This window comes from Lactuca serriola, chromosome 1 (assembly GCF_051521515.1).
Source record: "Lactuca serriola cultivar US96UC23 chromosome 1, Lser_US96UC23_V15, whole genome shotgun sequence".
In the NCBI taxonomy this organism is placed as follows: Eukaryota; Viridiplantae; Streptophyta; class Magnoliopsida; order Asterales; family Asteraceae; genus Lactuca; species Lactuca serriola.
In genome coordinates, this window is record NC_136408.1 from 57632363 (window position 1) to 57704451 (window position 72089).

Below are 72089 nucleotides of genomic sequence, written 5' to 3' on the forward strand. Positions count from 1 at the left end.
TTCATTGTAACGATCACCTATTCGATGTGCCGGTAAACCACACACGCTCCATCGAACTATGATAAACAATGAATCACCCTTTGCCACCTTCGCTTAGAACCAATTAGTGTGCCGGTAAACCACACACGCTCCACTAACTTCTTAGCAAGGTGCAAAGTGTAATTTCATGGGATTGCATCAATTCACTTTTCCTAAAGTAACTAAGATTGGGAATTTTAAAATATGTGTAGTTACTTTATATTTCTTATTATACTTTTAATGAGAGGATGAGGTTGCCCTATCCTACCCGTTCGGCTAACGACCCTCCACCAATCAAGCAAGCGGTGGGTGTGAGTGTACACCCATTAAGTGCCATTTTATAGGCCGCAACCTTATACCCACCTTATAGATCGGCTTCGTGAATGAGGCCTACTAACGGTAAGACTAGCATTTAGTTATACATATATATATATATATATATATATATATATATATATATATATATATTATACTAGTAATATCATATTAGTATAGGGTTGTATTTTAAACCTTTTAAAATCTAGGATTTTGAAATTTATGTTGTCTAAATTAAAACTTTTAATCATAAATATAAATTTCAAAACTTGAGGGCAAGTTTTAAACATTTAAAACATGGAGGATTAAATAACAAATAATTCCAATTAACAATTAATATCCTAATTATCTATATTTGATTTATTCAAGATTTCTTTTAAGATAATTACCAAAATAATCAAAATAATTAATTAATTATCATATAAGGAAATTAAATATTTTATTATATGATAAATATCTTTAATTAGATCAAGATTGCAGTTATATTTATCAGAAAAACGAATTAACATTGATCTAATTAGTTTATGGAAAGTTTAGATAAGATAATTACAAAGAAATCCCGAATCTGGCCATTCCTAACGCCTGGACTCGCCGAGTGCACAAGGGGACTCGCCGAGTCAGGCCTGCTCGCCGAGTCAGGCCTGCTCGCCGAGTCCACCTTGGAACTCGCCGAGTCCATGACTTAGAAACCTAAAAATCGAATTTTGCAGGTTTGTTTCAGTTAATCAAGCAACAATTTAAAGAAAACCAAGCTAGGCTCTGATACCACTGATGGGTTTTAGCCATAAGAACTTTCCTATGTGCGCATGCAAAACCCTAATGCTCGGATCTAGGCTTTCTAATAAACATGCTTTGAATCCAAGACTTCTAATTACTAATTAAGTTAAATAACAACATTGAAACAGATCTAGAATCATACCTTTGAGTTCCTTGTTGATCTTGAGGTCTTGGAGCTTCTAGAGTCACAAATGTCACTCCTCTAATGGCTTACAAACACCAATAGCAAGGAAGATGATTTAGGAGAGAGGAGAGGGGAGGAATTCGACCAGAGGTTCCTTACTTTAGGTCAAGTGTCGAATTCCATCAGCCATAGGGTCTATTTAAGTCACCAAATTAATTCTAATTAATTCTATGACTTATATTAATCAATATATTATTTATTATATTATTCCCATAATATATTAATAATATTTACTCTCTCTTATTAAATCATCCTATCAAGTTGCTATGGTGAAGGCAACCCAAAAGGACTATGCACAACCGGATCAAATACTTGCCTAATATAGTTGCAGCCTTAGACACTATTCCAACAGATATAACGATCACAATTGCGTTGTGATTCATCGGTATAGTTAGATCCTGAACTGGTTCCATGCTATAGCACCTACTGATGTCTGTTCTATGTATATGTAAGCGTACTCATGTAAGTGTGATCATGTAATAGTATAGTAATGTATTGTAATGTTCTAGCTGTAATGTACGTGCTCTCTACCTAGCAAGTATAGTAATGTACTCGTTCTAGTATCGTTGTATATGTTCTCTTTCTAGTATAGTTGTATATGTTCTCTTCCTAGTATAGTTGTATATGTTCTCTTTCTAGTATAGTTGTATATGTTCTTCTCTAGTATAGTTGTATATGTTCTCATAGTAGTAAGTATTGACTCATGAATGAACTGACTCATAGTATGATATTGTGTTCTAGTAATAGTTCTAGTATCTTCCTAAACCACCCCTATGGTAGTTTACTAGTAATCTAACTGGTAAGTATGAACATGGATGGATACCCTTGCTACCCAAGGGCATTGGATGAACTGGAAGGACCTTTATGACTATATATGTACATATGTTATATAACTAATATTTAAACGACCTTCGGACGAGTACCCGATATCCCACCAGACCACATCTCAAGCATGAAAAGGAAATAGGGTGGATAGCCTTCCTAAGTCTTTTAAACATTTCTTATATGACTATACATATAGAGGCATGTAATTTATAATATAAAAACATAAATAAGTTTTTGTAAAACCTTTGAACATAATTATTATCTTAAGAAAAGATCGACTTGACGTCATTCTATAAAACGGTTTGAAGGCATGGGTTTGATAAAACAATTTAGTATAAGGAAACATTTGTTTGAATCACAATTGTAAATAAGTTTGAAATAAAACATACAGAGTAAAATGTACAGTGTAATAAGGAGTTTTAAAACATATAAAATGTATATGAAAATCCTTTGAAGGAAACTGTTTGGTAAAACGGCTAATGAGTAGTAAATCATTTAAATGCTGCTTATTAATCACATGTGATTGATATAATAAGTGGCATGATTTCTACTTGTATCCCCCCCCATAAAACATTTAAAAATAGTTAAAACATTGATTAAGGGGTATGAACTCACCTGTTGTGGGTGATACGGATGAACTGAAGAGGTAGGACTGCTAGGTGTTAAGTGAAGTCTTGAACACACTTATGATCCTAGTTAACATATAATTTCACATATATGTAACAAATTAGTCTATAAACAACTAATAAACAAGTCAAGACACCCTAGGACATGCTAAACACCTTTATCAAGTGTTATTAGCCTCTAGGATTGCATCTAAGTGTTTGTAGGGGAAGCTATTGTGTGTAGGGCTCAAGGAAAACTCCATAAGGGAGTTCACGACCCTAACAACACTACCAAATGAGTTTACGGCCGTGAACTCATACTTATGTGTCCATTTGATGTTTGATGCTCTATAAGGCCCTAATAAGCATTTCTACTTAATGGCTTGGTCTATGGAAGAGTTTAGGGCATAATATAACTCCTTTTAGGAGTTCACGGCTTTGGGACCATATTCCCTTGGAGTTTACGGCCGTAAACTCCCTTGGGAGGGTGTTTATGGTGTTTTCAAGTCTCTAAATTAACTAGGAACTAAACTAGGCTTTTGTACTTGGCTTTAGAAGAGTTTATGGCACCATTTGGAACCATTTTATGGAGTTCACGACCCTAGAACCTTTTGGGCCGTGAACACCTTACTCTTGGTGTTCTAAGTGTGTTAGCTAGTCCAAAACTCATTTAGGTACATACCCAAATTAGTCTCTTGGCTTAAGGAAGGTTTTATGGGCATTTTGGCACTTAAACATGGAGTTCACGGCCCAAGAACACCCTTGGCCGTGAACTCACTTTTCATCCTTGTTTCTAATTGATTTTGGTGTCCTAAATATGTAATGAAGGCTTCTATTTTGAGATCTGAGGCTTTGAGGAGAATTGGGACACTTTTGGCCCTTAAAATGGAGTTTACTCCCCAAGTGTTCTTGGGCGGTAAACTCCCAAATCTTGGGGTTTTGGATTGTTTTCTAGTCCTAACTACATTTATAAATAAGCCTAAGTTCGTTACTTATCATGGGGAAAAGACTAGGTAGCATTTAAGCCTCATTTTGGAGTTTACTCTCCAAGAACGTTCTTGGGCGGTAAACTCCCGAATCTCACAGATTTGATATGTAATCTAAGTTATTAAGCACAGAATAAGCATTATAAGACAACTAGAGAAGTGTACTCACGATTTGGGATAAAAACCCGAAGATCCGTGAGAGAGAAAATGGCGTTTCTCTAGTTGGAAATGCAAATAATGAATGAATTTGGTTCAGAATTCTATTTATAGTCCTGAGATTTTTTTGGTAGAAAATATTTTTATTCCCGAAATGATTTCTAATATAACAGAGTGTTGGAATAACAGTGTTGCACGAAACCCTAGTGCATCCACTCTCCTGATATCTCCTTAAATGTAAATCTTGAAAAACTGCCAAACTTATACTCGAAGTCTGAATTTTCACTGTAACTGTTCTACTTCTATTGGCTTCAAATGGTTTGTACAGAATGGAAATTTTGGGTTGTCACACATTACCACATCAAAAACAAGTTTATAAGTCCAAAAACATCTTAGGGTAATGTTCCTAGTCCAATTCTAGCAAAAAAAAGTCGAATATATGCTGTCTGGGGGTCCAACTCGTCGAGTGCACGAACAAACTCAACGAGTTGGATGCATTTTTCCTTGGACTCGTTGAGTCCCTATTATGGACTCAGCGAGTCTGCTGTGCAGACAGCACCAAAATTCGATTTTTAAGCAGTTTTTGCAAGTGTAACAAGAAAACAAGCCTAGGCTCTGATACCACTGTTGGGTTTTGAGCATTCTAACACTCCTATGGTGTACATGCAACCCTATAAACCTTGGATCTATGTTTTCTCTATTATACATGCAAATAAGAACTTTCTAAGGCTTTAAACCTAACTAGCATACTATGAGGCAACTATACTACAAAGACTAGTTAGATGACATACCTTTTGGTGTAGCTTGATGTCTTCAAGCTTTAAGAGCTTAGCCGCAATAGTGTGGAAGCCTCAAGTGGAATCACAAATCACCAAAAACACCTTGGAATACTTTGAGAATAAGAATACTTTGGTTCTCTCTAGTGAAATCGGCTAGCCCTCTTAGTGCACCCACACTATTGCCAATTTCACCAACCAAGGACATCTTTATATAGTATGGAGACTAGGGTTAAACCCATGACCTTTCATTTCATATGATCCATGGGTTAAACACTCCATGGACTATCCATGAAAGCTTAGCCCAACCTAAATGAACTTGGCCCGTTCCATATATATAAGAGTCCGTATTTAATTAGTTCATTTTGATCACTTAATTAATTCTAAATTAAGTCTTGATCAATACTAATTAAATAATATGATTCCATATTAATATATTAGAACTTATAATATATTAATATAAATCATATATATACTATTCTTAAAAGACTATACATATAAATTGTGTCGGTGAAGTGCAACCCAAATGGACCATGCCGGGTCGGGTCAAGTACATACCAAATATAGTTATGGACTTAGACATTAATCCAACACCATCACCCATAAAACCACCACCCGCCACCACCATTACCACCTACCTCCACCACCCATCACCACCTTCCCCACCCACCTCAATCACCCATCACCACCAACCATCACCATTCACCACCACCTACCACCATCACCACCTATCACCACCCATCACCACCCACCACCGCCTCTACCCACCAACCACCAAAACCAACACCTGCCACCACCATCACCACCCACCACCCATCACCACCACCTACCACCACCATCCATCACTACTGACCACCACCACCCACCACACCACATGCCACCACCACCTGCCTCCATCACCCCACCCACCACCCACAAAAACCACCACCCACCCACCTCCACCACTCATCACTACCACCCACCTACTACCCACTATTATGACCACCACTTGCTATTACCACCAACCACCACCCACCACCCTTATCCACCATCCATCACCACCACCACCCACCACATCCAACCACCCCCACCTATTACCGCCACCCGCCTCCACCACCCATCACCAACTAAAACCAACATACACCATCACCACCCTCACCATCAACCGCCACCCACCCACCTACCACCACCACCTATCACCTTCACCCATCTCCACCACCCATCACCACCACTCACCACCTATCACCTGCCACCCATTATAATCACCACCCTACATGTCACCCCCACCATCCTTCAAGACCACCACCACTTAGCACCTACCACCACCAAACATCACTACACACCACCACCACCTATCACCACCACCCGTGATTATGTGTATATAATCACATGTGATTATTTGTATTTAATCACATATGATTTATATGGACAATATTCTTTTTTGTCTATATAAATCATGTTATTAGACACATATAATCACATGTGATTAAATATATTTAATCAAATGTGGTTAGATATATCTAATCACAAATGTCATTATTGCGTTCTCGATTCAATAATTATTTTTTGTCAGCTTTAATCATATGTGATTAGATACGTATAATCACATGTGATTATATGTATCCAATCACATATGATTTACATGAACAATATTCATTTTTGATTTTCTGTTTCAATAATTTTTAAAATATATTTAATCACATGTGATTATAAGTATTCAATCAAGTATGATCAACGTAAACATAAATTTGTTTTAATGTTCTTGATTCAATAGTTGTTCTCGTATATATAATTACATGTGATTATATATTTCATCACATATGATCTATTGAATCAAGAACGTGAAAACAAATCTTTTTCACATAAATCATATGTGATTAAATACACAAGACCAACTATTGAATTAAAAATGCAAAAATGAATAGTGTCCACAAAAATCATATGTGATTAGATACATATAATCACATGCGATTATATGTACCTAATTACATATGATTTATGTGGTCAAGATTCATTATTTCTTTCTCAATTAAATAGCTGTACTCATGTACTTATTCATATGTGATTATATGTATCAAATCACATATGATTTATATTGATATTATTCGTTTTCGCATTTTTGATTCAATATTTTTTCTTATGTATTTAATCGTATGTGATTGTATGTATTTAATCACATATGATTAATGTGGAAAAAAGAAAAGTACTGAATCAAAAACGTGAAAATGAATCTTGTATACATAAATCATATGTGACTAAATGTACAAGAACAACTATTGAACGAGAATGCAAAAATGAATATTTTCTATATAAATCATATATTATTAGATACATATAATCTCATGTAATTAAATACACAAGCACAACAACTGAATCGAGAACGCGAAAATGAATATTTTCCAGATAAATTCTATGTGATTAGATACATATAATCACATGTGATTAGATACATATAATCACATGCGATTATATGCGTTTAATCACATATGATCTATGTGGACAATATTTATCTTTGTGTTCTCGATTCAATAGTTGTTCTTGTGTATATAATCATATGTGATTATATGTATCTAATCACATATGATTTATATAGACATCATTATTTTTTGTCCATATAAATCATATGTGATTAGATACAGATAATCACATGTGATTAGATGTATTTAATCACATATGTTGAATGTAGATAAAGATTTATTTTCACGTTCTTGATTCAATGTTTGTTATCGTGTATATAATCACATGTGGTTATATGTATCTAATCACATATAATTAGATATGGAAAAATGAATCTTAGCTACTTAAATCATATGTGGAGAATATTCATTTTCGTGTTCTTGATTCAATAGTTGTTCTCGTGTATTTAATCACATGTGATTATACGTATCTAATCACATATGATTTATGTGAATAAGATTCCAATTCACATTCTCAATTCAAAAGTTGTTAACCATGTATTTAATATAGTTGCTATTATTTATTTAATCATATGTCATTTTATGTATTTAATCACATACGATTAATATGGACAAAGAACAACTATTGAATCAAAAACATAAAAATGACTTTTGTGCATATAAGTCATATGTGATTAGATCATATAACCACATATGATTTAATACACGAGAACAATTAACAAATCGAGAACATGTAAATGAATCTTGTCTGCTTGTCTCACTAGAGAACAAACTACATTCTGCCTTTCCTTGTCCACTCTACCAGATTTGGGTATCCATGAACAATAACATAAAAAAGTAATGGCTATATAGTAGGAGAGTTAGTTTAACTCACCTCCTTAAACTTGAAAATTAGCTAGCTTGTGCTAGATGGATCATTTCCTTTCCGAGAACCTATACAACAATTATAACATTATTTAGCTTGTGCTTTGTTGTATTACTCTTATAAAAGTTATATACATATTTCCTTATCTTCTCTTTGATTGTAGTGCTCTGTTTGGGATCTGTTTTCTTACCTTTCAACCCATTCTTAAATTTCAATAAAACAATATTGGTAAACTACCCCCTTTTATTTATTTATAAATATAAATATCCCGTTCTAATGATTTTTGGTTTATTTTATATTAAATTTACAAGTTAATAACTTTAAGCTGTCACTTTCTGGATCACTCAACACTCTTGGAATAAACTGTACTAATCTACTAAGAATTACATCAGTTCCTCTACATGTGGGAAACTATACATCCATATCTAACTATAGGGTTTGGAATTTTAGCATTTGAAGTTCTGATGAATTTATTATGATTTTTTGAAGACAATGCATGAAATCTGTGACCTGCGAAGATTGCCAATTTTACCCCTCAAGGAGTTGGAATTTCGAAATGTGATTCAAAGTTTGAAGAAACTAGACACACTGAGATTTCCAAAAAACTAAGTCTCATGATTTTTAGATGTTCTTATTGACTTGCATGGATTTTAGAAGTTCGAGGTCAGATTTAGGAAAATTGATCATAGTAGCTTCTAAATCACTTTTGGTGTTCTATTAAGTAATTAATGGTTAAGCCTTAAGTTTATCACTTTTAACATGATTTTTGGTTACTTATTAGGCTATAGAGATGTGAAATTCAATTTAAATTAAGAGCCTTAATGCTTGGCTTAATGAAGGTTCAAAGTTAAGGATTTTCACATAAAATGCCACTTTCACACTTATTAGGTTCTTTCAGACAATATGACAAACACCCGGTGTGCCAAAAATCCAATAGTGACCATCAACTCTCTAATAAACTCCAATTCAGCCCCTAGAGCTTACAATTTTCAATAAAAACAATCAAACTATACATATAATTCTTCATAAAAGCAAGCAAATGAACAAGCAAGTTCATAATTCATCAACAACAACAAAACATAAGGGAAATTTTAAAGTAGAACGTCTTCTATGATGTGACATCAAGTATTAGACATTGATTAGTCGTTCATTATAAGATTAATTTCATAAATTTCGTGGGAAATCAAGTCAATTTAGGTTGAAAAAACGCAGGTGTATAGACTGAAAAATTACTACCTGGAAGCTCTCAACTTCACTGTCGATTGAGACTTGCGGGAGAGATAGTTAACGATAAGCTCCGCTAATGGGGATGTTGGTTTAAATTACCCAGAAAGATGTGTGGAGAGAGAAAGATATGTAAAGAGAGAAACAGGAGAGAGAGATGTGTAGGGAGAAAAATAGAAGAGAGATATGTAGAGAGAGAAATATGAGAGAGATACATCGAGAGAAAAAGATTAGAGAGATACATAGAGAGAGAAAGAAGAGAGAGAATGTCTATAAAAATAAAAATAAAGTTATAATTATGTTTTAATAAAATTAAAATATTTTTTTAACATACCAATAAAATTTCAACATTTAAAAATTAGTAGTCAAAATTTGTTGTCAAATGTTTTCACAATAAGAAGTGTTCTCGATTGAACATACTTCTCTCTCCCTTTCTCTCTCTCTCTCTCCCTCTCTCTCTCTCTCTCTCTCTATATATATATATATATATATATATATATATATATATATAGAGAGAGAGAGAGAGAGAGAGAGAGATGTATGTTTAAATGAGAACATTTTTTAGACTGAGAACAAATGAGAACAAATCTGGACCACTAATTAAATCAAAAACTAAAAAACATGCCTTATTTATTCATTATTACCCCACCTACCTATTTTATAAAACATATTGTACTTATCTCTCTCTACCCTTTAACTACCATTCTGGTCATCAGACCACCACACCACAACGCGAACCACCTCACGTCGCCACCGGAATACCACCAGAGTGTCATCGCAAAACGACCAGACGGAACAACCACAACACTTTCAAAACGATGGAAACACCATCGAATTTTCCTACAAGCTACCGAAACACCGTCGGAACTACCAAAACACTACTGAAACGACTGATACATCGCCAAAAAGTTGTCTCTTCTCTATCTCCGAATCTTTTTGTCACTTCCTCAACTCACCTCTGGTCGTTCGCTCGTTGGAAAACACCTCCCTACGCCTCTCCTCTTCCTGAACCACATCCTTGAACCAGCTGGAAAAGCATATCGTAAGAAACTACCTTGTTAGATGCACCTCCTTGTCTCCTCTCCGATCTAGCTCACTGGCCACCAGATCTGGTGTCACTCAGTCTAGATCTACAGTAAAATGCCACCATTCATGAGCAAAGAAGATCACTGGACGGTAATAATTCTGAGCACATCTCCGACCACCACTCCGATGAAGGCTGCATGTTCTGGTTTCTAGCAAACAAGATTGGTGTATGGTTACAATTTCGAGCAAATTTCAGACCACCAATAAGATGAAATCCAACTATTTTCTCGGTAAATCTAGAACAACTAATTTATGCCATATTTTAACCGGTGATATGCAACACATTTAAAATTGAGTTACCATTTTGAATATCAAATAATTACAACTTTTAGTCTATGGTGTAAGTCACCCTATATTCATGTAAAAAGTTGAAAGATCATAATTTATTTAATTTATTTGCAGTTGTCAAATCGTACCAAATCCTTGTTAATCTTATTAACAAAAGGCTTTTATATTTTAATATATTAATAGCTTAATTCTTTTAAAGTTTCAAACTATTGATATGTGCAACTATATAAGATGAAAAATATGGATATATCAATTTTCTTTTAATACATATTGTGTACACGTTTATTTTAGTAATATATAATAAAAAAAAAGTTAATACTTTTTATTTGAATGAATTGTTGATCGATGATAGGATTTCCATTTTTAGTTATTAATATAGTAATTAATATTGTTTTAGATGTTTTTATGGAGTATTATTATTACTATCAACTTTGATGCAAGATTGTAAATACTTACTAATGAGTGATGTTATGATTAAAAAAATATGTACGAGCTTTTAATTCATCAATGAAATGAGAGGAATAACAATTTATTAATAGAAGAACAAAATAAATATAATCATATTTGATTAAATACACGAGCTAACTATTGAAACCAAAACATTAAACTGAAAACATTAAAATCACATGTGATTAAATATAGAACAAATTACTGAATTCGTCCCTATGGTTTGCTTAAATTTACATGTTTGGTCCTTAACTTTTGTTTTGCACTCGGACCGTCCTCATATTATGATTTTGTTGCATGTTTCGTCCTTGTTGTTTCATTTGTTTGCATTTTTTACCCCTCGCATACATGAAAAGACTATATTACCCTTAATCATTTCTTTTTTGATTTCTTTTTTATTTGTTTTTAATATTAACATGTGAAAGAATATTATTAGAAATAAAAATGTGGGTCCCTCACACCCAATATCTCTTCCGCCATCATCATTCATCACCTTCATTTGCCTCATAATACTCTCAGTCTCGTCCTCTCATTCTCTTACCGGAAGCCACAATCACCGATGAAGCATCGTCGGGAAACAACCAGGAAACATCACCAGAAGACACCAGGAAACCATCAGATACCATCAATTTGCATCACCGATCCCTCTTTTCTTCAAGTCGCCCCCATCTGCTCCTTCTTTACTCCTCCCTCTTCGCCATCTACCTGGGTAGATTTGTAAAATCATCCATGTGACAGTGGTTCAGGTGGCCGTCCCCACTATCGATTCTATAAAGGGTTTAGGAGTGGCGGTTATGGTTCTCACTACTCCGTCGCAGGTGGAACACTGTGTACGCCAGAATCCTCCGACCACCACCATCTCCTTCACTGAGTGTCATTCCCTTTAACCCAGTTCTTATGGAAAATTGTATTTGATTTATGGGATTTTATCAGTTTTTTTTCTTTCATCATCGATTTCAGGTTAGGGTTTTCGTTTTGTGTTTTGATTTCCATATCTGGTTTTCATTTTAGCTTAGGTTTTGAATTTGGGATATTAGGATTTGATTTGGTTAGGTTTTTTATTTCAAAATTTGATACTATTATGGTTTTGATTTATGTGTTCAAGTTTGATTTTTAAGATTTGATCTTAGGGGTGTGACCTGATGAAATCGATTATATGGTCTGTAGTGGAGTCAAAATCGGTTGATAGTGGTGATGTTGGAATCAGTGGGTGGTGATTGTCGGTGGCCGATGGTGGTTGTTGGTGGCCGGTAGTGGTTTTCAGTGGCATGTGGTGGTTGTGGGTGGTCTATGGTGTTTGTTGTGCAAGTAGGAGTATGAGTGGTCCCATATGTCTATAAATCACTTAATTGTTTTCCTTTAATTAATAAATAATAAAGAAAATAATAAAAAAGTGAAAAAAATAACATAATGGGAAATATAGTCTTTTCATCTTAGGGAGGGACGAAACACGCAACAAAATCATATTATGAGGACGGTCCGAGTGCAATACAAAAGTTAGGGACCAAACATGTAAATTTGACAAAACCATAGGGACGATTATAGTAATTTGTTCTTAAATATAGACAAAATTACAAAAATGGTCCCTATGGTTTGCCAAAAGTCACAAAGTCAGTCCCAGCTAATTTTTTTTATGTAAATGGTCCTTGTTGTTTGCAAAACTTGAAAAGATGGACCTTTTTACTAACGCCGTTAGTATTAAGCCGTTAGGGACTGAATCTGTAAGGGTATTTTCGTCTTTTCAAGTATAAAGGGACTGAATTCGTGACATTTGATAAACCATAGAGACCATTTTTGTAATTTGTCTTAAAATAATATAAATGATAGAAAATGAAGGGTACTAGTGTAACGACCCGTTTCCGGTATGTTAATTCCTTGGTAATTGTTGTAAGTTTTGCAAGAGGAACTCGGCGAGTTCATAGCCTGACTCGCCGAGTAGGGTCGCGGCTGCGAGCACGCGTGAGCCGGGGACTCGGCGAGTCCATATCCTGGACTCGGCGAGTCCATCCGTCTGGGTGAAACCCTAAATCCCCGGGTTGCCCACTATTTAAACCACCTTATAGCCCCATTCTCGCCTCCCTCACCCTGAGAACACAGTGAGAAAACCCTAATCCTCCCTTGAGAGCTTATAAGTGTTTTTGGTGCCATTTTGTGAAGGTGTGAAGAAGGAGAAGAAGAAAGAAGCAAGGAGAAGAGTTGTAGTGCAAAGATCCAAGGGCAAATCTGAGTTATTTGAGGTATTTTCGGAGTTCCCCTCTTGTTATATGCTTTAAACTTCCATTAGGGCTCTCCTAAGAGCTAGTTGATGCTTGTTCCAAGCCTTATGTTTGCATGAATGCCTTAATAAGTCGAAATATCTTTAGATCTGGATGATGGGGTGTTGTAGAGCCCAGATCTACTGTCTTTTTGGAGTTACTTTGCATATTAATCATAGATCTACCCATTTTATGCATCTTTTAGCCTTATTTCCCTTATTCATGAGGTTGTGCACGTAAAGTTGGAAACTTTACGTGGTAAATCAGCTTGTTGGACTTAGATCTATCAATTGTATGTGTTGGATTCAAACAAAATCGAGTAAAAATCAGTTGCATGGCGGCAACTCGGCGAGTCGGGAAGAACGACTCGGCGAGTTGGGTCGCGAGTTCCCGAGTCCTTCGTTTTGATCAGTGTCGAGTGAATCCAGTGAGTTAGAGAGTGGACTCAGCGAGTTGAGGGTAGACTCAGTGATGGAGGGACTCGGCGAGTTGTTCATACAACTCGGCGAGTCCAAGGCAATCTTCTTAGGATCATGAACAACTCGTCGAGTTTGTTCATACGGCTCGGCGAGTCGGATGAAGATTGTCTGAGTTCTTGGATCAAGAGGGTACTCGTCGAGTCGATGCCACACTCGACGAGTAGTAGCGTGTAGAACTGAGAAGTGAGAGTAGGACTCGGCGAGTTGGGTGGCCCAACTCGGCGAGTCAGCCCAAAGAGAGTTGACTTTGACCAAGGGTAAAAGAGTCATTTTACCCCAAGTGCAGTGTTTAGTATTTGATTGAGTGTGCTCATGGACTTGTAGCCGAGGAGATTCAGGAGCAGCAGCCGTTAGCTTCCCGAGCCACACACTCAGCAGCCAGCTTATGAGGTGAGTTTCCTTCAAGTAGGGACGGGTCTAAGGCCACAATGCCGGCCCGTCCAGTTAGCAGTAGTTTCCGGACTTCGGTCCGATGTAGCAGCTAGTATGTTTGATGCCTTCGTGGCTCAGACAGGATTTTTGTGCTATGTTTTATGTGTTACGTGTTATGTGTTCCGGGCTACGGCTCGATGTAGTATGCAGTATATGTGTTCATGCTAGTTGATATGCTATGATATGTTCAGTCAGTTAGTTCCGGACTCCGGTCCGATGCAGGGGACAAGGTCCCAGTTAGTTCCGGACTTCGGTCCGATGCAGTTAGTTCCGGACTTCGGTCCGATGCAGTTAGCTCCGGACTTTGGTCCGATGCAGGGGATAAGGTCCCAGTCAGTTCCGGACTTCGGTCCGATGCAGTTTCCGGGCTTCGGCCCGATGCAGTGGGCAAGGCCCAATATGTGTTATATGTTATTGTATGGTATGTGGTATTTTGGGGGAGCTCACTAAGCTTCGTGCTTACAGTTTCAGTTTTGGTTTCAGGTACTTCCGCAAGCAAAGGGAAGAGCTCGGGGTGACGACATCGCACACACCACAACTTAGCTTTTATCCTGGGGATGGTTTTAGTTGTTTTGGATTTGATGTAGTATGATACAGTTTTCCGCACAGTATTTTATTATGATTGGGATACATCGCGTATGTTTTATGTTATGATACTCATATTATGGTTTTAATTATATTGAAAAATGAAAATTTTTGGGTCGTATTTTTGGGTCGTTTCAACTAGATTCAAACTTTGGACCTCCAACCTTTTTCCCTTAATCAACCAAAGCCTTAACCAACTAGGCTAGAGCCACACTCGATTTATATTTTCGAAAACTAACTAATATTATCTATAAATCGTAAATAAATTAATAATAAAATATTAAAAAAAACATATTCTTACAAAAAAAATAATAAAACAAAATATATTTTTAGCGTATTGTAAAAAAATACGAACAATTATTTGCTTTTTTACGTATTTGTTTTACGTATTTAAAAAAATAAGTTTCCGTATATTTTTAAATACATAAAAAAAAACGTAATAACATATTATACAAAAACGTAATCCTAAAAACCATAAAAAAAAAGTTTTTTTGTATATATTTATTTTATGTGAAGTATGTTTTTTATATTTTTTTATGTATTTATTTTATGTAAATATGTTTTTTATGTAATTAAAATATACGTTTTTATATAATATGTTATTACGTTTTACTGGAATACAAAATCGGTCAAATAAGTTTTTGTATTGGCCCAATCGGTTTTCTAAAAACCGTTTTTCGGTTTAAAAAATACATAAAAAAACTTTTTTTTAATATGTATTGTCTTCTTTTAATTTGGTCAAAGAAGTTCTTTCCAAACTAGAACTTGAATAAATCAATAAAAATAATAATTTTATATAATTAACTTATTTTTTTATGTATTTTTTTTTATGTAAATATGCTTTTATATGTATTTAAAGAATACGTTTTTATATAATATGTTATTACTTCGTATTGGAATGCAAAATCGGTCGAATAAGTTTTTGTATTGGCCCATTAGGTTTTCTAAATACTATTTTTCCGTTTAAACAATATGTATTAAAAAAAACATAACTTGTTTTTTTTGCCGGAAAAAGTATTTTTAAATATATAAAAAATATATTTTACAAAGCAAAATACATAAAAAAAAAACATAAAACTTTATTTGTATATATTTTTTATAATACGAAAAAAATATATTTGTTTTATTAAAAAAAAATCACGTAAAAATATGTTTTCTTATATTTTTATTATTTATCTTTTAACGATTTTCTTATTATATAAATTAGTTTTAGGAAGCAAAAACATGGGATTTATCAGCTCATTTGGTTAAAGTATATGCATAGGAAGTGGAGGTCGTGAGTTCGACCCTTACCACCTTAGTTCCTTCACTTTTTAAGAAAAATAACAAAAATGGTCCATTTGGTTTGCTAAATGGAACGCATTCAGTCCCTCTTATACTTGAAAATACTAAAATACCCCTACATTGGATGCACTAACGGTAGTATTTTAACGGAGTTAGTAAAAAGGGTCATCCTTGCAAGTTTTGCAAACCACAAGGACCATTTCCATCAAAAAAATTTATAGGGGCTGAGTTTGTGACTTTTAGTAAACCAAAGGGACCATTTTTGTAATTTTGTCTTAAATATATATAATCATATGTGGGTTTAATCACATGTGATTATATGTATTTAATCACATATGATTTATTTGGAGAATATTTGTTATCACATTCTTCACTCAATAGTCGTTTTTGTGTATATAATCAGATGTCATTATATTTATTTATCTAGTCACATTTAATTCAATAATTTTTTTCATGTTAAAATCACATTTAATTATATGTATCGATATAAATCATATATGTTAAGATACATATAATCACATTTAATTTAATAATCGAGGACAACTATTGAATCGGAAACACAAAAATGAATCTTATCCATATAAATCATATGTGATTAAATATATGTAATCACATGTGATTATAAATATCTAATCACATATGATTTATTAATATTCATATTCACTTTCTCAATTCAATAATTGTTCTCGAGTATATATTCACAGGTGATTATATGCATCGAATCACATCTGATTTATATGTACAAAAATAAATTGTTTCCATATAAATCATATGTGATTTGATACATATATAATCACATGCAGTTATATTCATGAGAACAACTATTGAATCAACAACGTGAAAACAAATCTTTGACCATATTAATCATATGTGATTAGAAACTTTTAATCACATGTGATAAAACATATGAGAACAATTATTGAATCGAAACAAAAAAGAATATTATTGATATAAATCATATGTGGTCAGGTATATATATTCACAAGTGACTATATGTATCTAATCACATATGACTTATATAGAGATGATTCATTTTCGCATTCTTAATTCAATAGTTGTTTTTTAGCAACTTGAATCATATGTTATTAAATAAAGTTAATCACATGTAATTATATTTATCTTAACACATATGGTTTGTATGGATAAAATTGAATACTGACTATATAAATCATATATGATTAGATACATATAACCATATTAGATTATATATACGAGAACAACTATTAAACTAAGAACACGAGTTAAATATTTTCCATATAAATCATATGTGATTAGATACATATAATCACATGTGATTACATGTATTTAATTACATATGATTTATGTGGATAATATTCTTTTTCTTGTTTTCAGTTTAGTAGTTGGTCTCGTGTATTTAATCACATATGATTACATTATGTTTATCTAATCACATATGATTTATGAGGATACTATTTTCTTTTGCGTTTTTATTCAATATTTGTTCTCGTGTATTTAATCACATGTGATTATATGTATCAAACCACATATGATTTATGAGCCCTAGATTTCTTTTTATTTTCTTGATTCAAAAGTTGTTCTTTGATCGTATTAATCATATGTGATTAACTACATATAATTAAATGTGATTAAATACACGAGAAAATTATTGAATCGAAAATTCGAAAACGAATATTGTCTATATAAATAATATGTGATTAGATACATATAATCACTTGCAATTATATGTATTTAATTACATATGATTTATGTGACTATATTTATTTAAATACATCAGAACAACTATTAAATTACATATGATTTATGTGGACAAAATTCATTATCGTGTTCTCGATTCAATAATTGTTTTTTGTCAACTTTAATGATATGTGATTAAATACATCTAATCACATGTGATTATATGTATCTAATCACATATGATTTATATGGACGAAAGAATCTTGTTTATAAAAATCATATGTGATTTGATATATATAATTATATGTGATTATATACATGAGAAGAACTATTGAATAAAAAAACATAAAAACAAATATTTGCTCATATTAATCATATATGGTGGTAGCAGGTGGTGGAGATGGTGGTGTTGGGTGGTGGAGGTGGATGATGGTGGTGGTTAGTGGGTGGGTGGTGGTGGTGGTCGTTAGTGATGATGGATGGGGGTGGAGAGTGGTGGAGGTAGGTGGTTTACGTGGGTACTGGTGACGGGTGGTGGTGCTGGTGGTTTTGGTGGGTGATGGGTGATGGGTGGTGGTGGTGGCAAGTGGTGGTGATGGGTGGTGGTGATCGATGGTAGTGGATGGGTAGTGGTGTTAGTGGGTGGTGGTTGGTGGTAGTGGTAGGTGTTAGAAATGGTAGTGGGTAGTGGTTGGTGGTGAGGGTGATGGTGGTGGTTGGTGGTAGTGGCGGGTGTTAGTAATGGTGGTGGTTGGTGGTAGTGGCGGGTGTTAGTAATGGTGGTGGGTAGTGATGGTTGGTGGGGAGGGTGATGGTGCTGGTTGGTTGTTGGTGGTGGGGGTGGTGATGACGGTTGGTAGTGATGATGGTAGGTAGTGGTGATGGGTGCTGGTGATGGGTAGTGGAGGTTGGTGGTGGGTGGTGGGGTGTTGGTGGTGGTGATGGCGGGTAGTGGTGGTTTTAGTGGGTGATGCGTGGTGGTGGTGGCGAGTGGTGGTAATGGGCAGTGGTGTGGGTTGTTGGTGGTTGGTGGTAGTGGTGGGTGTTGGTGGTTAAAGTGGATGGTGGTGATTAGTGGGGTTAGTGGGCGAGTGGTGGTGGTTTAGGTGGGTGATGGGTGGGGTGGTGGTGATAAGTGGTCGAGGTAGGTCGTGGCGGTTGGTTGTTGGTGGTGCTGACGGTGTGTGATGGTGGTGGGGGTGGTAGTGGCAGGTAATGGTGGTAGTGGTGATTGGTGGTTGGTAGGTTGTAGGTGGTGGTAAGGGTGGTTGGTGGGTGGTAAGTAGTGGTCGTGAGTGATGTTGGTTTGGTGGTGAGTGAATTTTTTAATTGTTCATAACCATTTTTTGATTTATATGAATATTATTTTATAGTTTTTGATTTAATTACAAAAGTGTTAGCTTGCAAATTAAAAAAAGATTTTTGTTCTCAAATGTTCTCGCAATAAGAAACGTTCTCGATTGAACGCATATATATATATATATATATATATATATATATATATATATATATATATATATATATATATATATATATATATATATATATATATATAAAGACAATAACATGTTGTTTGGTCTTAAGATGTTGTTTGACGTTTACTGTTGTCTAGTTAATGGATTTTTTTATTGCATAAGTAGAAATATGTTGGATTTATGTATAAGGAGAAAAATTAAATATATTATTAATTTTATATGAACTTAACTGGTCAAATACAAAAGAGTTTTAAGAAATCAAATAAATAATATTGATATGTGATATATATTATTATTAGGATGATCATACAGTTAACAATACAAGTTAATGTGTAATTTGTATGAAATATATATATATATATATATATATATATATATATATATATATATATATTATACTATTATACAAACCTTACTATTTCTAAGAATAGATTTAAGACGTCCAAATGTTTAAGCTTAATGTACAACATATTATCAATATAATAATATTACTTACAAATGATAATACAATGAGTACAAGTATTTGATCCACAACCAACGCCTTTGAATTAGTATACTAAAAATTATAGAAATCCCTCACTTTCTGCAAATTAATCCGCAGTTTCAGTAATTGAATTGGTCAAACGAAGATACAGTTATATAAACGCATCTCCACTCCCAGCCGATTCATTTAACTTCATGTTCCTTTCATATACTTGTAGACATGTTCTTTTATTATTAATTAATATTAAGTCATGGATGAGTATTGCGATGTTTTTGATGCATTCATGAGTATCTCCTTAAAAAGCTCTAGCTATTTTAAGATTATGTAAATGAACTTCTTGAAATCATCTTTTTTATTTCAAGATTATGTGTAAATGAACTGCTTCAAGTCAATTTTTTCTCTTTTTAAACTGGTTGTTTTTATGCCTATGAAACCCTTCAACTATTTGATGAAGTGGTAACTTCATAGATGTATTTTGATTGCAAGGAAAAATGAGCATTGCTTATAGTTTTTTGGAATATGGAAAGGTGACTTTAGAAGCTGGTGGAGGGCCTCTGTTTGGAGGACTGGGGCAAGTAATCCTATTTGATCCTTATACCATTATTTTTCATTTTGTTAATGAACACAAGGTAATATTATTTTTTCCTTTATTAGGGTGTTGTATGGATTAAGACTGGGACTATAATTTATGATATCAGCAGTATGGACCTAAACTCAATAGACAAAATAGGAAGCAGTTTAAGACTCTAATCGAGAGTTGGCCAGGAGACCAATATTGCACAAGCAGGTGTTATCTTTACTATAATCTCTCTCTCTCTCTCTCTATATATATATATATATATATATATATATATACATATATATATATATATATATATATATATATATATATATATATATTCCTGAGTATTTTCTCTTTATTGATGCTCTATTTTTTAAAGGTATTCTTCATTTATGGACCATTTTTCTTGAGTTTCTTTGAGTTTCTTCAATTTAACCCTCTGTAATGAAAATCCAATATTTATTTTGGGATGTAGAAACACAAAGAATGAGAGGATGAGGTTGTATTTGAACTCCACACATCATTTTACAAGAAACTAAAATATCTCTCTCTCTCTCTCTCTCTCTCTCTATATATATATATATATATATATATATATATATATATATATATATATATATATATATACACATCGGTTCCTCTTTTTGTCGGTATTGTTCATTACTGGACCAACGTTTTTGAGTTTCTTGCAATTAAATCCTTCTGTAACGAAATTGTTGATTTTTAGTTGTAAATGAAGAATTGAAGATATATTTATAACTCCAAGGTATAGGTAAAGTGGAAGGGATGATGGCATTATTGACAGAAAATTTCTATCCATAAGTTTTTTATTTAGTCTTTTATAGTTACTTGAATATAGACACTGATTTTCTTAACATCGATCTCTCCTTTTAACCTCTAACCATACTTATAATATTTTATACTATTTTAATCACTTCTCTTATATTTCTTGGTCTTTTTTGTTGTGTTTACAGCTAATATCAATTGGTGCAAAGTAACACATTGACTTTTTTTTTTGCCAACACAACACACGATTGAAAACCTTTGTTATGGATATCGTGGATGGTGCTCCAAACCGAGATAAGAAAAGTCTTTTCAATATAATCACCCAATTTTAATGGGTAACAACATTTTCATTTTTGTAAACTCTTTGATTTTATATGTATTTAATTTTCATAAAAGTATTTATTTTGTTACAACTTCTAAAAATGATACAATATTTTATCTCTTATTCTTTTTTTACTATGGGGCTTATCTTTTCGTTTAATCAATTTTTGACTATGGGAATTTTCTTATTATTTAAAAAGATCATGAGGTTTTGCATAAAGATCCTAGATAATGTTTGTTAGTTTTAGTTTTATCATGTATGTCTTGACTTTGTAAGTTTTAACAGTCTAATTTGATCACTGAACTGATGGATGAACTCATCAGGATATGGAATTGGTGTGACATGTTGACTATCTTTATATAAGTTTTATGCTTTTCATGTTTCCTTTGCAGGTATGATATATCAACGGACACAAATTAAAAACTAAAGAACGAAGCTGACTAAAAAGTCAAGGCTTTGTACTTCACCTTATGTTTTCCATCTTTCTTATCAAATACTCATCCTCTTCATATTTCTTAACCTGAGTTATGATTGATTTTGGCTAAAATAGATCCAAACAGAGAAATAAATGATAATAAACGTCCATGCAATAAAACTATGCTCAATTTGTTGTGTTTCTTTCAATTTTGTATTTTCATTTGTCATTAGATTCCAAATTTTGTTTGTATTTGAATGTTATGTTGGCAATTTATTTTGTAACCAAGACTACAAGTAGCTCTTTTGTTTCACGGATCCCTTCATTAAGGTATTTTTATGTTTTATTTTTAAAATGAACAAATATTATGACAAGTTATGTGATGATTATGGAGTTTAGGAAATTTGTTAACTTGGTAAATCATGTATGTGCTGTTTGTGTGTATCTGAATGAAGGTATAGTTCTATAATAAAAAGATACAAGCATTTTGTTTTTATATCTTCCCTGCAAACCTTTTAATTTGGACTAAATGCAAGAGACAGAAACATACTTCACTTAATTTTTCAATATGTGGTTGCAACCAACATTATTAGTAAAAGGAACATGAGAATGCCACACATTAAAGGGTTGATATTCATATATATTTCATTTTTAAGTTAAAAATTTATGATACTCTGATGTATGTGTATGCATATAATCTGATGCGGGTCTATGTGTATGTGTATATAGGTCTCCAGGTATAATCTGCTTCTGCTGACCCTACTATCTTCCTTTAATTTGGGTAAGACGATAATCATTAGAGACTGCTATTTGGGGAAAAATATTCAACAACTGATATTATCTAACGTGATTTTAAGTATTTCATAATTGGCTTAGTCTGTAACACAAATACGTATTTAGAAATTAAATCTCAGATGCCTCTGTAATGAAAATCGTAGCATATATAAATATTTGAATCAATTTTTAAAAGTTACTTGTATACAAAATAAGGAAACAACAATTAAAAAAATGTAATATTTATTAATTTTGTTAGAAGATAGGCAATATTTAATTTTTTTAAAACTAAATTATAATACAATTAAGGATCTCAGCCTAGGTGCCGATTAGTTACTTGACATCAATCGACCGTCTAGCCCAATTAAGGGTCTCCACATAAACATCGATTTATCAGATACCCTTAATGTTGTAACAAAAAACAACATAAATCATAATTATACCAAAAAACCAAAGATTTAATCGTGTTTTTTCTCAATATTGTACATTTATACAAAAACAACAATAAACATTTATTTTTATTCAAGAACAACATTTTCTTTTTTAACAAAAGACATTAACATACTTATATTTTTAATTAAATAAAAATGGACATTTCTGAATTACAAATAAACATCGAAAGAAAATGTTTCGTCGAAAAATAATTTATGTTCCTTGAAATATAACATATTTTCGAATTGAAATAACTGTCGTCCGCCGCTTTGCGCGGGTAACGGCTGGTATATATATATATATATATATATATATATATATATATATATATATATATATATAGGTTCAGGTATTCAAAGTAATTATTGTGTTATCGTATGCATAAATTTGGGCCAATCAAAATTTAAAATAAAAATAAATAATTAAATAAATAAATAAGGGTAAATAGGTAATTTGATAATTAGTTTCCACAAATAATATCTTATAATTATGGTAATCATTGACTTCAGCTACCTAGGCTTTTTAAAACCACCGTAACCCTAATCAAATCATCTCCAGCCGTCACCTCCATCCTTATGCCTCCCACCACCGGCCGCCACCCTACCTTCTTGCTGCTCCGACCACCGTATCCACTGTCCTTTTGTCCTAACCTTTCACACCCCGAAAACCGAAGGCGGAAACATTTCTGGGGTTGACTCCACGTTGAGTATCAAATCCAATGTACATAGTAAGTAAAGTAAATCAACCATTACATTACATATATGAAAGTTTTACATTTGTTTCAAAAGCATAAGTTATACAAGTGAAACATATCATATATAAACAACACGAAACGAGTCTTCTACGCACTTCTTCTTCACCAAAAGAGATCGTCGGATACCTGTCTAATGTGAACCTGAGAATACAAGCAGTTTGAAAATAAGCATAAAGCTGGTGAGTTCATAAGCGGGTTTGTTTTCTGAAAATGTACGAGTTCCCTTAGTTTTCTGAAAACGTGGTTATCCAAGAAAATCCCATATTTTCTTATGTAAAGTTAGTTTCCAAATCCAAAAAGTAAAGTAAACGATGTACAATGAAAAACATGATTGTTTATTGTGAATTGTAAAGTTTAGTTATCCAACTCGTTATACTTTTCTGGTTACATACTACTGTTACTCAGGAAAATCCTATATTTTCCTACATGTGTGAGTGTGAACTATTACTGGTTCTATGTGAGCTAACTGATACTGATTCCGATTATGTTCATTATTATCCATAGGAAAACCCCATGTTTTCCTGAATGAGTGTGGGTGTGCTATTACCAATTCTGTGTATGCTAACTGTTACCGATTTTGATTATGTTCATTGTTATCCATAGGAAAACCCCATGTTTTCCTGAATGTGTGTGTGTGTGTGCATCATTACCGATTCTGGTTATGTTCAGTGTTCTCCCCAGGAAAACCCCATGTTTTCCTGAATGTGTGTGCCTATCCTCCTTGAACGTACATTAGCTTTACTACGTACATAAAGCTAGTAAATGAGTCTAAAGCGTTAATAATCTAGATTGCGAGTCCTTAACCATACTCAGACTAGATATGACTCGAGTCGTGGCTAGTATCCTTTTTATGACTTTCGTCACCCTTGAACCTTTCGGTTCGGCTGCAACTACCAGCCAGATGCGGGATTGTCAGTCCCGTATAGATCTATACACTCAAGTCACGCTCTCCTACGTTCGGAGATTCTGGTTACAGGGGCAGTCCTCCACTATCTCGTGCCGAGGAAGTGTTACAAGGACGTGTCTCCAATCTTAAGATTACTCATCACTTCTCGCCTAGAGAAGTAGTATCTACGACTAACTAAGTTCTAACGTGCCTGTCCTTTACAATCGAGCCTAGGTGTTTTATTAAGGACATTACACTCGAGCCTAGGTGTAATCTAAATGATGACTGTCCTTTACACTCGAGCCTATGTGTTTTATTAAGGACATTACAGTTGTTCTAAGTTATTTAATGATTACTTGTCCTTTACACTCGATTCTAGGTGTATTATTAAGGACGTTACAATTGATTTGTGTGTTACGATGGTATTTATCTATCACACTCGAGCCTAGGTGTATTGTTAAGGACATACAGATGTTTTATGTTTTCTAATGTTGTCTGACTTTTACACTTGAACCTTAGTGTTTTGTTACAGACATTACAATGGTTTATGTGTTCTATCAGTTTAAATGTGAACAATCAAATATAAAGTATACAATACATCAATGTATAATAAGAATTGAAAATCGGGTTAAAACAAATAACTCTTGCAAGTTAAAACAGTTTATTAAAAGGTTTTTAACTCTTAAAAATGGACAATTATGAAACCATTTAACTGAAATCATGTGATTAAGTACAAGATATTCTTGTACTTTTGCTTGTATTCCCCCCCTGAAAACATTGAAAAACCATTGAAAAAGGGTAGGGGTATGAACTCACCGGACGCGAAAATGTGTCGATTTCGGATGCTAAACGTCGAATCGAGGCCTGATAACACGCGAGGTTCCTATGTAACATGAAATGGCATAAAAATATATCTAATTAGATCCACAAATTCTAATTAGATATGGAGTTACACTCCAACGAACGAAAACACCTCAAAACGGGTGTTTGGGGTGACCCGGGTGACATCTACGGACGGGAATTGAAGCGAGGGACTTGGGATTTGAGTTTACTCCCCAAGAGTAAACTTCCTAATGAGTTTTAAGCGTCTAAACACATAACCACATGAGTTCACGGCCGTGAACTCATGTCCGGGTGTTTTATTGTGCTTAATAGGTCATAAATGGCCAATATCACTTGGGAATGCTTGGAATAATTTTTCCTAAGGCTTGGAATTTATTTAAAACATCAAATAACACACTTAAGGGAGTTTACGGCCTTGGCATGGAGCCTATAGCCGTAAACTCTCATACTCCTTTGAATATGTGTTTTTAAGGTCCCAAAGTTAATCACATGTGATTCCTAAAATCCTTACAAGCCTTGAAATGCATTTGGGGCACAAAATGACATCCTTTTTGGAGTTTACGGCCTTGGAGCACCTTCTATGGCCATAACTCTCAAATGAAGAGTTTTGATGTGTTTAAAGCCCTTAAACTATTTTTGGTTGGTTCTATGATTTATTCCAAGGCTTTTGGTGGTGTTGGATGGCTTTCTAACACCTTGAAAATGAGTTTACACCCATGATTGAGGAGTTTACGGCCCAAGCACATGCCTTGGCCGTAAACTCATACAAATCCCCCAAAATTCATGTTTGAAGTGTTCTAAGTCCATTACCAAGTTCCTAAAAGTCATAACTAGGTCTAGATTGGGTCATGGAAGGGTTTAAGGGATTAAAAACCATTTAAATATGGGTTTACGGCCTAAGCACCATTCTGGGCCGTAAATTCATATACAAGCCTCTAAATCACGAATAAATCTCGAATTTGAAGGACCAATATGATGCAAAATGAGTATAGGAAGGTACCTTGAAGATTTGAGACCTTAAACTCAAGATTTGGACCCTTAAATCTAGTTTGAGGAGAGAGGTTGGAGTGATAGTTGTAAAATGGAGCAAAAGCTTCAAAATGAAGACTTGGATCACTTTAAATAGTGTCCAAGTTCGGGAAACGGTAGAATTCTACCCGATACCGACGTTAGGCGGGGCTTTTGGTCGCACCCGGCCAATTTGCCGTAACTCGATATGGTTGATTCTAGAAATGTTCCGATCATTAGTATGAGACGTTAAAATGAGTTCTAAGGGTATTAAGACACTCATTAAGTCATAAAATAAAATCCACATTAATGACTTAATAAAAGGTCGGAAACGGAAATGAAATCGGAAACGGCGATTGGATGATCGGAACGAGTCGCGAGAAGGGTTACATTTAGGGATATGAATTTCGGGTAGTTACACAACCAGATGGCGAGATTGGAGAAAGCCAACAACATATACCCTTTTACCGACTTTCAATAGACGTTTTGGAGAAGCTTTGTATTCCCATGACATTTTCACACTGCTTTCTATTTTTACCTTTCCTAAACCACCACTGATTCAATTCAACTAGATCGCAATTCTATTTTCATCTTCCCTCTAAATTCTTTTTCCTTCCACCTTCTTTTCTGTGTCTCAGACTCGTAAAACCTTCAAAAATCAATTTAATCGCCATTGGATTCTTTTTCCAGGATTGAACGATGAACCTGCACAACTGCAGAAGGATGAGCGACATGCGTGACCCTCAAACATGGCAGACTTTCAAAATTCCAGGTTTGTTGATTCAATCTGGTTAACTTTGTCTTGATAAGGATTTATGAAATTGTCTATATAGGCATGTTTTCAACCAATTTGTTACTCTGGGACATGTTTTCACCCTCTCTCACACATAGTGGACTCAAGTTCTATGTTCTTTAAACTTACAGGAGCGAAAAAGAAGAGAGTGAAAGAGTTTTTTTTTTCCTTTTTTTTTTCTGGTATTGCTCCAATTATAGGTTCCATATATCCCTTGTAAACACTACTAATCACTTCATCGACCATCTCCCTCTTCTTTGTTCAAATTAGGTTCTTGATTTCAGTTTTTCATTTGTTGTTTTTTTGTTTAATTTTCCAGGTGATTTTCATTGAGAACAAAAGGTTCCTCAATTTCTTGGTTTGTTTTGAGGAAGAACACACTTAGGAAACACATCAGAAGCGCAATTTGGTCACAATAACCTATTACGAGAAGCAATCTACAGGTGTACTCCAATTATGGATCTTGAAAGGTTTGATTTCCCATTTTTTAGATATTTTTGATACAACCTAATCTGAAATCATCTAATTTGTGTAGGCAGTTTTGAAGGTAGTTTGTCACTATTTTCATATCAAATTTACTTCTTCTTATATGATAAAAATCAATTTGTTTATATAGATGATTCAATGGATGATATTGGTGAGATTCCAATTCTATTGGAATGGAATCACGAATTCCAATTATGTTGGAATGGAATCATGAATTTTAATTCTGTTGGAATGGAGTATGGATATTTTCTCACTGATTTATGCATGTTTTACAATTCTTGTTTATTGATTTTGGTGCAATTCACAAGTCCACATATCTTTCCAAAGGAATTTAATTTTTTATTTTTCATTTGCTAATGCATTCTTGGAATCTAAACTACAATTTGGTTTTGTTTTCACAAAAGTTGATGCTTGAAGAACGGACCACAAAATTGAAAGTAATTCTAAGCAACATTATTTTTTTAGAATGTATTAGTGTCATTAGATTTTGATGTTTTCTTTCCCATTTTGAAAGTTTTTTTAGTTTTATTCTTTAACAATAAATGTAATTCTTAACAATTGTTACCCGTATTCTATAAGAAATAATGTATTTTTTATTTTTATTTTTCAATTGATTGTTCGAGAATTTCTTATTCTACAAAAAGTTTTTAAAGTCATGATCAAGAAATAGGTTTAAGAATATTTTTATTATTTATGGCTCAAGAATATTTTTATTTTTGAATATACTCATAAAAAAATATTCTATCAGAATGTCCGAATTAAAAGAATTTTGTAAGATTGGATTTTTAAAATTAATAGAATTTATGATCCCTTAAAAAAATACAATTTTCCTTTATTAATTCTATATTAATTGACTAAATTACCCTTGTAATTAATTAAGATGATATTTTCAATTATATTTAATTCAATAATATATATTAATCACTTTCTCAAAATAAGTAATTTTGATTGGCCCACATTTATGCATACAATAAAACAATAATTACTTTGAATAGAACAACCTAAGCATATATATATATATATATATATATATATATATATATATATATATATATATATATATATATATATATATATATATATATCAAGACTTGTTCGGCGTTACCGTTGTCTGTGTAGTTAATGTAGTTTTTATTGCATAAGTAGAAGTATGTTGGATTTATATACAAGAAAAAAAATAAATATATTATTAATTTTATATGAACTTATCTGGTCAAATACAAAAGAGTTTTACGAAATCAAATAAATAATATTGATATTTGATATATATTAATATTAATTCATCAAAATAAATGTATAAACAAATGGTTTGTACCATATTTTTGTAGTTTGAGTAAATTTCACGAATGGTCCTTATGGTTTAAGGTAATTTGTGTGTTTGGTCTCTAACTTATTTTTTTAACTCGGAGGGTCAATAGTATTTATTTTTGTTACGCGCTTGATCCCCGTTTTACCTAAAAAAAGCTATTTTGCCCTTGATTTTTTAATTTATTTAAATAAACACACTCCTAACCCCACCTCATCACCTTGCCTTACATAGCCTATCATTTTTCCATATTTAAATAATATTCTTTTTTAGTAAGACAGAGACCAAACACGTAACAAAATTATATAATGGGGACCAAACGTGTAACAAAAACAAACATTAGGAACTTTCCGAGTTAAAAAAATAAGCTAGGGACCAAGTACACAGATTATTCCAAACCATAAGGACCATTCGTGTAATTTACTCTAGTAGTTAAGATAAAATAACTAAAATTTTTATTCATTATTGGTATTCAGAAGGGTTTAAAGAATATAGTTGGCTAAATTTTATGAAAATAATTAGTTTGAGATTAGATATTGACTAGTCAATGGCTTGAAGAGAATTAAAGAAGACCATGGTTTATATATAAACCAATATATAAGAAACCTGATTATTTCATTAAGCAAACTAATGATCGAATCTATAATTTTCTCTCCTCCTCCTCCTCCAATTCGATGACCACGATCACCAAAAATCCTGGATTTGACGGGGTTTTTTTAAGACCAGTAAAAAAGATAATGCTTTTGCTTAGTGATGGAAGAACTAGTATTTGTTGATGTCTTGGATTTTTTGTTACCCGTGGAGTTGTTGATACTTTTGAAAAAAGTTTGTAAACAAAAGGATATCAGGAACTTGAGTAGAATGTATTTCTTCAGACCACCTATAGTTGTGATTATCTACTTTATTTAATTTAATTTAATTGGATCCATTTTTAGGAATTTGACTTTAATAATATATTTTATTATTAGAGAGTCCCATATATCACATAAGTTTATTTAACAGAAAAACTAAATACAAAATTCTAAACATTTGAGAAGTATGAATTTATAAGAAAAGTAAGAAAATATTGAATTATAAAAATTAAAATGTTTTTTTTCTATTGTAAATTTAAACAAATAATTTGGATAAATAAATAAAGAAAATTAATGAATCTTCAATTTAATAATTTTGAAATTAGAAGGAAAATTTATTAATGAATTTGATATGCATTTATTATTGTATTTAAATATTATCCAGAATTTAATAAAATGAAAAACCTATAAAATGATATGTGGAATAAAAATTAATTTAAAATAACCACAAAATTAAATGTGACAAAATAAATGAGAATGTGACATGTGACAAAAAAATCTTTATTTATTAGGTAGGATTATATTGGGTTTGATTGCTACGTGATCAATGCCAATAGATACGAAGAACCTAGAAAATATACCAGCTGGTGTTAACCTTCAATAAGGACGATGGGTAGGCATAATCGTTAAATCAGATGAGGGAGTTCTCGTTGTCTTTCGTGCATAACAAAATTAAGGACAAAACATTTCTAGTACCATCTTATCTACTAAGAGGAACAAGTGAATGCCTACCAATGTAAAGATTCGGCTTTGGCGGATTTTGTTGGAGACCTTTCCTGCATGCAATAGCCTTGCAAGTTCATCTATCATTGTTTCTTCTGTGACGTGTGACAAAGTGGGCAAAAGAATCAATTCATGTTTATTTTTATATGCGAAAGACACTATTTAGTGTGGTTATTGCTTAATAAATGGATGTCATGGTTGTGACCTTGGTGGTTCTCATGGTGATAATAACTGTTAATCATCCACTACACCCAACAAACCCACATATTCCTATCAATATTCCATATCAACCATACACGATTCATTATGATTCTTTATACGTTGGAATCTATCAATTCTTTCCATTTCCAAAAATCTTTGTGGAGAGAGGGTAGATGATTATACTTTTGGCATAATTTATGATAAATGTTGGTGTATATGTGTGCACACACTAATAAACAAACTGGTGATTTAAACGGGTATTTGTGATTACTTATTTGAAATGCTTATTGTATTATTACAGTTTGTCACCGGTAATAAGTAGTCTTTAGTTTTTATATAGTAAGATTTTATAAGTATCTTTTATACCTATTGATTTAAAGAGTTTTCAGTAAATTATTTTTCATTACATATAATAAAAACATTTTGTCAAACAAAAAAATAAAGTACAAATTTATTGTGTAATAAATTAATTCAAATACTTGTTTTTTAAAATCAATTTTCACACCGAATTAATAACCACTTTTACTAAAAAGGATAAAAATTATTTTAAATAAAGTAATAAACAATTCCAAACAATCTCTTAATATGTGAGTTAAAGTCCGTATAAAGGTATAAATTTATAGTTGGCTAATTGTTATCAAATTCTAAAAGAGTAGCTCCCAGTATACAAATTCACAGCGAGATACATAACTTTATGGACAAAATTTATAATACAAGAAACTAATCTACACAAACACAAACATGTTACAAATTTCCTATATAACATATATGATCATTATGTACACTAACTATGGCATATAATTATACTTTTGAACAAGGTATGCATGCCTACGTACAAAATAGGCGAATAAGATGTAAAAAAATGCCGTTCTTACTGATACGCATTTTTTTTTCCCGGTATTTCATCTTAACACTTGGGAACCCAACATCCATGAAGTCCATATGGGAGCCCATAAGGGAACTTTGCTCTTGCGATTTCTTCAAATGTTGATGCGTCTAATATTAATGCGTACCCTTCACCATTTTTATCACTTATCATCGAAATCACGACCCCTGCTCACATGATCATAAGTATTTATTAAGAGCATAAAAAGAATCATATTAAAGATCTTCATCATGGTTTGATGTTGATGTGAACTACTTATATAATTAAACTTAGTGACTTACCATCATCTTCTTTTGTTGCTCCAGGTCTTGCAACGAAAAAAGGTTCAGAGGGCACTGCGCCTTCATCGTACCAGTTCTTTGCTTTTTTCTTTTCTAAGTCTATCTGTAAAAAAAAAAAAATGTTACCAATTTATTGAATTCTTTCACATAAGTTTTAAGAACGAATAAAAAATCAAAATTTAACGAAAAACTATACCTTGGTGAGGGTATTGGGGAAATTACAAGGCCGTTGAGCACCACAAGCATACGCATATCTGTATTTCTTGCCTAAATAAGCCGGATTGATGCTGCACATATCCATCCCCCTTCCATGTTCATCAGGGTTTAGAGCTTCAACTAATTCACCATTCGAGCTCCCATCAAATGGTATTTTAAAACGCCCAACCCTGCAATTATACACGCATGTATGTAATTCAATAACACACTTCAATAAAAGCCAAAAAAAAAAGATGTTTAATGATATATATGTCATAAAAATGTCATGTGCATAAGCCTATTTGTAATTATATATGTACCTAGCATCGGGAAGAACATCCTCGCCAGACCATGATCGAAGGTTTTGAAGCCGGAGATTGTCAAGAATAGTAGTATCCGCATTATGTTCACAACAATCGGCTATAACTCCAATTACTCTTCCATCTTCATCTGTCTCTTCATAAGCGTTGATGAAGTGAAATGTCACAAATAAAGGAACTTCAACACTTGCCACCTTCAAAAATTACAACAAGGTCTTTTAAAAAATTATTTCTACACCATGCAAAACGTTTCGTTTTCTTAATATATATACAGGAATTCGATCATACCAATTTGCCACTAGCTTTACACATAACGTGCATAAACGCTTTGGACTCAGGGTGCCACTCAAACTTGTACAACGGTGTGGGTTCGGCTCTTAACAAGTTCTGTGCACAATACCTCAATGGCATCTCCGGCACTATCACATAATGTTCGGTCACCGGAAAAGAATGGACCCATCCCGGAGATGGGCCACCACGACAATCAACCCGACCAATCACCTTCCTTTCATTTGTTCCTGGCTCCATCCTTGCCACCAAATAACCAGGGTTCAATAGATCCGGCAACAAGGTCAAAAACTCCGACTGAGTCACGATAGGATGTGCAGAGTGGACTAACCCACCCAACGAGTCACTGTACTCAAACTTCCCTAACGTGTCTAAGTTACTGGGGTCGATCACAATGGACCCTTTAATTGTTTCAGTGAGACAAACCACTCGGCCATCTCCTAACTGAACAACACCAGTGTTGGCATTATCAGTTAGCGATGCTCCGGAAAATAGATTGGCCAAATCTCCGATATATGCTAGGAAGTTGTCATGTTTCGGGACTTCAGAAAATTCACGGTAACAAAGCTTGTTGCTTTTTCTTGCGGCTTTATATGCATCGGATTCAATTTGCCGGTGACCCATCGTGAGGTGGCCGTTCTGAAAGTGGAGGCCGACCAGGGTGGCGTAACCGTCGAAGAGGTGGCGGAAGTTGTAGTCTCCGATGTGCCATAACCCTGGTCCGTTCCTCAAATAGGTCCCATTCTGCATGGTTTACCACCCAAGAATATAAGTATTAGAATTTAATGGAATTCAGATAGGAAAAAAGTTTGATTGTAGCAGACAAAAAGAAAGACAAATTAACAATTGGTGGCAAGTGGCAACAATTACGTAGAATAAAAAAAGGTAAGCACATAGAAAAGGAATCTTCTTGTAAATCTTTTGTCCAACATTAGTGTACGTAAGAGAATAGAACATTAAATGATATAACTTGTATTTGATATAAAATACGATAACCTTATTAATGAATCAAACAAATTGTTAAAACTTCAAATGATTATAATAAAATACACATACAAGTTACAACACATAAATTGCAAATTTTCTCGTTACAGACATGACAAGCTCAATTAATTTTTTTTATATATATTTTTACCATTTTTTAAATGACAAGAGACATAATTATATGGTATTCATAATTGTGTTTTCCTTTAAAAGGATCGCGTACGAGATTATAATATTACTCAAAGAGTATCATGGGTGTCGAAGTGGTGCACTACAATTGCTATGCAAAGATTTGCACTAACAAATTGCACACAATCAATCAATGAATCATTATTAAAAATTTGACACATCTTGCAACAAATATAACACATACCAGCCATTGTGGTATCTCTCCGTTGACACAAAGTTCTCCTTCCCACCGTTCTTGCCGGATGCTAGTCCATGCCGCCAACTTCCGCTCTTGCGCCACCTCCTTCCACAACGGTGATTGAACAACCATAGGCAGATCAGTTGCTACACTCACAATATTTAACTCTCTACTCTTCTTATTCTTAGGGAAACTAGGTTGCCCAAAGGAACAACCATCACTAGCATGGTTGGAAACCATGCATGAGGGCAGACCATAGTTTCTGGTGGGTGAAAATGGAAAGGAGGAAGTCATAGGAAAGAAAGAGGTGTGCTATAAGTAGGAACGGTATAAAATATGTGGGTAAACATAGTGTGGTATGAAGGGTATATATAGGAGTTTGTATACATGCACAGTTAGTGTGGAAGCTCATATTGGTATCTTGAATGAACAATTCTTTTTAACTAGTAGACAAGACTCAACAATTAATATTGCTTATATACAAGTATTAAAGATAAAAATATAATTTAATAATGACAAGATGGCTTCGATGAATAAGAGAAAACCTTAATTGGAAAACACAAAATTTGTATCGTAGTCCTTGGTTTTTTTGTTTATTTATGTTTCGCTAAATTGTTAACCTATATAAATAAGTAGTTAGCATAATTAGCTAAATGACGTACGTAACCAAGGCTCTAACACTAGCATCTTGCTAGTATTTCGTTATAATGCAATAAAATGCTTCGCAGTTCGAAAAAAATTAAATAATAAATTAGAAGCTAATGTGAAACTGTTGTACTTGAATTATCCTTTCGGCAGATGAATATACCAGTGTGTTATGTATATATTCGTGCATATCGTGTAGGACGGTTTTGAAGGCTACTTAATAACTAAGTACTTAAAACTATATATTGATCCAACTACAAGCTATATATTAAAATGCTACTAGTTAATTCTTAATAGTAGGAAGTATTTTGCGTATATATATTAGTTAATTCTAAATAGCATTTTAATATATGACTTTCAATTTGAGCAATAGTAGGAAGTATTTTGTGTATATTAGGATAATTATCTATACTTGTTTGTTATGAGAAGGCAAGCTTTGAGGTTCCTTTAGCTAGTTTTAGTCTACCATTTTAGTGCCTTCATTGGTGTTGTACTCCATTATATTACTAGTAATGTGTATACATAGAATAATGATCTCCAATACCCATGAACGTAGGGAGAATATATATATATATATATATATATATATATATATATATATATATATATATATATATATATATATATATATATATAGGGTTAGGTTCAATGGAAAATGAACAATTATGGCAACATATGCTGGAACTAATGATCAAGTGACACGTGTTCATTTCTTTATTCATAAGCAATCTACTATGGAAGTTATTTATGTAGTTATTCCAAAATGATGTGTTGTCATGGTTTCATTGGTTTCAACATGTGTTGCCCTAATTGTTTATTTTCCATATAACCCTTCCATATATATATATATATATATATATATATATATATATATATATATATATATATATATATATATATATATATATATATTATCAACAACAAACTCCTTTTGGAGAAGCAAACAAACGAACTATGTATTTTTTCCCCTCGCTTTGAATCGCTTTCATTGCTTCAATCGACACCCACTCAGCCTCTCCAATCGATCGACACCATTTTCAAGTTGCGAAATGCGTGAAACGAAAATCGTTGTCGGACACTGCAGAAGAGAAATTGGAGAGTTTTCATGATTCTTTTGCTTTCCGACCAAATACTGATTAGCATCCTCTCCAATCTCACAAAACCACAACAAAATTCAAGTTGTTTAGTTTGTAAATGGTGGTTGACGATTAACGGTGGGTTAGTGAAATCCTTGAGATTATTAGATTGAGATTTTCTTGATTTCTGTAGACTCGTCCATCATTTTTCCAATCTTCTTGATGTTGATATCGTTCAAGCTTGCATAGTATCTCCTTGTAATCTGGGTATTTGTTTCAGTAATAAGTTTGTCTCTATTCATGTTAATTCCTTCATATCAGATTACGAGTTTATTTGGAAACCTTGTTTTTTTTAGTCCTAATTTGATCGATAGAGGTGTTCAGATTCTTGTTCAAGGTTGTCCTAATTTACGAAGGCTTGTCTTACTTGGTGCAACCAAAGAAGGGTTAGCATCTATAGTAAATGAATGCTTAGTTTTACATGAACTAGAGGTATGTTCCATTACAAACATGGATTTAAAAGGGCTTGTAGCTTTTAGAAAATTACAGATCCTGAAACTTATAGGTTCTGTTGATGGGTTATATGATTCAATGATTTCAGATATTGGGTTAATCATTTTAGCTCGAGTATGTCAAAGATTATTGAAACTTAAACTTGTTGGTTGTGAAAGGAGTTATGATGGGATCAAAGTTATTGGTCAATGTTGTAAAAGATAAAGTGCATTACTATTATCAACTTAATAAACTTACAACTTTTACTTACTTCGATTGTTATTTATGGTGTTAAAGTTCTGTTGTTTAGTAATAAGTTGCTTGGGAATCCATTTGACAAACGATCCTCTTGGTGCAATGATACTGGTTAGTGCTTTCCTCTTACTACGGGAAATTGCTCTCATCTCTCGACTGTAAAAAGACGATTATGACCTTCTCAATAACAGCCAAGTGGAACTAATGTACTGATACTTACTTCCTATATATATATATATATATATATATATATATATATATATATATATATATATATATATATATATATATATATATATATATAGAGAGAGAGAGAGAGAGAGAGAGAGTAGGATGGCATTGAAATCGAATCACATATTTTTAACAACTGTTTTTTTGAGTAGAAACACTAAAGTTAGTTTTATATAATATTTTTCTTGCAAAATGATAGTTTTCTTATGCTTCTGATGAGATTTTTTTATGTAGAGAGTTGAGAATTTCCTACACTATAGCACACATGGAGCGTGAAGGTGGTGTGAGTCCACGAATATCACCATTAAGACAAGTATATTCATCTTCATATCTATTTACTGAATTGAAGTTTCAATCTTGAATATTCATTGATCCAAGTCGGGGGCCTGATGTTCATTTAGTTTCTTGTCCTACCCTTGGATAATTACATTTCCAAAGGTGTCAATTGAGAGATAAACAAGGCTTAGGAGCTTTGTTTTTGTAACACTCAGATTCAGGTATGTTATCTTTAGTGCTTGGATCATTGTTTATTTTGCAAGATAGGTGTTTAGTACGTTGGGCATACATAGGGTTATTTGGCCCATGTCTTGAGTATGTGACCTAATTCTAATTAGGTTAATTTGTGTATATTCAGTGTGAGAGTGTCAGATCGGTAGCCTAGCAGTTAGTATTTACCAGCAGACCAAGGTGAGTCTTCTCACTATATCAATGGATCGAAGGCACCAATGTTGACCAATTACTTGACATGCAAAATGATAGTTGTCTATGTGTTTGTTTGAGTAAATGACCTTGGGGGTAGTCCTTGGCACTTCTATGGAAGACCATAAGGGTAGCCTATGGCACATTGATGTCAGACCCTGGGGGTACGCCATGGTATTCTAGGGAAAAGACCATAGGGGTAGCCCATGACAATAATATATATGTTGTGTGGTATTTTGCGATGTATGTTATGTGGTATTTGAGAAACTCACTAAGCTTTTACTTACAGTTTGTATTGTGGTTTCAAGTACATCTAGTACAAAAGAGAATGGCCCAGCTTGATGGCGTAACATTCGCTCCCCACTGTTTTCCGTACTTACTGATATTGTTACTTTGATAATTAAATATGTTTATTTTGTAATGGATTTTGGAAACAATTTATGACTGTAATCTCCTATTTGAAAATGAATTTTTTTTTTCAGTTTTTGGGTTTTTACAATTTGGTATCAGAGCCTTGGTTTGAAGGATTTGGGCACACCCTCAGGTATTTCAGAACTCAAAACGAGGAAATGATAATTTTTTCAAAAGAAAAGGAATTGAATTTTTATAAAAAGGTTTTCTTAAGTAAAAGGGGGAGTGCAATGCGTGCGATCGGTCGAGCTCAAGTAAGTGTTTCACAAAAATTAACCATGCTTATGAATTGCAACTAGTATGTTTATATGTGAAGTGCATGGTAGAGTAGGGCTAAGGATACCTTCAGGGATTATGTGATAAAACTGTCTGATTTGTGTGATACCTTATAGCCTAGGAAAATTCGATGCCATATATTTCTTGGAATCAGTATTGACTCTATTATTTGCTAAGTATATGCTTTCCAAGTTATATATGCTCAGAACTGCATAGCCCTAAAATGATGGATTCTGCCTCATTTCTTGTTCCTTGTTTGATTGTGTACTTAGGGTAGAAACTTTATTTGACAATCTATGTGATTCTATTTATGTATAACATGCCTGCATAAGGCAACCTGTGGTGTTGATCGAGGTTTTTGGTTATGTGAGGATTGAGAAATCCTAGAAGAGTCTAGGATATGTGTGTGATGTGTTGTATGAGTTATGTTCTGGGTATAGTTGGGTGAATTAGAGGTATCAGGTATGACCTTGAGGAAGGTACAAGTGGGTGTGGAAGGTAGTATTGGGCTCGTACTAGTGAAAGCATATGACCTGTACCCGAGACAAGAGCAGACCTGGAAACTCTAAGGAGTCCGGGTGATGAGGAGTCCCTTTGAACTTCTTTAACGATTGTTTCTATGTTGTATTTTCAGTTGAGGATGGTGATGGCTACTTGAGGAGGTTCAGGTTCGGGATCAGGTTCTAGTTCGGGTTCAGGTTCTGGTGCCGAACTGATTAATGAGAAGCTGAGCCAGCTCATCACAAACGAGGTTACTCGTGGCATCCTTGATGCTACCGCGATGATTTGCAGTACCGTCAAGGAGGGGATTGTAGAGATCATGGAGGACCGGCGCGGGCCATTTTGAGATGAGATTGTCTCAGGTCAGATTGGGACTCAAACTCCCTCGTTCCAGGAGTTCTAGGCGTGCAGGGTGCCTAAGTGCTTTGGGGCTAAGGACCGCATCGCTAGACGTCATTGGATTGCTGACATAGAGAATGTAGAGCGCATGAGATTTTGCCTTGATCCGGCTAGGGTGGGATTCACATTCTACATGATGAGGGACCGAGCGCGGACTGGTGGGAGGAGGTTACCCGTGAGGTGGGGACGGCGGGTGTGACACGATGACATGGGAGGGTTTTGTGTAGAGGTTTGATTGGCAGCTTTGCACCGACCATTGAGGTGCAACAGCTAGTGAGAAAGTTCCAGGACCTTCACCATGTGGCGAAGATCACTTCCAAATTAAGAGATAGGGCATTGCTAGTTTCGCAGTATGATGTGGCAGAGGAGATGAAGAAAACGAGATATCATTATATGGTGAGGGATGATATTAGGGAGTTCATGAGTTTCTTAGGGTGCAAGACCCTGAATGATATGATTGAGAAGGCCTATGAGTAGGAAATTGAGTTGGAGCTCCAGATGAAGTGGAAGTCAGAGCATGCACAAACAGCGGTGGGTCAGGCCAAGAATCCCAGGATCTCTGATACTTCTAGCAGAGGCCAGCAGGGCTGGGGTCGTTGTTCCAAGTGCGACAAGCCGCACAGCAGGGCCTTTCAGGTAGTAGACTCAATATGTTACAATTGTGGTCAGTCGGGCCACATGAGTAGGGATTGCCCCATGAAGGCCTTGATTTACTTTCACTACAACCACACCGACCATAAAAAAGGCCGACTGTCCAAGGTTGTTGGTGGAGCGGTGGTGGCACCTGCGCCAACCACCTTGAGGAATACTGATGGCCACCATGGCAAGGCGGAGACTCCTGCGGTAAAGTGCAAAGCGTTTCAGTTGATCGTCGATGAGGCCTGAGCAACGTCAGATGTAGTTAATGGTATGTGACTTATCTCTATCTTTTATAGTTTTATTGTTATTCTTATGTTTGTTATGATCTTGTATAGGGACCTTTTTTGTTAATGGGTTGTCGGATCATGTTTTATTTGATTTGGGGGCTACCCGATCCTTTGTATCTCTTGCGCTCAACAAGAAGTTCCGAGACGCTCCAAGGACTTTGGACTCCCCTTTGGGGATGGAGATTACAGATGATCGTACTGTGAGTGTTGCAAGGGTATTCCGAGGAAGTGTTATGAACATGTTCAATGAGAGGTTTACCTCACAAAAAGGATCGAATATCTAAAAGCAATTAACTAATAACCAAATAAGTCGTTCCCCGACAACGACGCCAAACTCTTTGATGTGCACAAAACTATCTATTTATTTTTAAGTTTATAACCTAACAAACCCTAACTAACTATGCACCTATAAGAAATGTACCTAGTCATATTATAGTATAGCTCAGGTAAGTTGGGTGTCTATCATAGGGAAGCAAATTCAATTAAGTAATTTAACTACTTCTGGTTAAACTATAAAATTAACTATGAATTAGGGGGTTTTACTGATTTTTCAAGATTACAATTACTTAATATCACCTAGAAAACAAGTAAGCAACGAAAACAAAGTAACTTCAAGAGTTAAAAGAATACTTTTGCCTAAATCTTATTTCACTCTCTCGTATGGTTGATTTCTTAAGGATAGATTACATTGATTACCAATTATCTAGCTATTATGATCAAATGTTTAGGCCTATCAATTTATGAAGGACAAAGAAAGGATCATGCACAAGTTAAACACCAAATTGATAATAGCACAATTAGACTATGAATGATATGAGCTACTCTCCTAAGATCAACTCAAGCAACTAAACACAAATTAATACTAATTATACTCTCTAACACAGTTAAAGTACTAGATTTAATTACTTAAACTAAGATGTGATTAATCCTAGCTCTATTTATTTGATGATCATAAACAATTAAGACATAGATTCATCCAGTTAATATGTTCAATTAACACATAAAATCTAATTTATAAGCAATATAACTAGAACCAAAACATGCTGGGAATTATATATGTCAAACACAAGTGAAATCAATAATAATCGTCCAATAATTGAAATCAACACATAAGTATCAAGCTCATCTTCACCAAAAAGAAGTAAAAAGTGTTTAGCCTATCATAGTAGCAGAGAAAACACATTAGATCCAAGTAAAATAAGCTAGACATAAGTTTAACAAACAAACCAACTAGATCAATGATGATATCTTCTTAATCTTCTTTAATCCTTGAACTCCACTTAAATTTTGACTCTCTTCTTGGTTTCTAAACATTATTAGTCACAATTAACCTCTGAAAACCAAATACATGCCTCTAATTTCGACCTAATGCCCAAGATTTTATAATTTTGGAAATCTGGCCACTACATCGCAGTTGACTACCAACACGACATGGTCTTCTAGTTTAAATCCCGTGTTTGCCAAGTGAGCATATGGGTCACGAATAATCCAATCACCGCATCTCGGTTAGAGCACCACGATGTGGTCTTCAGACTTCATCTTTTCTTCTTTTCTTTTAGCTCATGTTTCCTGCTTCTAGCTCCTCGTATTCTTCTTTTTGTCCCGAGCAAGTCTTCGCCACTACAAAACATAATTTAAACATATTAAGTATAGTTGGTTCCATATTAATCATAATTGTAGCTAAAATATTAGAAATGTGCATTAAATAAGTTGTTAATTATGAATACATCACAAAGTTAAGCAATCGTCTGTAGGTATTTACAATATTCAAAGTAATATGTCACAACCTACTTGTTCTTGGGTTCTTGATACATGATGTGGTTTTCACATTTGTTCTAATTTGCAGGGACAAAGAGAAAGTGAATAGGTGGAGCATGGAAGGATGAATCTAATCATGGGCAATAGGCGATATTCTCCAGTTACCAAGATTAGAACTTATAGTCTTATGCTTAGTAGTGATGTTATATTAGATTTAGTTAAGTGTTTTTGTTTGTCAGAAATGATGCAAAAATTTATTTTGTTTCATGAACTATTTTGAGAAGGTTTTAGATATTCGTTTAATAATATACATGGATCAATTTTGGTTTATAGAAATGGAATTTTTATGTTTGAATCTTGTGATGGTGTGTATGAAATTGTGATATGTGTTGACATCTTAGGTAATGGTGTTTTCCGTATTGATTCACCTAACGGTTTATACAATACATGCTTGTGAAATTGTCGTATTGGGCACATTAAAAAGAAACACATCTCCCAAGTATAAAAGGATGGAGTGTTGGCATCATTTGACTTAAGGCCAGATGATGGATGTGAATCTTGTATTTTGGGGAAGATACAAAAATCACCTTTCACTAGTTCTTATGAAATAAGTGAAGGTTTGTTGGATCTCATACACACAGATGTATGTGGACCCTTCACATCCATCACAAAGGATGATAATGGATTTTATATGACATTTACAAATTATTATAGCAAATATGGTTATAACTATTTACTTTAGCATAAATCAGAAACCTTTGAAAAGTTCAAAGTGTTTAAACATGAAGTCATGAATCAATTAGGTAGGAAGACAAATATGATCCTATCTGACAGAGGTCGAGAGTATCTTAGTATCTAGTTCCACGACTATCTCAAGGAATGTGGAATTATTAGACATGGTTCGTTCCATGATGATTCAAGCTTCTCTTCCCGTTTCTTTTTGGGGGTATGCCTTAGAGAAAACCGCCCATATCCTCAATCTTGTCTCTACCAAGAAGGTTGCGAATACATCTCACTAGATGTAGAGGGGGAAAGTTCCCTCGTTAGCACATATCAGGGTTTGTGAAGCTTTCGTTAGACGAGAGACACATGACAAGTTAGAACCTAGAAGTGAGAGATGTATTTTCATTGGTTACCCACATAAGTCATTTGGATATTTTTATACAAACCTAGCAAGAACATGGTCTTTATAGCATGAATGGGGGTCTTTCGTGAGAGAGTGCTTATATGCAAAGAGGACAGTGGAAGTATCATTGACCTTGATGAGATTCAAGAGTCAACCAATGAAGGAACCTTAGAAGATACTATCACTCAACCAGAGGATGAGATTCCTCTTGAACTGATTGACAATTTGTTACCTATTCATCGATCTATTAGAGTTAGCATGCCACAAATGTTTTATGGTTTCCATATAACGTCTGATGGCGACACATTTATCAGTGATGGTACACTGGTATATTTGGATGAGCCAGCTACCTACAAGGAAACGATGTCAGAGCCTGAAGATGCCAAGTAGAAAGAGGCAACGGATAGTAAGATCAACTCCATGTATGATAATCAGGTTTGAAATTTGGGTGACCAAGCACCTAGTCGAAAGACATTCGGTTGCAAATGGATCTTCAAGAAGAAGACCGACATAGATGGAAGGGTACACACATTTTGAAGGCACGACTGGTTGCGAAGGGTATTACTTAAACCCCATGGATTGACTATTACGAGACGTTCTCACTAGTAGCAAGATAAATTTTATTAGAATGATGCTCACCGTAGCTACCTTTCATCACTCTTAAATATGGCAGATGGATTTAAAAACTGCTTTTCTTAATAGCAAGTTGGCTTAAGATGTTTACATGAGTTAGTCAGAGGGTGTTTTAGATGCAAATTTTGCTAATACAGTGTGTAAGCTTAAGAAATACATTTATGGATTGAAACAAGCATCTCACAGCCAAAATCTTTGCTTCCATGAGAAAGTCAAAGAATTTGGTTTCACTAGGAGCGTGGATGAGTCCTATGTGTATGTCAAGGCTAGTGTGAGTATAGTAACCCTTTTAGTATTGTATGTTGATAACACACTCCTTATAGGAAACGATATTCCAACTTTGCAAAAAGTAAAGTATTGGCTTTGAAAGTGTATTGATATGATTGATCTAGGAGAGGCGACCTATATTCTTGGGATAAGAAACTTAAGGGATAGAAAAAAAGACTAATTGGTCTTAGTCAAAGTACATACTTGGATGAGGTACTAAAATGTTTTTTTATGGAGAATTCCAAGAGAGGAGAGCTACCTATTCAGAATAATGCCAAGTTGAGTAGGACTCAAAGTCCTAGTACAGATGAAGAGATAGCGGAGATGTGTCGAGCTCCATATGCTTCGTCTGTAGGATCGATCATGTATGTTATGACATGTACTTGCCCTGATGTGTCATTTTCTTTGAGCATTGTCAGTCACTTTCAAGGAAATCCTTGCAGAGCTCATTGGACAGTAGTGAAAAAAATTCTTTAAGTGTTTGTGTACAAAAAGATCTAAGTTTAGTACTTGGTGGTAGTGATATGTTGAAAGTAAGTAAGTATAGTGATACCAACTTTCAAACATATAGAGACAATATTTGTTCTCAATCTGTCTAGGTGTTTCTATTAAAATGGAGGAGCAGTTAGATCGAAAAGTTTCAAGCAGGACACGGTGACTGATTCTACTTGTGAATCAGAGTAAAAAGCAACGAGTGAAGCATAAAAGGAAGCAACTTTGATGAAAAACTTCATCAGTGATCTCAGATTCGTTCCGACCATTCAGGAGCCAATGGAACTTTTCTACGATAATGAAGGAGTAGTTGCTTTGACTAAAGAACCAAGAGGTCATGGTAAATCAAGACATATCGACAGAAAGTACCATTGTATCAGACATAGAGTTGAAGAAGGTCATCTCATAGTAAAGAGAGTGTTTACAGAAGACAATCCTGCATATCTCCTCACAAAGGCTTTGAGTAGGGTTAAACATAGTCAACATGCTAGGAGCATTGGTTTGAGAGATGTTGTTAGTTTTAGTAGTTAGATGATTAGTTTGAAACTTATAAAAAAAATAAATATAATTGATTTTTGGTGATTGAATAACATAGATTATTTATATCTTTTTACTGCCTTTGTCAATTATTTATTCTTGTGTTTGGTTTTGAATGTTTTACTTCCTGAATAAGTTGATCATTTGAAAGTCCACAGTCACTCCTACTTTAGGAAGTAAATAGTCAATGAAGACTGTCATGAATTGAATTGTAGATTGTCTATGGTGTTTAGACATATCAATTATGTTGCTACAACATTTATGAGTACCTAGAAAATAGAGATTTGAGTATTAGATAACCCACACCCAGAAAATTACTTTGTGGATTCTTTCACAAGTGCATTTGAGATGATAATATCTAATATTATTAAAATGGAGATATATGAGTTATAATTTAAATATCGGTTGTACATTGGTGTTGTGAAAATGCATCAGTAAGTTGATGTTATAAAACATAATGTCATGTATGATTTGGTGAGTAAAGGATAGAAGCATATAATTCAAATTTTATTTTTTCCTTTTACCCTAACGGGAAAAACCGAAATTTTTGGGCCACTCGGTGATTTGGTGTTGACTTATAGTGTTGGGCCCAACCAGGAATAAATTAAAGTGTTCAATTAGAAATCTTACGACGTCATCACTATTCTGGAAATCGTGATACAAAATTTTGGACAATGGGATTGTTTCTGATTCATATCTCATGTCCATACGATATCTTGTAGAACAAAGGAATATTTGATCACTTATCTTACGACTAATGTCTGATTAGATGAGAGACTGGAGTTGCTTTTGGAAGCACCATTTGTTGATAATTTAGAAGTTATACTAGCAATTCTAGTTATAGAATTATCCTAGTGGGAGACTGTTAGATTTGGTGGCTAAGCTAATAACTAAATTGGTATACACTTGAATTATTAACAAAGTGCTTTTAGGATTCCCTTAAACCTGTAATTGAATATGACTACTTTTAGAGAGAAAAAGAGACTAATTTATTGATTTATTATATGATTAATAAATAACAACAAATGATTTGTTAATATATTAGGAGAATAATATATTAATTAGAAATAGTACTCCCTCCGTCCAAATTAATAGTACATGTTTGCTGTTTGGTTTGAGCCAAAATAAAAGCCTACTTGTAAAAATAAATATCTCTTTTACCAAAATACCCCTACTTGTTAGTTAACCTACCATGCAATTTAATGCAACAAAAGGATGGAATTAAATGCAAAAAGGGTATGATTTTCATTTCATTTAATAAAGTTAGAGATAATTAATGTTTCCTTAATCTGTGTGTTTTTTGTCCGTGGACAATAATTTTGGGACGAAGGAAGTATTATTTAATTAAGAATTAATAAAAAAATTAACTAGGATCAATTTTTGGATTAATTAAAAGTGTAAAGACCTAAACTATAATTGTTTAATAGTTGAACAAGAGAGGGATTCTAGAATAGTCCAAGATAAGCCAAAAAGTAGAGGCTTCCTTAGGGTTCTAGAATGTTCCTTGGAGATAATTAGGAAACCAGATAACTACCCGATTTGAGATATTATTATTTTAAATAGGTAAGGGTTATCTAGTGTTTTTTTATCATCTATAAATAGGGCATTCCACCCGAAAATATTTGGAAATTAATTTTTTCCAAGAGACAAACGAAATTCCCCTCCCTTCTATTCAAGTTTCGTAGTTGCTAGGGTTTGGGTGTGAACTATAAGAGGAACGAGATTTCTGGTGATAGCTTCCTTGACTTTTTCAAGATGGATTATTTGATTGTCTACTACAACAATCAAAAGGTATGTAATCTTCTTCTATGTTCGAAATTATCTAGGGTTGTATGGTTCTTGTTGTTCAATAAAATGTTACTTCAATAATGTTATGATTAGATCTAATAGATTGCATTTACCCTTAAGTATATAATGATTTATCCGCATTATTGCATGTAAAATCCATCAGTGGAATCAATATGTATGGTTGTGTAACAATTGATAGGACATTGCTTGACCTTGAACAAAACCTGACTTGGAGAATTAGCAGAATCGTCATTCTGTTGCAGAACCACGTCGAGGTCCTCTTCTGCTACAATGTGGGGATCTTTAGATCCATGTTTTTCTTCGTTCTACCATGTCGTGCCAGTCCTATACTATGACGTGGTGAACCCTCTGATCAGTGAAATCGTTTTTTCTTAATTCAAAATTGATTAAGATAATTACTTTAGATAGTGTTTTTTAATTGTTTAAAACTGAATATTTATCTTTGTAATCAGATAGACTATATCTTAAATTGGTGAATTATCCTTAAGATTTAATTAATTTTTTAATTAAAAGATAAAGACTAAATCTAAATTGGTTTATTTTAAACTATATATTAATTTCGAAAATTTAAAATTAAACCTAGTATTTTAGAAATATTTTAAAGTAAACCTTATACTATATGTATAATTAAAAGTTTTAATATATTATATGCATAAGACAATTCATTCTAATCGCTAGTACGAATCATTCTTGAAGCCATACTATAAGGGAGATTTAAGGAATCGGAATATAAAATTACAGTCATTCAGTATTGACTTTGCCCACCGCTCTCTTGTATGGTGGAGGGTCGTTAGCCGGATAGATTTGATAGGACATAATCTCATTAATAAGTATAATGATATGAAGTAACTAGATTTTTTTTAAAAATCCCACTCTTAGTTACTTTAGGAAAAATGTCAAAAAGAATGCTAATCCATAAAATTGCACGTTATACTTGATATGTAGTTAGTGTAACGCGTGTGGCTAACTGGCACACTAATAATGACTATAAAGAGTAATAATGGTCATCATGAAAATTATCATTGTTAATGGAGCATGTGTGGTTAACCGGTACATTAATTAGAGATAATAATAAACATCGAGAGTGCCAAGAATATTTGTATGGTTATTCATATCATGTTTGTGATCCTCGACATCCTACTCCCAAACAGAAGAGCTTAATCTGAGATTAAACATGTCATTGATAAGAATCAATGAATCTCAAAAGAAATAGGAATTTCATAGTTTGAAATTGGTAAATTGCCTTTACTTACCTTCATAAATTCACGATAAGTTTACAACATCCCTCTTCTTAGTTGTGAATTGTTATTTTGAATCAATCCTAGCCTTAAATATTAATTACGGGTTGGACTATTAAGGATTATTGTTATCTAACTAAAACTATTTTCTTTTCTCAATAGATGTCTACTTCTAGGGATGTTTCTGCTTCTCTAAACGCTACCCACAACTCTCGCTACTATTGATCATGTCCAAGTGACATTGGATGACACCAACTACAATGATTGGATGCTCAATGTAACATCCCGAAAATTATTAGGTAAAAATTTCATTTTTAATTCAACCAAAACACCAATTATCTTTTAATCATACATTTATAGTGTAACATAATAAAACAATCATCTGAGTACAATCCTAAAAGCATCATATTGCGGAAACATGGGTGGATGTGCTGCAATCAAGTCGAGCCCTTCCCTTTCGAACCGGAGTACCTGAAACCATAACCATAAAACCGTCAGCATAAAGCTTTGTGAGTTCCCCTAAAATACCCTGTACCATACAAACATACAATCAATCATATTTGGGTGCTTGCAGTCCATTTCAGTCTATTTCAACCAGATACTATCAAGCATATTTGGGTTCTTGTAATCCTCTTCGGTCTATTTCAACCGGATACCAAGTCTATTTCACCCCTACCACTACCACATAATATCATAACAAAATAATCACATAGTAATCAAGGAATTATAGGCATAACTGACAATTGTCACAAAGATAATCATCATACTACCACATAAACTATTGGGCCAACATTGGTGCCTTCGACCCATGTATGTAGTGAAGGAAACTCACCTCAGTTGCTGAAACCACCAGATAAATGCTTTGACTGTTGATCCGGAAAATCTCGCACCAAGTAACAATAAATACAACCTTAATTAATATTTAACCCACTAACCCAAATCCAATGCCCAAATCCATAATCCAACTTCCTAAAGGGTAAAAGACCATTTAACCTTCCTATAAGTTGCCCAACCCCTAAAAGGCCCAAATTTAACTCCTTAGGAGTACCTCCGGTGTACCAGAAGTGTACGCCCTACGTACTCACCCTCAAATTACAATGCACAAGTTGTGTATGCACATAACCAATATTACGTTGAGCATACTCCTACGTACACCCAACGTACTCATCAGAGGCCCAATAATCCGAAATAAGGTCTTAATGGTTAAGTCAAAAGCATCCACACACTTATCTGGTCCTAAATGATGTCTTAACACATAAAGTTGGCAAATTTACACCTTTGCATGACTTAATAGGACCAGGTCCTTGTTTTTATCTTTTTTAAGAACACCAACTTATGCATGCATCAAATAGAACCCTCAAGATAACATTTTTATGACTTAAAAACTCAAATAGGACCAAATATGAGGCTCCATGGTCCTGTAGTAGCTTCTACTGACAAGAACAACAACCTTGGGACCAAAACATGTAGAAAACAACACAAAAATAGATCTATACCATAGAACAATAAAGTTTGAAGCTTTATACCGCCAGAAGATAGATCAAGATACAAAAAGCCTGGATCTACAAGCTTCAAGCAATCCTACACTTCTCCGAGAAGCTCCTTCTTCTTCAAAGAGCACCAAAATGCATGAAAACACACCAAAAGCTCAAGTACCACACCAATGGAGGCTAGGGTTTCGTTTCTAGGGTTCAATAGGATGGAGGCTGCAGATAAGAAGGATTGAACACAAGTTAAGGAGCTTAAATAGGGTCCAAGACCCTAAATTATGGTTTGGGCTTGACTGGAGTATGCCCAGCATACTTCGGGTATGCCTAGCGTACCCCATGAAGCTTCCGCGACCACCCTGCCTACTACGCCAACGTACTAGGCTTAGCCTTTAAGCCTCCAAACTTCCGAAACCCATAACTTCCTTGTTCTAAGTCCTTTTTCAGCGATCCTTATATCCCCGAAAAGGTAGCTAGAAGATCTATGCTTATATCAACTCCCCTTTTCCATAAAACATTCCAAACTTAAATCCAAATTTCATAAAGGGTCCACACTATCACTTTACCGATCTGCCTTTTGTAACACCGAAAATTTCAAACAATTTTTCATTTAAAAATAAGCGTTTAATTCTTAGAAACACTTGTTTAAAATCTCATTCACAATCGAATTACAAAACATGACTCCATTTCGATTGTATAGAAAACCAGGATCCTCAAACATGACTCTTTCTCTGGTGTGTACAATCAACCCGGTGCCGTCCCGTGATACTGAAAGAAACCTGCAACACAACATAAAACATAACACTATAAGCACGAAGCTTAGTGAGTTCCCCAAAATACCACTCATAACACATATTATCCACTCGAGGCTATAAATCTGTGGACCCTCTGGTCCTAACTCTGTGGACCCTCCGGCCCTAACTCTGTGGACCCTCTGGTCCTAAGCTCGTTGGACCCTCCGGTCCGGTCTGCTTAAGCCTTCCGGCATCATAAATCGTTGGACCCTTCGGTCCGGTCTATAAACTCCGCATAGCATAAATCACAAAGACATAATGCATAGCATATCACATACAACATGATAACATAATACTCACTGTAAGCACGTAAGACCTTCCGGTCACACATAACTACCACTCAAGGTAAAGTATAGTGAGAAGACTCACCTGGCAAGCAGAAAGCAGATATCCACACACTTAAATCTCGAACTCGCCACCGCCTAACACGTCAAGCAAATACTCTCATGAATATAACTCTCGAGACTAGAATCAATCCTCTCATGACACCCTCTTAAGGGTAAAAGACTATTTTACCCCTCTCTTGGCCCAAAGGCCACATCGCTGACCAAACCCTAAAAGTCAACGGTCATCCCTTGGTCAAAATCAAGTCCTCAGTCAAAGTCAACCCCTGATTGACCCTACTCGCCGAGTCAACCCTATGACTCGCCGAGTTCCCATAATCAGAACTTCACTCAATCTGCGACCTAACTCGCCGAGTCACCCCGAGACTCGCCGAGTCCAACGACTCTAAGTCCACTCGCACACAACTCACCGAGTCATCCCTTGACTCACCGATTCTCGACTCAACCAGGGAATATCGGGACCCTTCGACAAGACTCGCCGAGTTCAAGAACAGACTCGCCGACTCTAAGGCTATCATCATCCAACTCGCCGAGTTGTTCTTCCAACTCGCCGAGTCCCAGCTCATCTTCAAGCAACTCGTCGAGTACACCCATGTGACTCGCCGAGTACCACCGGTCTGAATCCATTCAGAAGCATTCCAGGCCATGCAATTGCTCCAAAACATAGATCTAGCCTCCTACCACTCATCCATCACGTAAAGTGGCAAACTTTACGTGAATCCAAAGAGATCTAGGCCATTTGCACATTAGGATAGGGTTTGGGGACATGATGGCTCCACAAAACACTCCAACATAGGGACTTTCATGCTCTCTGATCCTTCTCCATTCCAGATCTGAGGTAGCAACCTGAGATCTAACCTCTAGACTTCCAATTACATCCTTAGACAAGTTCCCACAAACCCCAAAATGAAGAAACAACATAACAACAGCCCAAGAACGAGATATTACCTCCAAGAGATGCCCCAACTGCAATGTAATTCGAACCCAAGCAAGGCCCCTTGCTCCAAGCCTTCAATCTCCCAAAATTCCTTCAACAATTACTTCTCCAAGCTCCAATCCACTCTACAATGGTGCTTCTCCGCGATTTAGGGTTTTCTGGGGCTCAAGGGGGTGATAAAGAGGCTGGGAGGAAAACATAATGTTCTTTATATAGGGCTCAACCCCGAGAATTAGGGTTTTCTCCAATCAGCGCCTACTCGCCGAGTCCTCCTCACCGACTCGCCGAGTCGGCTACTTAGCACGCGACCCAGTCGCGACTCTACTCGCCGAGTCCATCCATGGATTCGCCGAGTCACTCTTTCACAACTTACTCTTTTAGCCCTTCAACTCTACTCTTGATACTTCGGGATGTTACAATTCTCCCCCACTTAAATTAGGCTTCGTCCTCGAAGCCTATGGCAACTCAACTCCAAAATAATCCCACGACGCGCCACCTGGCCCTAACTGGACCAGGTTCCTCAAAGCATAACCATCGAACTCGAACTCACTTCCTCTTTCCTTGCGGTGTCCTGACCACCGTCTCAAATCGGGCACCGACTGTACCCTCTGATAATCACACTCAACAATCGAGAATTACCCGAGATGCATCACTGCTCCAAATCTCAACAATCGCTCGACCCATAAGGTCTAGAAAGCCATGAACCATCGGATCCCCAATCCGAATCCCACTCTATCCATTCCGTTCTGGCAGAAAGACCCACTCTTCAATCTCAGAGCAACTCTCACGAGTTCTCCTCTTGCAATCACATACACATGCTGAACTTGCCCAGCACCCTCAGGTTGGGAAAACCCAACGCACTGATGATATCCTCCAACATCCCCCAGGATGAACCACAGTACACATCTAGGTATCTCCCCTAGATTACTCCTCTACTCAAATCCCCTAAAGGATTCCAATCAAATATTCTCACTCATCACATACTCTAAAGCACATCGCATATCACAGTAATTCCTAGGCTAAGGCATCACAAATCAGGCCACTCTAGTCCTAAGATATGGAATACCTATCCTGTCTCCAGCACGCAATAATATCTCATAAAGTGCATCATAAATATCTCATAACACAAAAGTAAGGGTATTTTGGGAAGTCACCGTTCGGGCTCTGGCTGATTGTACACACTGCTATTTCTCGTTTTCTCTTTGAACTCTTATTCGCTTTAGAAAATTATTTCTTTGAAAACTTTTCTTACTTCCTCAGTTTGAGTCCAGAATTACCCGAAGGCGCATCCGAATCCCTCAAACCAAGGCTCTGATACCAACTTGTAACACCGAAAATTTCAAACAATTTTTCATTTAAAAATAAGCGTTTAATTCTTAGAAACACTTGTTTAAAATCTCATTCACAATCGAATTACAAAACATGACTCCATTTCGATTGTATAGAAAACCAGGATCCTCAAACATGACTCTTTCTCTGGTGTGTACAATCAACCCGGTGCCGTCCCGTGATACTGAAAGAAACCTGCAACACAACATAAAACATAACACTATAAGCACGAAGCTTAGTGAGTTCCCCAAAATACCACTCATAACACATATTATCCACTCGAGGCTATAAATCTGTGGACCCTCTGGTCCTAACTCTGTGGACCCTCCGGCCCTAACTCTGTGGACCCTCTGGTCCTAAGCTCGTTGGACCCTCCGGTCCGGTCTGCTTAAGCCTTCCGGCATCATAAATCGTTGGACCCTTCGGTCCGGTCTATAAACTCCGCATAGCATAAATCACAAAGACATAATGCATAGCATATCACATACAACAGGATAACATAATACTCACTGTAAGCACGTAAGACCTTCCGGTCACACATAACTACCACTCAAGGTAAAGTATAGTGAGAAGACTCACCTGGCAAGCAGAAAGCAGATATCCACAAACTTAAATCTCGAACTCGCCACCGCCTAACACGTCAAGCAAATACTCTCATGAATATAACTCTCGAGACTAGAATCAATCCTCTCATGACACCCTCTTAAGGGTAAAAGACTATTTTACCCCTCTCTTGGCCCAAAGGCCACATCGCTGACCAAACCCTAAAAGTCAACGGTCATCCCTTGGTCAAAATCAAGTCCTCAGTCAAAGTCAACCCCTGATTGACCCTACTCGCCGAGTCAACCCTATGACTCGCCGAGTTCCCATAATCAGAACTTCACTCAATCTGCGACCTAACTCGCCGAGTCACCCCGAGACTCGCCGAGTCCAACGACTCTAAGTCCACTCGCACACAACTCACCGAGTCATCCCTTGACTCACCGATTCTCGACTCAACCAGGGAATATCGGGACCCTTCGACAAGACTCGCCGAGTTCAAGAACAGACTCGCCGACTCTAAGGCTATCATCATCCAACTCGCCGAGTTGTTCTTCCAACTCGCCGAGTCCCAGCTCATCTTCAAGCAACTCGTCGAGTACACCCATGTGACTCGCCGAGTACCACCGGTCTGAATCCATTCAGAAGCATTCCAGGACATGCAATTGCTCCAAAACATAGATCTAGCCTCCTACCACTCATCCATCACGTAAAGTGGCAAACTTTACGTGAATCCAAAGAGATCTAGGCCATTTGCACATTAGGATAGGGTTTGGGGACATGATGGCTCCACAAAACACTCCAACATAGGGACTTTCATGCTCTCTGATCCTTCTCCATTCCAGATCTGAGGTAGCAACCTGAGATCTAACCTCTAGACTTCCAATTACATCCTTAGACAAGTTCCCACAAACCCCAAAATGAAGAAACAACATAACAACAGCCCAAGAACGAGATATTACCTCCAAGAGATGCCCCAACTGCAATGTAATTCGAACCCAAGCAAGGCCCCTTGCTCCAAGCCTTCAATCTCCCAAAATTCCTTCAACAATTACTTCTCCAAGCTCCAATCCACTCTACAATGGTGCTTCTCCGCGATTTAGGGTTTTCTGGGGCTCAAGGGGGTGATAAAGAGGCTGGGAGGAAAACATAATGTTCTTTATATAGGGCTCAACCCCGAGAATTAGGGTTTTCTCCAATCAGCGCCTACTCGCCGAGTCCTCCTCACCGACTCGCCGAGTCGGCTACTTAGCACGCGACCCAGTCGCGACTCTACTCGCCGAGTCCATCCATGGATTCGCCGAGTCACTCTTTCACAACTTACTCTTTTAGCCCTTCAACTCTACTCTTGATACTTCGGGATGTTACAATTCTCCCCCACTTAAATTAGGCTTTGTCCTCGAAGCCTATGGCAACTCAACTCCAAAATAATCCCACGACGCGCCACCTGGCCCTAACTGGACCAGGTTCCTCAAAGCATAACCATCGAACTCGAACTCACTTCCTCTTTCCTTGCGGTGTCCTGACCACCGTCTCAAATCGGGCACCGACTGTACCCTCTGATAATCACAGTCAACAATCGAGAATTACCCGAGATGCATCACTGCTCCAAATCTCAACAATCGCTCGACCCATAAGGTCTAGAAAGCCATGAACCATCGGATCCCCAATCCGAATCCCACTCTATCCATTCCGTGCTGGCAGAAAGACCCACTCTTCAATCTCAGAGCAACTCCCACGAGTTCTCCTCTTGCAATCACATACACATGCTGAACTTGCCCAGCACCCTCAGGTTGGGAAAACCCGACGCACTGATGATATCCTCCAACATCCCCCAGGATGAACCACTAGTACACATCCAATACCCTGATTAGAATCAAGCTGGGAGTCCCAGACTCCCTCCCTGCATCCATCCTGAGACTCTTGGCTCTACACCCGTGGAATCCCTTCCGCGTCCTCAGCAGACATCCCAACATGATGTCATTCCATACCACTGTCACAGACACAGTGTTCAACCACCATACTCCAAATCATCCACTCTCACTACTACTTTCACTTTCGTGAACCAACAGTCCCCCTCGGGGGTTACATACCTTTCTCTTCCCTTACCCAGGGGAAACCACTAGCCAACCTTGCCACTACTCCATGTACCACACATGCTCTGGATCTGCTCACAAGGGCCCTCGGGTCCACGCGCTACCTCTCCCCAACAAATGAGGGTCCGACACCTCCTCCCATACAACAACTCAAAGGGTGGCATACCAATGCACTAATGATGGCTGTTGATATAGGATAACTCAACCAAGGATAAATACGTGCCGCAACTACCTCCAAAATCTAAAACACATGCCCAAAGCATGTTTTCGAGCGTTTGAATCGTTCGCTCGCTCTGAAGTGTCCTCAGACATCATCATGATAGGCTCTAGCTCATTTCTCATATCCCTCTTCGAGACTGAGCACCAGGCCAGCTTTTGACTCCATAGCTGAGCCTCCAAAGGTCACCCATACCATGATCCAAATAACCCACTAACTTCCTCCCCGTGACCATTATCCCGGCCCAGGGACGCGCAAGTCACAAAATTCTCTTTTCCTCATGCAAGAAAATACAATCCAACCGAGGATCGCCTCAACTCTGATCTCTGGTTTCTGCTGTGCATATCCCTTACGCATCTCGCCGCATCTCCCGACAGAGACGGTGACCCCAGTCTCGCCCCCGGTTCAACACCCAGGCTCCAGAACTCAATACTAGGGCTACTCAAGCCCAAAACTCTTCCACATCATACACTGATCGAAGATCATTCCATCATCACATTCTCTTGCCATCTAGTGAGTACTACGACTCCCCGCAGTATCACAACACCCTCTAACTAGTGAGTACTACGGCTCCCCGCAGTATCACAACACCCTCTGACTAGTGAGTACTATGGCTCCCCGCAGTATCACAACACCCTCTGACTAGTGAGTACTACGGCTCCCCGCAGTATCACAACACCCTCTGACTAGTGAGTACTACGACTCCCCGCAGTATCACAACACCCTCTGACTAGTGAGTACTACGGCTCCCCACAGTATCACAACACCCTCTAATTCCACTAGCTCATGCTCCGCAGACTATCACAGGCAGTTATCTATACTCGACTCGACTATGCATCACAGACTCTGGAGGCAATCGACATATTAAAATGCCTACCCTTGCGAAGGTCCACTCTCTTAATAATCTCCCTGGATGCCCATACTCGAAGGGCTTCCACTAGATCCGTAGATACCTGATACACCACAAGTCGCCTCAACTCCAGATTCACGAGTAACCCCGAAATAAAGATATCATACCCGGATACCTCGGAATATCCTAACAGAATCATCACAAGATCCTGCCATAACCACTGATCTCCTGCCCCCAAGCATCATATAGATACAATAATACATTTTCTATGATCCCCATAATTAGATCTACATCTTTCCCAAAATGCAACTTCAGTGTATCCAATTTCTCAATTGGAATACGAGAAAACGCTAGCGCTATGAAATGCGCTGATAATTCTCCGAAACCCTTTTTCCCACCGCTCAAAATCCAAGCAAGGATACGCATACCGACCCGGGAGTTGGCTGCCCAAACATTCTCTAACAACATTGACCACTACCAGGTTCCTGACCATTAGACACATGCCGTGGAGACATTCGTCCTTCTCAAACAAGTACCTCCCACATTAACTCACTCTGACCCCCTTCCCTCGATCACCGACATCTCTGGTCTCATGATTTCTTACCGCAGATCTCTATACTCCACTTATAACTGCTCTTGGCAAATCTCTGCTTTCTTTCATACGGTACCCGGTTCTCCCCCACTCAGGGTTCGAACCATCACCAATTAGCACACAACCAACCCACAACTATTTTCACCAGCAAAATCGCACCTGCCCCTGGAAAGTGCTACACAACGCTTGATAATCCCCTTTAAGGAAATCAATCGACCTCATATACTCTGAACCTCTGATGGACTCCTCAAAACTTCTCGACACGACTGCCCCTAGTCGTTCCAAATCTCGTACCAATCTAGCACCAAACAACTCAACTGCTCAATAACATCTCTAGCTCATAGACTGAACCACAAAATCATCGTACCCCTCACCTCAACTCATCAACCATCGCTCCCACACCGGGATCATCCCAAGAACAGAGACCCACTCCCATATTCAATACCCAACATAGATAGAAAACTCTCTGCACTGCTAAACTCGACTGGACTCCCCATTGATACCTCTACAATACGCCCTACTATACTCAAATAGGCGTAACATGGTCCTTGACTATCTCAGTCCCAGCTGACTATCTGCTCATGGTAAATCACTGTCTCGCAGCACGCATGCTACCTGATACTCTGATGGAAAATCATCATCAATGACAACCTGCAGGGTTTTACCCCCAAACCCGAAACTTAAACATCAGGCTTCTCATGTTCCGCACACGAACATAAATAGCACCACTCAGGTCATAGAAGGTGACATCTCCTCTATCGACTGATTGCTCAACTCAGACCGAAATTCTCCCCTCCCTCTAACTCCTTACCAAAATACTCTGATAGGCTCTCGACCTCCCTCTCGAGGGACGCCTCTCCAAACTCAATCATGGCCTACATGCCTAAAACCCATAGCGTCCAATCTCTACCTCATCAATCGTGACCGGATAACCAGAGAATTACAAGCATCATTCACTACGAACCATGGTACTCATCCCATGACATCTCTTCTCAATATGCTCCGATGTATGGTACTCGAACCATAACATCACTCCTCAATACGCTCCGATGTATGATACTCGAACCATAACATCACTCCTCAATCCGCTCCGATGTATGGTACTCGAACCATAACATCATTCCTCAACCTGCTCCGATGTATGGTACTCGAACCATACATCACTCCTTAATACGCTCGTTAGAACCTTCAAAATACTCCCTGTATCAAGTATGGGTCCTCTGCTTTCAGTAGTACGGGCCCATACTACCTGCCACATCTACCCATACTTTCCACACGGACTATCCCGGAGTTCCTAAGTAGCTGCTCGACCTTCTCTTTCACCAACTCCGTCGCGCGCGCTCGCTCCCCAGCGAAATTCTCTACTCTGCCAGTGCACTCATCTGGCTAAGGTTACTCCCTAGGCTCTTCCTAGATTCCCACACTTCTCTGCCATCAGCTGTTGAAGAGCTCCTAATGATGCCAGCCATCTACTTCCTGAATATCGTCATATTCGCTTGGTAGCTGACTCCCATCATCGAGAGTTCCACAAAGCACGAAGCAAGCAACATTCGAGCATCGAAGAATATATATGACTCACTCTGGGTGATAACTCCGCTTGCTCTGCTCATCCTCGGAAGTACCACCGAACTCTGCAACTCTTCCCCCCGCGGGCTCTAACTATTCTTTCTCCAAGTACCACAGTACACATCTAGGTATCTCCCCTAGATTACTCCTCTACTCAAATCCCCTAAAGGATTCCAATCAAATATTCTCACTCATCACATACTCAAAAGCACATCGCATATCACAGTAATTCCTAGGCTAAGGCATCACAAATCAGGCCACTCTAGTCCTAAGATATGGAATACCTAGCCTGTCTCCAGTATGCAATAATATCTCATAAAGTGCATCATAAATATCTCATAACACAAAAGTAAGGGTATTTTGGGAAGTCACCGTTCGGGCTCTGGCTGATTGTACACACTGCTATTTCTCGTTTTCTCTTTGAACTCTTATTCGCTTTAGAAAATTATTTCTTTGAAAACTTTTCTTACTTCCTCAGTTTGAGTCCAGAATTACCCGAAGGCGCATCCGAATCCCTCAAACCAAGGCTCTGATACCAACTTGTAACACCGAAAATTTCAAACAATTTTTCATTTAAAAATAATCGTTTAATTCTTAGAAACACTTGTTTAAAATCTCATTCACAATCGAATTACAAAACATGACTCCATTTCGATTGTATAGAAAACCAGGATCCTCAAACATGACTCTTTCTCTGGTGTGTACAATCAAGTCGGTGCCGTCCCGTGATACTAAAAGAAACCTGCAACACAACATTAAACATAACACTATAAGCACGAAGCTTAGTGAGTTCCCCAAAATACCACTCATAACACATATTAGCCACTCGAGGCTATAACTTTGTGGACCCTCTGGTCCTAACTCTGTGGACCCTCCGGCCCTAACTCTGTGGACCCTCTGGTCCTAAGCTCGTTGGACCCTTCGGTCCGGTCTGCTTAAGCCTTCCGGCCTCATAAATCGTTGGACCCTTCGGTCCGGTCTATAAACTCCGCATAGCATAAATCACAAAGACATAATGCATAGCATATCACATACAACAGGATAACATAATACTCACTGTAAGCACGTAAGACCTTCCGGTCACACATAACTACCACTCAAGGTAAAGTATAGTAAGAAGACTCACCTGGCAAGCAGAAAGCAGATATCCCCACACTTAAATCTCGAACTCGCCACCGCCTAACACGTCAGGAAAATACTCTCATGAATATAACTCTCGAGACTAGAATCAATCCTCTCATGACACCCTCTTAAGGGTAAAAGACTATTTTACCCCTCTCTTGGCCCAAAGGCCACATCGCTGACCAAACCCTAAAAGTCAACGGTCATCCCTTGGTCAAAATCAAGTCCTCAGTCAAAGTCAACCCCTGATTGACCCTACTCGCCGAGTCAACCCTATGACTCGCCGAGTTCCCATAATCAGAACTTCACTCAATCCGCAACCTAACTCGCCGAGTCACCCCGAGACTCGCTGAGTCCAACAACTCTAAGTCCACTCGCACACAACTCACTAAGTCATCCCTTGACTCACCGATTCTCGACTCAACCAGGGAATATCGGGACCTTTCGACAAGACTCGCTGAGTTCAAGAACAGAATCGCCGAGTCTAAGGCTATCATCATCCAACTCGCCGAGTTGTTCTTCCAACTCGCCGAGTCCTAGCTCATCTTCAAGAAACTCGTCGAGTACACCCATGTGACTCGCCGAGTACCACCGGTCTGAATCCATTCAGAAGCATTCCAGGCCATGCAATTGCTCCAAAACATAGATCTAGCCTCCTACCACTCATCCATCACGTAAAGTGGCAAACTTTACGTGAATCCAAAGAGATCTAGGCCATTTGCACATTGGGCTAGGGTTTGGGGACATGATGGCTCCACAAAACACTCTAACACAGGGACTTTCATGCTCTCTGATCCTTCTCCATTCCAGATCTAAGTTAGCAACCTCAGATCTAACCTCTAGACTTCCAATTACATCCTTAGACAAGTTCCCACAAACCCCAAAATGAAGAAACAACATAACAACAGCCCAAGAACGAGATATTACCTCCAAGAGATGCCCCAACTGCAATGTAATTCGAACCCAAGCAAAGCCCCTTGCTTCAAGCCTTCAATCTCCCAAAATTCCTTCAATAATTACTTCTCCAAGCTCCAATCCACTCTACAATGGTGCTTCTCCGCGATTTAGGGTTTTCTGGGGCTCAAGGGGGTGATAAAGAGGCTGGGAGGAAAACATAATGTTCTTTATATAGGGCTCAACCCCGAGAATTAGGGTTTTCTCCAATCAGCGCCTACTCGCCGAGTCCTCCTCACCGACTCGCCGAATCGGCTACTTAGCACGCGACCCAGTCGCGACTCTACTCGGCGAGTCCATCCATGGACTCGCCGAGTCACTCTTTCACAACTTACTCTTTTAGCCCTTCAACTCTACTCTTGATACTTCGGGATGTTACACCTTTGGGATCTAAAACACAAACTGAACACTCGGTACTCACAACCTACATAATCCATCAACAAATGGCTCTAAACCTCTCTTTCTCAAGGCCCAAACCCTTATGATACTTGATCCTTGGTTCACGATCCCGAATTATGAAACGACCCAGAATAGGGTGTTACAACTCTCCCCCATTTATATTAGATTTTGTCATCGAATTCATTCCTTAGTACCTTCCAGATATTCCGGAAAACTAAGAAGACAATCCCAAAACCTTGGTATGAGTTGAAAAGTTAACCCGTATCCACAACACCCTGTAATTGCTAAAATCGAACCCAACTTTAGTAGGGTTCCCATGCCCTGATGACGAAAGGATACTTTTCCTTTTAACATTAGCAATTTAAGAATAACCATCACTACTCCGCCCGATATCCAAAATCCTAAAACCTTGTTCGACTCCCTAACAGAAAACTCATCCTAAATCATTGGCAATTAAACTCCACTACGTAATCTAAACTAAGCATATCCCTTCCGACCCCAAATTACCTTTGTTGGTTCTACTGGGAAATAGGATTCCCTGAGCAATCATTACTGTTGAAAACCCTTCGCTTGAAAACAAGATGATTCCCACAATGATCCTCCAACTCTAGTAACATCCTAGGTTTATCTTGCTAACCCATCATTACATTTCTTATGCAATCGAGACCTCCCTTCCATTATGCTTACCAACCGATTAACTGATATATTGGATTTCCACTGGTTGCTGAGGCGGATAGCGTCACACATTCGCACAACGCGACTCCTAAACGAGGGTCTATCTGGAAAGAGTTGTCCTAGCTTGCTTGCCATACTGGCTCCAACAACCCTTTTGATCCACCCAATGGATAAAACGACCAACCATTACAACAATGCAATATATTCACCTTTCTATAACAAACTTGTGATTTTTCCAATCATAATGAAAATGTCCAAATGTGGACTAAAAGACTCTCTAAAATCCTAAAAAACATCACGAAAAAGATATGGTGATGTAAAGAGACCGGATATGGATTCTACTCGGGGACAAGCACCAATGCTTCATCCTAACGGTTCAAACATGATCAAGTGTGATCCTTTCGGTGGTATTGACCGCAAGGCTAAAAAACATCCATTGCTATAGTATATCCTACAGTTGTTAGTATCGCATGCATAATTCTTCATGAAAGCTACCCGACCATGATCACTTACCTCTTTAAGCTTCCAGCATCTTATCCCAAGTATCATGTCCCAAACTGCAGCTAGTGGTCCCGGTTCGATGGGTGAGATAACAACAAGATCTTGGACCAATAATGATATAATAACTGTGAACTTGTTCCATGGCATCCAAGGGGTGAGAATAAACAGACAACAAAAATGCATGAATGCTAATGACCTAAGCTAAATGTTATGCAAAAATATAAAAGTAGAAAAGAAAAAAATAAAATCTTTTTGGAATTTTATAAAATAAAAAAAATTAATGCGAATTAGCCTAAAACTAAAATGATATGCAACCTAACTAAAATGCATGATAAATTAAAAATAAAAGGAAATTGAAATGCCCCACCCCAATCTTAAGAACAAGCATTGTCCTCAATGCTTAAGGTGAGGTCAGAAATGACCTAAATCAGAGGATTGGGAGGCAGAAAGTGTCTGTGGCGGTGATTTCGTAAAATTCCGATCGGTAGAACTCCGACAATCTTGATTTTTTCGGCGAGGTGGGTATTGGAAGGTTATGTTCTTGAGAGGAATGGAGTGGGAGGTCAAGATGGTTAAGTGAAGAAGAAGGAAAATTGAACATTTTAATTAATGTTCAATAAGGGTTAATTTCGGTCAATGTTGGTCAAGAAAAGTCAAAAGGTCAACTCATTAAAACCTTTGGTCAAAACCTGGTCAAATAATACCCCAAATTGTCCAGCACAGTGCGCGGGTCGCGCAGGTCCCCACGCGGGTCGCGCAGACCATTCAGTTAAGTCTTGGGCCAATGTTGCATGCTTGAGTCCGGCCGCGCAGACCACCCGCGCGACAGCACACGGGTCGCGCAACCTCCTGATCATGATCTTCATTTTTGCTTCATTTTTCTTTGTTTTTTCACCCGTTCTTGCTTTGGAAGGCCCCAAACACCTAGAAACTCTTGATTTCTTCAAAAACAACTCTTTTGAATCCCAAAAACATCTTCAAAACTCATTTATTCAAATTAAAAACACGAAAACACAATGCTTTCCAAAAATGCTCTTCTTTAACGTCTTTGGCGAGACGCCTCCAAACTTCACTTTAACACTTTGGGGCGTCTAAATGGACGACATCTTGGACATTTGAATAAAAACCTTCATTGAATGGCTTCAATCAATGTCCATTAACCTTGCAAATTTTCCCCGTGTCTACATTTTTTAATTTCCACACCTCCATTGGGACTCTTTTCTTGTATTTGACTCTCTTTTTACGGGAGAACCATACTGGACTTAGACCTTTGATAATAGCAATCATCCAACCATATTCTCTCTTGTACTTGTTCAGTAAGGTGACCAACTCTTCCCTCTTTGACATGGTGGTTGAGTAGGTGACCAGTTGGGCGTCTTCTTTCTCGGGATACGTATCCTTTGAAGGGTTCGACAGATTTATCGTTTCCGACTCTTGTGGTTGTTCTACCACTGGATTTAGTTTCTCATTGGTAGTGGGTGGCTCAATCTCTCTTTCCTTAACCCCTATTACTTCCTTTACAGTTTCATTGACAACATTCTCAATTTCTTCCTCCTTTCTAACAACCTCTTCCACTTCTACTTCTTCTTCCTCTTCTTCACAAAACAATCTTGGGTCACCAAAACTTTTCTCATATTTCAAAGGAATGGAACATGCGCTATGAGATAGGCTCTCTTCAGGTGGTAGTTTGTCTTGAGCTTCCATTATACTAATTGATTGAGCAAGTTGTGTTATTTGTTGCTCTAAAATTTTGAGGCTAGCTTGGGTTGTTTCCTGGAAAATTTTGGTAGAAGTGGCAATGCTTTTCACAATCACCTCTAAGGACATGGTTGGCATTTCAGTTTCTTGAGGAGGGTAAGGATAGGGTTCTTGGAACTATGGAGTTGGTTGGTATTGGTTATTTCCCCATGTTTGGTATGGGTTTTGGTAATGGTTATTTCCCCAAAGTTGGTTGTTGTCCCACCATCGATCATGTTGAGGTTGATCATAACTCCATTGGCTTGACAAGTAGTAGCTTCTACTCTCTTGCACTTCTTCCCATATTGCTTGTAAATATGGATACATGTCGGAATGATGTCCATTTGGGCGTAAAAATCACAAGTAAGAGGCATGGGTTGCACATTTTGGTCACTTTCAATCATCATAACTAACTGAGCTAGCTCAGAACGTTGATCTTCAATGCAATGAGTGTTCATTTCCAAGACACACTTTTTTTTTCAATTTTTGAGTATTAAACTAGAGGACCTACACAATGAGATCTAGGCATAGAGAAACAAACTAATTAAATATAAAACCAATCCCCGACAACGGCGCCAAAATTTGGTGGTTGTCGAGGCCAACAAAATTAATAACCCTAATTATTACACACTAAAATAGTGTAGAGTGGTAAAGGGATCGAATCCATGAAGATTGGTTCAATTTATAACTCTATGAAAAATATCTTTGTAAAAATACTTGTAAAATAACAATAAAAATAAAATGGGGGGGGGGGGGGGTTGGTCTTTTGAAATACTTGAAATAAACTAGAATTAAACTAAGATTTAAATAATCAATTTCAACAAAAGTAGGAGTTTGATGTAAAATCAATAAGAGAAGGATGGTTGACTTAAGGTTTCCTCACTTTGACTTTTGAAGAACAGATCATTAGAATCCAATGGTGAAATACTTGATTTAAATCCTTAATTTGGCTATAGTAATACAAGAAGCTTGAGATTACCTAGACTTTTTTTAGTTGTTAAAATGGTTAGAGAAGCTCATAACAATTTCCTTAGTCAAAGTCACAATTTCCATTAAGCATGTAATTAGTGAATGTCAACTAGTATTAAAAACGAAAGAGTCACCAAATCCATGAGGGGTCAAATGCTTTCACTACCATGTTTGAGGAAATGTTTTTATGATTGTGTGAAGCAAAAACAGCACAAAAGTCATTTGTTGCTTGCTAATTTGAGGATCCTTTACTTAATCAAGAAATTAGCCAACTAATCACCACAAACACATTTAAATTCATGAACTAAAACATACAAATAGTGATAAGATGTTAAAACACAAAACATTCCCATGAAGATTTAAGAACATGTTCATGGATTCTTCAACACTCAACAAAAGTTCAAATGATTCAAAAAAAGTCAACCAAGATTAGTTTAGCCAAGCATGGCTAAACTGAAAGAAACAAAGTTAGAGAAGATTGTACCAAACATTAAGCAAGAATCAAGAGGTAAAAAGATGATGTTCTTGAGGTGTTCTTGGCCTTCAAAAGTTTTCAAAACTCCTGAGAGAATCTTCAAAAATCGGATGTCTAAGAGTTGAGAAAAGTGGCACACTAAACTTCCTCTTATAGCTCAAAACAAGAATTTCTGGAATTGGCCCTGCAGGGGGTTGTGCGACCCGCGTGCTGTTGCACATGTGGGTTGCGCGGGTGGCCTCTGGATGTAGCATCTTTGAGGTTTGGGCCTCCATAGCTTAGCCCACTTGGCCCAGTTCGAGTCCAATCAGCTCCTAGCCCATTTTTTTCAAGCTTTCTTCAATATAAACCCAATTTAGCTTCTCCAAATGATCCAATCTCGTCCGGTTAATAATCTACGCACGCTAGAATAAATTCCCGCATCTTGCAAATTTAAAGTTTATTTCTCTCCAAGCCTTTAAATAATCATCAAGCTCGCTCCATGCATCATCTCCACTGACTATCAAGCCTAAGATCCTTATTGTCCACCAATTCCTATCGCTTTTCATTCGCCTCGAAATTAGAAAGTACCCGAAATAGTCATAAAATAACAAAAAGGAAAATATGCATGGAAATTAACTAGATTATGGATTAAATATGCTAAAATAAAGTATAAAAAGAAGTAAATAAAATGAAACTATCATTTACCTAACAATATCAATTTCTTTTGCTTAGATTGAGATTGAACAATATTATATTAAAGGTATTCTATAGAAATACTTGTTTCTAAGCATTTGATCTTACATGCAACCAAGCAAGATGAGACTAAACTTTTGAAAATCTGTTTCTGGTGCTAGATAAGTCTTGCATGCACTCACCTTTGCTCTTGACTTTGGTTTGATCATGGATCATCATTATTTATAGAAAATGCAACATGTTTTTGGTGGTGATCTACAAACACCAAGATCAAACAAAGATTCTTGACAAGAACATGCCTTAGAATTTGAAAATATATGGAGAAAATGACTAAAACTTGTAGAAATTCGTTATGGGTCTTCAAGAGATATATGATAATCACTTACCCTTTGATGTAAAGCTTAAAAAAAGCCCACAATATGGCTGAAAGTTCATGGTTGAGGGGCTGATTTCTAGAGAGAGAATGTAAGGTTTCTAAGAAGAAGGAAGAGGAAAATTGGGATTTTATCTCTCTTGATAGACCATATATCTCGTTGTCTCTTTGGGGCTATACTCCACCAAAATCGGCCACTAAATTCCAGAAGTGTGAGTTAACATATGAACAATGAACTGGAGAAATCTCTCCAGTGGAAGTTACTTCTAACATCAGATGTTTTCTCTTGTCAGATGTTTTCTCTCTCAAGGACATGCAATATCTGACCTCGTGATTTTGCATAAAAAGCATGGTATAATGAGTAAGAGTGAGAGATAGAGTGTGTGTGTGTGTGTGTGAGGGATGTGTATGGACGATTTTTTTGGAGTGAGGAGAGACTTTATGAGGCTCTTTAAAGTTTGAATTCTTTAATAATGTTGCATCTTAACCATTTTTATAAAAATGATCTTTAGTTTTTATAAATATTCTATGAATTTTTATACACTTCCAAGAGTTTCTTTCTTGGGTTTTATTCAAGTATTTTGCTTTTCGAAATAAGTCATAAACTTGTATTCTCTTGAATTAAACTACATAAATGATAACATATGGTTTGATTTTTATAAAATCAAATTTTATATTTCGTATAAATGAAACCAAGGTTCACATATGAATGTTGGATTAGACAATCCTTGAATTATATTTTTGGCCCATAATTCAAATTGTGATTTGTGGATATTATTCCCAACTTGTAATTAAATCAAATTATGATTTAATTAAATTGATTTTGAGAAGTTATCAAACTAGTTAAGCACGTCATATATTCCGATTAAGAAATTAGGGCATTTTACATACCCGTAAGCTTTGATCTTTCGAACATGGCTTTTGTGTTTAGTTTTGAGATTGAACTTTAGCACTTTACAACCTAGTTAGAGTATTCACATATCGATGTGATTTCTTAGTACAAACTAAGTTACACTAATTCTTCCAAGGGATCTATTAAGTCATGATCTAGCTCAACTTGTCGCATCTAAAGCCAAGTTATATACACGCATGGAAATGACAAGGTTCAAGATGAGTCCATGTGTGCTCATCGCCAGTCTCAAACAAAGCAATCATGCAAATGATCAGATCATAGCCAATAATCCACATCCCATAGGTTTCCTATATTCTCCAAGACTCTCCTCAATTCGAGTATGGATCATGTGCTTTAAGTGATACATGACCAATAATAGCTTCCACACCTAACCATACTTTCCTCAAGAATCATCTAAGTCATCTAAGTCACCTTCTAAAATTGATACTCTAGATGCCCACTAAGTAGCGCAAACAAACCACTATAGGACATCCTAGGCTCTCCTAGGCTCCCGACCTCAACCTACCATCAGCTGCGTAAGAACTCCTAATAATGTGAATTAATCACTTCAAGAATACAATCACATGCAGAAAAGATTAGATAATCCTTCGAGTAAAAGAGTTATCCCTACAATGGTTAGACTCAAATGAGAGCTGAATAGTAGGGTCAAACTAGTCACTCTGAGATTATCTAACCTATGCAACATGTGACATATCATATCCACTTAATAGTTAACTCACACTACCCAAAGTCCCACAAAGCACAAAGCATGCAACATTCGTGCCGTAACACTCCAAGCCATAGACCAATCAAAGGTCTTCTCAAGCTTACTGGCTACCGGCGTCTTCGTCGCACTAACATTCTTCCTAGATTCTTCTACAGAAACAACCACACTACTCCCCTCCATAAGATGCAAAAGGAACTCCCCTTAACACCCTCTAACTAGCTTACGAAAACAATTACATATCACCGACACTAGATAGTTCTTCGAATAAAATGTATCACACTAGAACAGTTGGACTCAAACAAAAGTTGCGCTGTAGGGTTAAAACCTAACCTTCTAAAATTATATAGTCTCAGTAATATGTAACTTATTATATCTTTTTACTAGTCAACTGAAGTTAATGGGAACTCCCAAAAATACAAAGCAAGCAACGTTTGAGCATCGAGTAATCAGAACAAACATAACCTAAACATGTCATCCTATCACTAACGGATCAGTACTAGCATGCAAGTCTACAAGCTCATATAGTAGGCATACAAAGGCATCTCTCCTAGATCATTAGCCCTATTCTAGCATGTAGTTTTCATAACATATAACATAACAAGCATGTATAGGTATATGGGAATCACTTACTTGAGCTCGACTGATTGCACGCACCACACCCCTTTGTTTTATGAGAAAATCCTTTAATAAAATATTTATTTAATGAAAAATTTACCAAACCATCAGTTTGAGTTCGGACACACCCAAGACTATGCCCAAATACATCAAACCAAGACTTTGATACCAACTTGTAACGTCCCAAAAATTATGAGGTAAACATTTCACTTTTAATTCAACCAAAACACCAATTATCTTTTAATGATACATTTAAAGCGTAACATAATAAAACAATCATCAGAGTACAATCCAAAAATCATCATATTGTGGAAACATGGTCGATGTGTTGTGATCAAGTCGGGCCCTTCCCTTTCGAACCAAAGTACCTGAAACCATAATCATAAAAGTGTAAGAACAAAGCTTAGTGACTTCTCCCACAGTACCCCATTCCATACAACCATATAGCCAAGCATATATGGGTGCTTGCAATCCCCTTCGGTCTATTGCATCTGAATAACGTGTCTATTTCACCCCTACCACTACCACAAAATATCATAACAAAAGAATCACATTGTTATCAAGCAAATACAAGAATAACTGATAGTTGTCACAAAGATAATCATCATACCACCATATAAACTAGTGGACCGACATTGGTGCCTTCAACCGACTGATACAATGAAGGAAACTCACCTTAATTGCTGAAACCACCAAATATATGCTCCGACTACTGATCCGGAAAATCTCGCATCAAATAACAATAAATACAACCTTAATTAAAATTTAACCCACTAACCCGAAATCCAAGCCCAAAATCCATAATCCAACTTCCTAAGGGGTAAAAGACCATTTTACCCTTCCCATAACTGGTCCAACCTCTTATGGTCCAACCTCTTATGGCCCAACCCCCAGAAGGCCAAAGCCCAAAAGGCCGAAATTGAACTCCCTAGGAGTATGCCCCACGTACTCACCCTCAAAGCACAATGCACAAGTTGTTTATGCACATAACCATCATTACGATGAGCGTACTCCTACGTATGCCCAACATACTCCTCAGAGGTGAAATAATCCGAAATAAGCTCTTAATGGTAAGACAAAAGCATCCAAACACTTATCTGAGCCTAAAAGATGTCTTAACACGTAAAGTTGGAAACTTTACTCCTTTTTGTGACTTAATGGGACCTAATCCTTGTTTTATCCATTTTAAGAACACCAAGTCATGCATGCGCTAATAAGAAACCTCAAGATAAGATTTTTATGACTTAACAACTCCACTAGGAAAAAAATATGAGGCTCAAAGGTCCTGGAGTAGCTTCTACTCATAATAACAACAAACTTGGGACTAAAACATGGAAAACCCACCTAAAATTAAAGATATATCATAGAACCATAAATTTTGAAGCTTTATACCTCCAGAAGGTAGATTAAGACGCACATAGTCCGGATCCACAAGCTTCAAGCAACCCAAACTTCTCCAAGAAGCTCCTTCTTCTTCAAAGAGTACCAAAATGCATGAAAACACACCAAAAGCTCAAGAACCACAACAATGGAGGATAGGGTTTCATTTATAGGATTTAAAAGGATGGAGGTTGTAGATAAGATGGTTTGAACACAAATTAAGGAGCTTAAATAGGGTCCATGACCCTAAATTAAGGTTTAGATCTGATTGGAGTACGCCAAGCGTACTTCGGGTACACCTAACATAGTCTGTGAGGCTTTCGTGACCACCCTGCGTAGTATGCCCATCACACTCCTAAGTACGCCCAACGTACTAGGCTTAGCCTTTAAGCCACCAAATTTCCGAAAGCCATAACTTCATCATTTTAAGTTCATTTTTTACGATCCTTGTATCCTCGAGAAGCTCTACACTTGTATTAATTCTGCTTTACTTTAAAACATTTCGAACATAAATCTAAAAATCAAAAAGGTCTGTATCGTCACATTACCAATATGCCCTAGGGCTCCAAAACACAAATCGAACACTCGATACCCACAACCTACTTAATGCATCAACAAATAGGTCTAAGCCTCTCTCTCCCGTGGGTCAAAGCCTAATGTTACTTAATCCTCGGTTCATGACCTCAAATTATGAAACGAACCGAAACAGGGTGTTACATGCAACATCAACATGGCTCTTTGATACGAGGGCAAAAAATATGTCCTTAAGAAACAACTCGTTGAGATCGATGAGACCACTGCTACTCTTAAGGTTGCTTGCATCATGATTGCCACCGTGATTCCTTAGTTGAAGAAGTTCTATGAGGACAACCGGCCATACAAGATGAACTTAGATCTTATGGAAAAGTTTCGCAAGAGAGCTCCTCAAGAAAAATATGAGGTCGTCAAAGCTATAATGGGTTGAAAATTGAAGGATGGAGAGTCTGTCTGCAACCATATGCAAAGAATGCAAAGATACGAGGATCACCTTGAAATGATTAATGTGAATTTCGATGAGGAGTGTTAGCCTTTAACATGGTTATTAACTCCTTGCATCCTTGTTTTGATCAATTCATTTTGGCTTACCATTCGAACAACATAGAGACCACATTGGCCCAACTCCACAACCGGTTGTGAATGAATGAGTCTAGACTGAAGAAGAATCCAACTCCTAACTCTACTAATGCTCCTATTCTTTCCTTAGAAAAAACAAAGGAAAGAAAAGGAGAAGGTGTTCCTAAGAAGAATTGGAAGGGCAATGCCCATCCTGGATCATCAAGCAATGACCCAAAAGTAAAGCCCAATTCTAGCATTCTTTCTGTTAGTGATCCCAAAGATTCCATTTGCTTCTATTGTAATGATAATGTCCATCGAAAACAAAGCTTCCTCAATTACTTGCATGAAATCAAGGATGGTAAAGTTAAGTCATCGTCGACACATATTTACACTATTTAAACTAGTAACTCACAACCTACCTATTCTTGGGTTGTTGATACAAGATGTGGTTTTCATATTTGTTCTGATTTGCTGGGACTAGAAGAAATTGAAGAGGTGGACCATGGAAGGATGAATCTAATCATGGGCAATAGGCAATATTTTCCTACTACCAAGATTGGAACTTATACTCATATGCTTAGTAGTGATGATAGATTATATTTAATTAACTATTGATATTCATCAGAAATGACGCAAAACATTATTTCATTTCATGTGCTATTTACAGATGATTATTGCATATATGATTATATGTACTTAATCAAGCATAAATCAGAAAGTTTTGAAAATTTCAAATAGTTTAAAAATGAAGTCGAGAATCAATTAGGCAGGAAGATAAAGAGGCTCCAATCTAACAGAGGTGGAAAGTGTCTTACTATCGAGTTCCATGACTATCTTAAGGAATGTGGAATTGTTTCAAAATTTACTCCTCCTAAGACACCACAACTTAACGGTGTGGATAAGAGGCGTAATCAGA

The 72089-nt window shown here is 36.4% G+C and overlaps 1 protein-coding gene and 1 pseudogene across 1 annotated transcript; one reads left to right on the forward strand and one right to left on the reverse strand.

Moving 5' to 3' along the window:
• Nucleotides 1–31413: 31413 nt before the first annotated feature.
• Nucleotides 31414–34405, reverse strand: LOC145089183 (carotenoid cleavage dioxygenase 8 homolog B, chloroplastic-like). The gene is made up of 6 exons (XM_079027660.1): nt 34068–34405; nt 32711–33454; nt 32423–32616; nt 32104–32293; nt 31908–32010; nt 31414–31793 (listed from the first exon to the last, which is right to left on the reverse strand). Exons 1-6 carry the CDS (start codon nt 34353–34355, stop codon nt 31648–31650), a joined length of 1665 nt encoding a protein of 554 aa, XP_078883786.1. The 5' UTR covers nt 34356–34405; the 3' UTR covers nt 31414–31647.
• Nucleotides 34406–35811: 1406 nt separating this feature from the next.
• Nucleotides 35812–37244, forward strand: LOC145055592 (F-box protein At5g07670 pseudogene; annotated as a pseudogene).
• Nucleotides 37245–72089: the final 34845 nt, after the last annotated feature.

What these genes read in the sequence shown, in the direction of transcription:
- LOC145089183 (XM_079027660.1), bottom strand. Translation starts at nt 34,355, where the DNA reads ATGACTTCCTCCTTTCCATTTTCACCCACCAGAAACTATGGTCTGCCC. An exon ending in GATGTTCTTCCCGATGCTAG is followed by an intron (nt 32,294 to 32,422) that starts GTACATATATAA and finishes GTATAATTGCAG; the next exon opens with GGTTGGGCGTTTTAAAATAC. An exon ending in TCCCCAATACCCTCACCAAG is followed by an intron (nt 32,011 to 32,103) that starts GTATAGTTTTTC and finishes TTTTTTTTACAG; the next exon opens with ATAGACTTAGAAAAGAAAAA.